The 69,272-nt window shown below is 44.9% G+C and overlaps 3 protein-coding genes across 7 annotated transcripts; all 3 read right to left on the bottom strand.

The window, feature by feature from the left end:
* Positions 1-44,190: 44,190 nt before the first annotated feature.
* Positions 44,191-45,367, bottom strand: LOC147646055 (uncharacterized). Its single transcript, XM_086873969.1, has 4 exons — positions 45,216-45,367; positions 44,951-45,052; positions 44,536-44,638; positions 44,191-44,255 (listed from the first exon to the last, which is right to left on the bottom strand). Exons 1-4 carry the CDS (start codon positions 45,321-45,323, stop codon positions 44,191-44,193), a joined length of 378 nt encoding a protein of 125 aa, XP_086730095.1. The 5' UTR covers positions 45,324-45,367.
* Positions 45,368-45,427: 60 nt separating this feature from the next.
* LOC147646054 (uncharacterized) lies at positions 45,428-48,397 on the bottom strand. The gene is made up of 3 exons (XM_086873983.1): positions 46,817-48,397; positions 46,590-46,727; positions 45,428-46,306 (listed from the first exon to the last, which is right to left on the bottom strand). The coding sequence occupies exons 1-3, from the start codon at positions 47,392-47,394 to the stop codon at positions 45,976-45,978; spliced, it is 1,047 nt and encodes a 348-aa protein (XP_086730109.1). The 5' UTR covers positions 47,395-48,397; the 3' UTR covers positions 45,428-45,975.
* A 4,396-nt stretch (positions 48,398-52,793) lies between these two features.
* Positions 52,794-59,044, bottom strand: LOC147646053 (maestro heat-like repeat-containing protein family member 7). Of its 5 annotated transcripts, XM_086873968.1 has the most exons (16): positions 58,161-59,044; positions 57,903-58,061; positions 57,568-57,632; positions 57,301-57,450; positions 56,964-57,112; positions 56,492-56,639; positions 56,055-56,242; positions 55,828-55,965; positions 55,430-55,544; positions 55,111-55,251; positions 54,743-54,919; positions 54,454-54,609; positions 54,189-54,290; positions 53,741-53,843; positions 53,404-53,460; positions 52,794-53,119 (listed from the first exon to the last, which is right to left on the bottom strand). In XM_086873968.1, the coding sequence occupies exons 1-16, from the start codon at positions 58,285-58,287 to the stop codon at positions 52,920-52,922; spliced, it is 2,175 nt and encodes a 724-aa protein (XP_086730094.1). In that variant the 5' UTR covers positions 58,288-59,044; the 3' UTR covers positions 52,794-52,919. The 5 variants fall into 5 exon arrangements, with proteins under 5 accessions (XP_086730094.1, XP_086730092.1, XP_086730090.1 ...); XM_086873966.1 differs by having other exon boundaries at positions 57,903-58,371; XM_086873964.1 differs by having other exon boundaries at positions 57,301-58,061; positions 58,161-59,005.
* Positions 59,045-69,272: the final 10,228 nt, after the last annotated feature.

Here is a 69,272-nt window from a genome sequence, read left to right as displayed (position 1 = left end):
CGATGTTTCTGGAATTTTGTGGGTCTTTGTTGGAATTTTAAGGCATCTTGATGGATTTTTCCTAGATTGTGTGGAAAGTTGTCAAGATTTTGTGGGATGTTTCTGGAAGCTGGTAGGGTTTTGAGAAGATTTTGGGAATTTTTTGGGAATTTTGTAAACTTTTGGGGGATATTGACTAGACATGAAGAATTTTGATGGATTTTCCCTTGTTTGTGTGGAAAGTTGTCAAGATTTTGTGGGATGTTTCTCGAATTTGGTAGGGTTTCGAGAGGATTTTGTGAATTGTGTGGGATGTTTCGGGAATTTTGTGGAATTTTTTTGGATATGGAGTAGACATAAGGAATTTTGTGAGATTTTTCCTAGATTGTGTGGAAAGTTGTAGAGATTTTGTGGGATGTTTATTTAATATGGTAGGGTTTTGAGACGATGCATAGAATTTTGTGGGATGTTTCTGGATTTTTGTGGGATCTTTTTGGAATTTTGAGGGATTTTGAGGAAACATGAAGAATTTTGAGGGATTTTTCCGAGATTGTGAGGACAGTTATAGAGATTTTGTGGGATGTTACTATAATTTCGAAGGGTTTTGAGAAGAGTTTTGGAATTTTGTTGGATGTTGCTGAAGTTTGGTACGGTTTTGAGAAGATTTTGGGAATTTTGTGTGATTTTTGTGGAATTTGGCGGTATTTGAGGAGACAAGAAGAATTTTGATGGATTTTTCCTAGATTGTGTGGAAAGTTCTCAAGATTTTGTGGGCTATTATGAGAATTTCGAAGAGTTTTGAGAAGATTTAGAGAATTTTGTGGGTTGTTTCTAAAATTTGGTAGGGTTTTGAGAAGATTTATGGAATTTTGTGGGATGATTCTGGAATTTGGTAGGGGTTTGAGAAGATTTCGGGGATTTTATGGGGTGTTTTTGGAATTTTTTTAGGTATTGTGGAGACATGAAGAATTTTGATAGATTTTTACAAGATTGTGTGGAAAGTTGTCAAGATTTTGTGGGATGTTTCTGGAAGCTGGTAGGGTTTTGAGAAGATTTTGGGAATTTTTTGGGAATTTTCTAAAATTTTGAAGGATATTGACTAGACATGAAGAATTTTGATGGATTTTCCCTAGATTGTGTGGAAAGTCGTTGAGATTTTGTGGGATGTTTCTCGAATTTGGTAGGGTTTTGAGAAGATTTTGAGAATTTAGGGAGATGTTTTAGGAATTTTGTGGGATATTGAGGAGACATGAAGAATTTTGACGGATTTTTCCGAGACTGTGTGGAAAGTTGTCGAGATTTTGTGGAATGTTTCTGGAGTTTGATAGGGTTTCGAGAGGATTTTGTGAATTGTGTGGGATGTTTCGGGAATTTTGTGGAATTTTTTTGGATATGGATTAGACATAAGGAATTTTGTGAGATTTTTCCTAGATTGTGTGGAAAATTGTCGAGATTTTGTGGGATGTTTCTAGAATTTGGTAGGGTTTTGAGAAGATTCATAGAATTTTGTGGGATGTTTCTGGAATTTTGTGGGAACTCTGTGGAATTTTGTGGGATTTTGAGGAGACATGAAGAATTTTGATGGATTTTTCCTAGACTGTGTGGAAAGTTTTCAAGATTTTGTGGGATGTTTCGGGAATTTTGTGTTATTTTTGTGGCATTTTAAGGCATTTTGATGGATTTTTCCGAGATTGTGTGGAAAGTTGTTGAGATTTTGTGGGATGTTTCTGGAATTTCGAAGAGTTTTGAGAAGATTTTGGGAATTTTGTGCGATGTTTCTGGAATTTTGTTGCGTTTTCACAAGGTTTATCACAATTTGTGGGATGTTTGAGAAATTTTGTGGGATTTTCGTGGGTATTTGAAAAAAATTTAATTATTTTGCAAGATTTACCTGGAATTTAGTGGCATTTCTTTGCAATGTTCTGGGATACTGAGGAGACTTGAACAATTTTGAGGGATTTTTCTTATTTTGTGTCAATTTGTGGAGATTTTGTGGGATGTTTCTGGAATTCTGTGGGATTTCTGTATAATTTTGTGAAATATTGACATGACTTGATGAATTTTGATGCATTTTTCCTAATTTGTGGGGGAAGTTGTCAAGATTTTGTGGGATGTATCTGGAATTTTGAGGGATTTTTGTGGAATTTTGAGGAATTTTGAGGCGACCTGAAGAATTTTGAGGGATTTTTCCGAGATTATGTGGAAAGTTCGCAAGATTTTGTGGGATGTTTCTAGAATATGATAGGGTTTTGAGAAGATTTTGGGAATTTTGTGGGATGTTTCTGGAATTTTGTGGGAATTTTGTGGAGTTTTGAGGGATAATGATGAGAAATGAAGAATTTTGATTGATTTTTCCGAGACTGTGTGGAAAGTTGTCAAGGTTTTGCAGGATGTTACTGGAATTTCGAAGGGTTTTGAGAAAATTTTGGGAATTTTGTGGGATGCTTCGGGAATTTTGTGGAATTTTTTTGGATATGGAGTAGACATAAGGAATTTTGTGAGATTTTTCCTAGATTGTGTGGAAAGTTGTCGAGATTTTGTGGGATGTTTATTTAATATGGTAGGGTTTTGAGAAGATTTTGGGAATTTTGTGGGATGTTTCTGGAATTTTGTGGGATCTTTGTGGAATTTTGAGGGATTTTGATGAGACATGAAGAATTTAGATGGCGTTTTCCTAGATTGTGTGGAAAATTGTCAAGATTTTGTGGGATGTTTCTTGAATTTGGTAGCGTTTTGAGAAAATTTCGAGAATTTTGTGGGATCTTTCTGGAATTTCATGTAATTTCGAGAATTTTGAGGGATTTTGAGGCAACCTGAAGAATTTTGAGGGATTTTTCAGAGATTATGTGGAAAGATCTCAAGATTTTGTGGGATGTTTCTGGAATTTTGTGGGAATTTTTTGTGGAATTTTTTTGGATTTTTAGGAGATATGAAGAATTTTGATGGATTTTTCCTAGACTGTGTCGAAAATTGTCAAGATTTTGTGCGATGTTTCTGGAATTTTGTGGGAATTTTTTGGAATTTTAAGGCATCTTGATGGATTTTTCCTAGATTGTGTGGAAAGTTGTAGAGATTTTGTGGGATGTTTCTGGAAGCTGGTAGGGTTTTGAGAAGATTTTGGGAATTTTTTGGGAATTTTGTAAACTTTTGGGGGATATTGACTAGACATGAAGAATTTTGATGGATTTTCCCTTGTTTGTGTGGAAAGTTGTCAAGATTTTGTGGGATGTTTCTCGAATTTGGTAGGGTTTCGAGAGGATTTTGTGAATTGTGTGGGATGTTTCGGGAATTTTGTGGGATTTTTTTGGATATGGAGTAGACATAAGGAATTTTGTGAGATTTTTCCTAGATTGTGTGGAAAGTTGTAGAGATTTTGTGGGATGTTTATTTAATATGGTAGGGTTTTGAGACGATGCATAGAATTTTGTGGGATGTTTCTGGATTTTTGTGGGATCTTTTTGGAATTTTGAGGGATTTTGAGGAAACATGAAGAATTTTGAGGGATTTTTCCGAGATTGTGAGGACAGTTATAGAGATTTTGTGGGATGTTACTATAATTTCGAAGGGTTTTGAGAAGAGTTTTGGAATTTTGTTGGATGTTGCTGAAGTTTGGTACGGTTTTGAGAAGATTTTGGGAATTTTGTGTGATTTTTGTGGAATTTGGCGGTATTTGAGGAGACAAGAAGAATTTTGATGGATTTTTCCTAGATTGTGTGGAAAGTTCTCAAGATTTTGTGGGCTATTATGAGAATTTCGAAGAGTTTTGAGAAGATTTAGAGAATTTTGTGGGTTGTTTCTAAAATTTGGTAGGGTTTTGAGAAGATTTATGGAATTTTGTGGGATGATTCTGGAATTTGGTAGGGGTTTGAGAAGATTTCGGGGATTTTATGGGGTGTTTTTGGAATTTTTTTAGGTATTGTGGAGACATGAAGAATTTTGATAGATTTTTACAAGATTGTGTGGAAAGTTGTCAAGATTTTGTGGGATGTTTCTGGAAGCTGGTAGGGTTTTGAGAAGATTTTGGGAATTTTTTGGGAATTTTCTAAAATTTTGAAGGATATTGACTAGACATGAAGAATTTTGATGGATTTTCCCTAGATTGTGTGGAAAGTCGTTGAGATTTTGTGGGATGTTTCTCGAATTTGGTAGGGTTTTGAGAAGATTTTGAGAATTTAGGGAGATGTTTTAGGAATTTTGTGGGATATTGAGGAGACATGAAGAATTTTGACGGATTTTTCCGAGACTGTGTGGAAAGTTGTCGAGATTTTGTGGAATGTTTCTGGAGTTTGATAGGGTTTCGAGAGGATTTTGTGAATTGTGTGGGATGTTTCGGGAATTTTGTGGAATTTTTTTGGATATGGATTAGACATAAGGAATTTTGTGAGATTTTTCCTAGATTGTGTGGAAAATTGTCGAGATTTTGTGGGATGTTTCTAGAATTTGGTAGGGTTTTGAGAAGATTCATAGAATTTTGTGGGATGTTTCTGGAATTTTGTGGGAACTCTGTGGAATTTTGTGGGATTTTGAGGAGACATGAAGAATTTTGATGGATTTTTCCTAGACTGTGTGGAAAGTTTTCAAGATTTTGTGGGATGTTTCGGGAATTTTGTGTTATTTTTGTGGCATTTTAAGGCATTTTGATGGATTTTTCCGAGATTGTGTGGAAAGTTGTTGAGATTTTGTGGGATGTTTCTGGAATTTCGAAGAGTTTTGAGAAGATTTTGGGAATTTTGTGCGATGTTTCTGGAATTTTGTTGCGTTTTCACAAGGTTTATCACAATTTGTGGGATGTTTGAGAAATTTTGTGGGATTTTCGTGGGTATTTGAAAAAAATTTAATTATTTTGCAAGATTTACCTGGAATTTAGTGGCATTTCTTTGCAATGTTCTGGGATACTGAGGAGACTTGAACAATTTTGAGGGATTTTTCTTATTTTGTGTCAATTTGTGGAGATTTTGTGGGATGTTTCTGGAATTCTGTGGGATTTCTGTATAATTTTGTGAAATATTGACATGACTTGATGAATTTTGATGCATTTTTCCTAATTTGTGGGGGAAGTTGTCAAGATTTTGTGGGATGTATCTGGAATTTTGAGGGATTTTTGTGGAATTTTGAGGAATTTTGAGGCGACCTGAAGAATTTTGAGGGATTTTTCCGAGATTATGTGGAAAGTTCGCAAGATTTTGTGGGATGTTTCTAGAATATGATAGGGTTTTGAGAAGATTTTGGGAATTTTGTGGGATGTTTCTGGAATTTTGTGGGAATTTTGTGGAGTTTTGAGGGATAATAATGAGAAATGAAGAATTTTGATTGATTTTTCCGAGACTGTGTGGAAAGTTGTCAAGGTTTTGCAGGATGTTACTGGAATTTCGAAGGGTTTTGAGAAAATTTTGGGAATTTTGTGGGATGCTTCGGGAATTTTGTGGAATTTTTTTGGATATGGAGTAGACATAAGGAATTTTGTGAGATTTTTCCTAGATTGTGTGGAAAGTTGTCGAGATTTTGTGGGATGTTTATTTAATATGGTAGGGTTTTGAGAAGATTTTGGGAATTTTGTGGGATGTTTCTGGAATTTTGTGGGATCTTTGTGGAATTTTGAGGGATTTTGATGAGACATGAAGAATTTAGATGGCGTTTTCCTAGATTGTGTGGAAAATTGTCAAGATTTTGTGGGATGTTTCTTGAATTTGGTAGCGTTTTGAGAAAATTTCGAGAATTTTGTGGGATCTTTCTGGAATTTCATGTAATTTCGAGAATTTTGAGGGATTTTGAGGCAACCTGAAGAATTTTGAGGGATTTTTCAGAGATTATGTGGAAAGATCTCAAGATTTTGTGGGATGTTTCTGGAATTTTGTGGGAATTTTTTGTGGAATTTTTTTGGATTTTTAGGAGATATGAAGAATTTTGATGGATTTTTCCTAGACTGTGTCGAAAATTGTCAAGATTTTGTGCGATGTTTCTGGAATTTTGTGGGACTTTTTTGGAATTTTAAGGCATCTTGATGGATTTTTCCTAGATTGTGTGGAAAGTTGTAGAGATTTTGTGGGATGTTTCTGGAAGCTGGTAGGGTTTTGAGAAGATTTTGGGAATTTTTTGGGAATTTTGTAAAATTTTTGGGGATATTGACTAGACATGAAGAATTTAGATGGATTTTTCCTAGACTGTGTGGAAAGTTGTCAAGGTTTTGCGGGATGTTACTGGAATTTCGAAGGGTTTTGAGAAAATTTTGGGAATTTTGTGGGATGTTTCGGGAATTTTGTGGGATCTTTGTGGAATTTTGAGGGATTTTGAGGAGACATGAAGAATTTTGATGGATTTTTCCTAGACTGTGTCGAAAATTGTCAAGATTTTCTGCGATGTTTCTGGAATTTTGTGGGTCTTTGTTGGAATTTTAAGGCATCTTGATGGATTTTTCCTAGATTGTGTGGAAAGTTGTCAAGATTTTGTGGGATGTTTCTCGAATTTGGTAGGGTTTCGAGAGGATTTTGTGAATTGCGTGGGATGTTTCGGGAATTTTGTGGAATTTTTTTGGATATGGAGTAGACATAATGAATTTTGTGAGATTTTTCCTAGATTGTGTGGAAAGTTGTAGAGATTTTGTGGGATGTTTCTAGAATTTGGTAGGGTTTTGAGAAGATTCATAGAATTTTGTGGGATGTTTCTGGAGTTTTGTGGGAATTTTGTGGACTTTTGAGGGATAATGATGAGACATGAAAAATTTTGATTGATTTTTCCTAGATTGTGTGGAAAGTTGTAGAGATTTTGCGGGATGTTACTGGAATCTCGAAGGGTTTTGAGAAAATTTTGGGAATTTTGTGGGATGTTTCGGGAATTTTGTGGAATTTTTTTGGATATGGAGTAGACATAAGGAATTTTGTGAGATTTTTCCTAGATTGTGTGGAAAGTTGTAGAGATTTTGTGGGATGTTTATTTAATATGGTAGGGTTTTGAGACGATTCATAGAATTTTGTGGGATGTTTCTGGAATTTTGTGGGATCTTTGTGGAATTTTGAGGGATTTTGATGAGACATGAAGAATTTAGATGGATTTTTCCGAGACTGTGTGGAAAGTTGTCAATGTTTTGCGGGATGTTACTGGAATTTCGAAGGGTTTTGAGAAAATTTTGGCAATTTTGTGGGATGCTTCGGGAATTTTGTGGAATTTTTTTGGATATGGAGTAGACATAAGGAATTTTGTGAGATTTTTCCTAGATTGTGTGGAAAGTTGTCGAGATTTTGTGGGATGTTTATTTAATATGGTAGGGTTTTGAGACGATGCATAGAATTTTGTGGGATGTTTCTGGATTTTTGTGGGATCTTTGTGGAATTTTGAGGGATTTTGAGGAAACATGAAGAATTTTGAGGGATTTTTCCGAGATTGTGAGGACAGTTATAGAGATTTTGTGGGATGTTACTATAATTTCGAAGGGTTTTGAGAAGAGTTTTGGAATTTTCTTGGATGTTGCTGGAGTTTGGTACGGTTTTGAGAAGATTTTGGGAATTTTGTGTGATTTTTGTGGAATTTGGCGGTATTTGAGGAGACAAGAAGAATTTTGATGGGTTTTTCCTAGATTGTGTGGAAAGTTCTCAAGATTTTGTGGGCTATTACGAGAATTTCGAAGAGTTTTGAGAAGATTTAGAGAATTTTGTGGGATGTTTGTAAAATTTGGTAGGGTTTTGAGAAGATTTATGGAATTTTGTGGGATGATTCTGGAATTTAGTAGGGGTTTGAGAAGATTTCGGGGATTTTATGGGGTGTTTTTGGAATTTTTTTAGGTATTCTGGAGACATGAAGAATTTTGATGGATTTTTACAAGATTGTGTGGAAAGTTGTCAAGATTTTGTGGGATGTTTCTGGAAGCTGGTAGGGTTTTGAGAAGATTTTGGGAATTTTTTGGGAATTTTCTAAAATTTTGAAGGATATTGACTAGACATGAAGAATTTAGATGGATTTTTCCTAGACTGTGTGGAAAGTTGTCAAGGTTTTGCGGGATGTTACTGGAATTTCGAAGGGTTTTGAGAAAATTTTGGGAATTTTGTGGGATGTTTCGGGAATTTTGTGGGATCTATGTGGAATTTTGAGGGATTTTGAGGAGACATGAAGAATTTAGATGGATTTTTCCGAGACTGTTTGGAAAATTGTCAAGATTTTGTGGGATGTTTCTGGAATATGGTAGGGTTTTGAGAAGATTTTGTGGGATGTTTCTGGAATTTTGTGAGAATTTTTTGGTGGAATTTTTTTGGATTTTTAGGAGATATGAAGAATTTTGATGGATTTTTCCTAGACTGTGTCAAAAATTGTCAAGATTTTGTGGGATGTTTCTGGAATTTTGTGGGACTTTTTTGGAATTTTAAGGCATCTTGATGGATTTTTCCTAGATTGTGTGGAAAGTTGTCAAGATTTTGTGGGATGTTTCTGGAAGCTGGTAGGGTTTTGAGAAGATTTTGGGAATTTTTTGGGAATTTTTTTGGAATTTTGTAAAATTTTGGGGGATATTGACTAGACATGAAGAATTTTTATGGATTTTCCCTAGTTTGTGTGGAAAGTTGTCAAGATTTTGTGGGATGTTTCTCGAATTTGGTAGGGTTTTGAGAAGATTTTGAGAATTTAGGGGGATGTTTTAGGAATTTTGTGGGATATTGAGGAGACATGAAGAATTTTGACGGATTTTTACTAGATTGTGTGGAAAGTTGTCGAGATTTTTGTGGGATGTTTCTGGAATTTGTTAGGGTTTCGAGAGGATTTTGTGAATTGTGTGGGATGTTTCGGGAGTTTTGTGGAATTTTTTTGGATATGGAGTAGACATAATGAATTTTGTGAGATATATCCTAGATTGTGTGGAAAGTTCGCAAGATTTTGTGGGATGTTTCTAGAATATGGTAGGGTTTTGAGAAGATTTTGGGAATTTTGTGGGATGTTTCTGGAATTTTGTGGGAATTTTGTGGAGTTTTGAGGGATAATGATGAGACATGAAGAATTTTGATTGATTTTTCCGAGACTGTGTGGAAAGTTTTCAAGGTTTAGCAGGATGTTACTGGAATTTCGAAGGGTTTTGAGAAAATTTTGGGAATTTTGTGGGATGCTTCGGGAATTTTGTGGAATTTTTTTGGATATGGAGTAGACATAAGGAATTTTGTGAGATTTTTCCTAGATTGTGTGGAAAATTGTCGAGATTTTGTGGGATGTTTATTTAATATGGTAGGGTTTTGAGAAGATTTTGGGAATTTTGTGGGATGTTTCTGGAATTTTGTGGGATCTTTGTGGAATTTTGAGGGATTTTGATGAGACATGAAGAATTTAGATGGATTTTTCCGAATCTGTTTGGAAAGTTGTCAAGGTTTTGCGGGATGTTACTGGAATTTCGAAGGGTTTTGAGAAAATTTTGGGAATTTTGTGGGATGTTTCGGGAATTTTGTGGAATTTTTTTGGATATGGAGTAGACATAAGGAATTTTGTGAGATTTTCCCTAGATTGTGTGGAAAGTTGTAGAGATTTTGTGGGATGTTTATTTAATATGGTAGGGTTTTGAGACGATGCATAGAATTTTGTGGGATGTTTCTGGATTTTTGTGGGATCTTTGTGGAATTTTGAGGGATTTTGAGGAAACATGAAGAATTTTGACGGATTTTTCCGAGACTGTGTGGAAAGTTGTCGAGATTTTGTGGAATGTTTCTGGAGTTTGATAGGGTTTCGAGAGGATTTTGTGAATTGTGTGGGATGTTTCGGGAATTTTGTGGAATTTTTTTGGATATGGATTAGACATAAGGAATTTTGTGAGATTTTCCCTAGATTGTGTGGAAAGTTGTAGAGATTTTGTGGGATGTTTCTAGAATTTGGTAGGGTTTTGAGAAGATTCATAGAATTTTGTGGGATGTTTCTGGAATTTTGTGGGAACTCTGTGGAATTTTGTGGGATTTTGAGGAGACATGAAGAATTTTGATGGATTTTTCCTAGACTGTGTGGAAAGTTTTCAAGATTTTGTGGGATGTTTCGGGAATTTTGTGTTATTTTTGTGGGATTTTAAGGCATTTTGATGGATTTTTCCGAGATTGTGTGGAAAGTTGTTGAGATTTTGTGGGATGTTTCTGGAATTTCGAAGAGTTTTGAGAAGATTTTGGGAATTTTGTGCGATGTTTCTGGAATTTTGTTGCGTTTTCACAAGGTTTATCACAATTTGTGGGATGTTTGAGAAATTTTGTGGGATTTTCGTGGGTATTTGAAAAAAATTTAATTATTTTGCAAGATTTACCTGGAATTTAGTGGCATTTCTTTGCAATGTTCTGGGATACTGAGGAGACTTGAACAATTTTGAGGGATTTTTCTTATTTTGTGTCAATTTGTGGAGATTTTGTGGGATGTTTCTGGAATTCTGTGGGATTTCTGTATAATTTTGTGAAATATTGACATGACTTGATGAATTTTGATGCATTTTTCCTAATTTGTGGGGGAAGTTGTCAAGATTTTGTGGGATGTATCTGGAATTTTGAGGGATTTTTGTGGAATTTTGAGGAATTTTGAGGCGACCTGAAGAATTTTGAGGGATTTTTCCGAGATTATGTGGAAAGTTCGCAAGATTTTGTGGGATGTTTCTAGAATATGATAGGGTTTTGAGAAGATTTTGGGAATTTTGTGGGATGTTTCTGGAATTTTGTGGGAATTTTGTGGAGTTTTGAGGGATAATGATGAGAAATGAAGAATTTTGATTGATTTTTCCGAGACTGTGTGGAAAGTTGTCAAGGTTTTGCAGGATGTTACTGGAATTTCGAAGGGTTTTGAGAAAATTTTGGGAATTTTGTGGGATGCTTCGGGAATTTTGTGGAATTTTTTTGGATATGGAGTAGACATAAGGAATTTTGTGAGATTTTTCCTAGATTGTGTGGAAAATTGTCGAGATTTTGTGGGATGTTTATTTAATATGGTAGGGTTTTGAGAAGATTTTGGGAATTTTGTGGGATGTTTCTGGAATTTTGTGGGATCTTTGTGGAATTTTGAGGGATTTTGATGAGACATGAAGAATTTAGATGGCGTTTTCCTAGATTGTGTGGAAAATTGTCAAGATTTTGTGGGATGTTTCTTGAATTTGGTAGCGTTTTGAGAAAATTTCGAGAATTTTGTGGGATCTTTCTGGAATTTCATGTAATTTCGAGAATTTTGAGGGATTTTGAGGCAACCTGAAGAATTTTGAGGGATTTTTCAGAGATTATGTGGAAAGATCTCAAGATTTTGTGGGATGTTTCTGGAATTTTGTGGGAATTTTTTGTGGAATTTTTTTGGATTTTTAGGAGATATGAAGAATTTTGATGGATTTTTCCTAGACTGTGTCGAAAATTGTCAAGATTTTGTGCGATGTTTCTGGAATTTTGTGGGAATTTTTTGGAATTTTAAGGCATCTTGATGGATTTTTCCTAGATTGTGTGGAAAGTTGTAGAGATTTTGTGGGATGTTTCTGGAAGCTGGTAGGGTTTTGAGAAGATTTTGGGAATTTTTTGGGAATTTTGTAAAATTTTTGGGGATATTGACTAGACATGAAGAATTTAGATGGATTTTTCCTAGACTGTGTGGAAAGTTGTCAAGGTTTTGCGGGATGTTACTGGAATTTCGAAGGGTTTTGAGAAAATTTTGGGAATTTTGTGGGATGTTTCGGGAATTTTGTGGGATCTTTGTGGAATTTTGAGGGATTTTGAGGAGACATGAAGAATTTTGATGGATTTTTCCTAGACTGTGTCGAAAATTGTCAAGATTTTCTGCGATGTTTCTGGAATTTTGTGGGTCTTTGTTGGAATTTTAAGGCATCTTGATGGATTTTTCCTAGATTGTGTGGAAAGTTGTCAAGATTTTGTGGGATGTTTCTCGAATTTGGTAGGGTTTCGAGAGGATTTTGTGAATTGCGTGGGATGTTTCGGGAATTTTGTGGAATTTTTTTGGATATGGAGTAGACATAATGAATTTTGTGAGATTTTTCCTAGATTGTGTGGAAAGTTGTAGAGATTTTGTGGGATGTTTCTAGAATTTGGTAGGGTTTTGAGAAGATTCATAGAATTTTGTGGGATGTTTCTGGAGTTTTGTGGGAATTTTGTGGACTTTTGAGGGATAATGATGAGACATGAAAAATTTTGATTGATTTTTCCTAGACTGTGTGGAAAGTTGTCAAGGTTTTGCGGGATGTTACTGGAATCTCGAAGGGTTTTGAGAAAATTTTGGGAATTTTGTGGGATGTTTCGGGAATTTTGTGGAATTTTTTTGGATATGGAGTAGACATAAGGAATTTTGTGAGATTTTTCCTAGATTGTGTGGAAAGTTGTAGAGATTTTGTGGGATGTTTATTTAATATGGTAGGGTTTTGAGACGATTCATAGAATTTTGTGGGATGTTTCTGGAATTTTGTGGGATCTTTGTGGAATTTTGAGGGATTTTGATGAGACATGAAGAATTTAGATGGATTTTTCCGAGACTGTGTGGAAAGTTGTCAATGTTTTGCGGGATGTTACTGGAATTTCGAAGGGTTTTGAGAAAATTTTGGCAATTTTGTGGGATGCTTCGGGAATTTTGTGGAATTTTTTTGGATATGGAGTAGACATAAGGAATTTTGTGAGATTTTTCCTAGATTGTGTGGAAAGTTGTCGAGATTTTGTGGGATGTTTATTTAATATGGTAGGGTTTTGAGACGATGCATAGAATTTTGTGGGATGTTTCTGGATTTTTGTGGGATCTTTGTGGAATTTTGAGGGATTTTGAGGAAACATGAAGAATTTTGAGGGATTTTTCCGAGATTGTGAGGACAGTTATAGAGATTTTGTGGGATGTTACTAGAATTTCGAAGGGTTTTGAGAAGAGTTTTGGAATTTTGTTGGATGTTGCTGGAGTTTGGTACGGTTTTGAGAAGATTTTGGGAATTTTGTGTGATTTTTGTGGAATTTGGCGGTATTTGAGGAGACAAGAAGAATTTTGATGGGTTTTTCCTAGATTGTGTGGAAAGTTCTCAAGATTTTGTGGGCTATTACGAGAATTTCGAAGAGTTTTGAGAAGATTTAGAGAATTTTGTGGGATGTTTCTAAAATTTGGTAGGGTTTTGAGAAGATTTATGGAATTTTGTGGGATGATTCTGGAATTTGGTAGGGCTTTGAGAAGATTTCGGGGATTTTATGGGGTGTTTTTGGAATTTTTTTAGGTATTGTGGAGACATGAAGAATTTTGATGGATTTTTACAAGATTGTGTGGAAAGTTGTCAAGATTTTGTGGGATGTTTCTGGAAGCTGGTAGGGTTTTGAGAAGATTTTGGGAATTTTTTGGGAATTTTCTAAAATTTTGAAGGATATTGACTAGACATGAAGAATTTTGATGGATTTTCCCTAGATTGTGTGGAAAGTTGTTGAGATTTTGTGGGATGTTTCTCGAATTTGGTAGGGTTTTGAGAAGATTTTGAGAATTTAGGGGGATGTTTTAGGAATTCTGTGGGATATTGAGGAGACATGAAGAATTTTGACGGATTTTTACTAGATTGTGTGGAAAGTTGTCGAGATTTTGTGGAATGTTTCTGGAGTTTGATAGGGTTTCGAGAGGATTTTGTGAATTGTGTGGGATGTTTCGGGAATTTTGTGGAATTTTTTTGGATATGGAGTAGACATAAGGAATTTTGTGAGATTTTTCCTAGATTGTGTGGAAAGTTGTAGAGATTTTGTGGGATGTTTCTGGAATTTCGAAGAGTTTTGAGAAGATTTTGGGAATTTTGTGTGATGTTTCTGGAATTTTGTTGCATTTTCACAAGTTTTATCACAATTTGTGGGATGTTTGAGAAATTTTGTGGGATTTTCGTGGGTATTTGAAAAAAATTTAATTATTTTGCAAGATTTACCTGGAATTTAGTGGCATTTCTTTGCAATGTTCTGGGATACTGAGGAGACTTGAACAATTTTGAGGGATTTTTCTTATTTTGTGTCAATTTGAGGAGATTTTGTGGGATGTTTCTGGAATTCCGTGGGATTTCTGTAGAATTTTGAGGGATTTTTCCGAGATTATGTGGAAAGTTCGCAAGATTTTGTGGGATGTTTCTAGAATATGATAGGGTTTTGAGAAGATTTTGGGAATTTTGTGGGATGTTTCTGGAATTTTGTGGGAATTTTGTGGAGTTTTGAGGGATAATAATGAGAAATGAAGAATTTTGATTGATTTTTCCGAGACTGTGTGGAAAGTTGTCAAGGTTTTGCAGGATGTTACTGGAATTTCGAAGGGTTTTGAGAAAATTTTGGGAATTTTGTGGGATGCTTCGGGAATTTTGTGGAATTTTTTTGGATATGGAGTAGACATAAGGAATTTTGTGAGATTTTTCCTAGATTGTGTGGAAAGTTGTCGAGATTTTGTGGGATGTTTATTTAATATGGTAGGGTTTTGAGAAGATTTTGGGAATTTTGTGGGATGTTTCTGGAATTTTGTGGGATCTTTGTGGAATTTTGAGGGATTTTGATGAGACATGAAGAATTTAGATGGCGTTTTCCTAGATTGTGTGGAAAATTGTCAAGATTTTGTGGGATGTTTCTTGAATTTGGTAGCGTTTTGAGAAAATTTCGAGAATTTTGTGGGATCTTTCTGGAATTTCATGTAATTTCGAGAATTTTGAGGGATTTTGAGGCAACCTGAAGAATTTTGAGGGATTTTTCAGAGATTATGTGGAAAGATCTCAAGATTTTGTGGGATGTTTCTGGAATTTTGTGGGAATTTTTTGTGGAATTTTTTTGGATTTTTAGGAGATATGAAGAATTTTGATGGATTTTTCCTAGACTGTGTCGAAAATTGTCAAGATTTTGTGCGATGTTTCTGGAATTTTGTGGGAATTTTTTGGAATTTTAAGGCATCTTGATGGATTTTTCCTAGATTGTGTGGAAAGTTGTAGAGATTTTGTGGGATGTTTCTGGAAGCTGGTAGGGTTTTGAGAAGATTTTGGGAATTTTTTGGGAATTTTGTAAAATTTTTGGGGATATTGACTAGACACGAAGAATTTAGATGGATTTTTCCTAGACTGTGTGGAAAGTTGTCAAGGTTTTGCAGGATGTTACTGGAATTTCGAAGGGTTTTGAGAAAATTTTGGGAATTTTGTGGGATGTTTCGGGAATTTTGTGGGATCTTTGTGGAATTTTGAGGGATTTTGAGGAGACATGAAGAATTTTGATGGATTTTTCCTAGACTGTGTCGAAAATTGTCAAGATTTTCTGCGATGTTTCTGGAATTTTGTGGGTCTTTGTTGGAATTTTAAGGCATCTTGATGGATTTTTCCTAGATTGTGTGGAAAGTTGTCAAGATTTTGTGGGATGTTTCTGGAAGCTGGTAGGGTTTTGAGAAGATTTTGGGAATTTTTTGGGAATTTTTTGGGAATTTTGTAAACTTTTGGGGGATATTGACTAGACATGAAGAATTTTGATGGATTTTCCCTTGTTTGTGTGGAAAGTTGTCAAGATTTTGTGGGATGTTTCTCGAATTTGGTAGGGTTTCGAGAGGATTTTGTGAATTGTGTGGGATGTTTCGGGAATTTTGTGGAATTTTTTTGGATATGGAGTAGACATAAGGAATTTTGTGAGATTTTTCCTAGATTGTGTGGAAAGTTGTAGAGATTTTGTGGGATGTTTATTTAATATGGTAGGGTTTTGAGACGATGCATAGAATTTTGTGGGATGTTTCTGGATTTTTGTGGGATCTTTTTGGAATTTTGAGGGATTTTGAGGAAACATGAAGAATTTTGAGGGATTTTTCCGAGATTGTGAGGACAGTTATAGAGATTTTGTGGGATGTTACTATAATTTCGAAGGGTTTTGAGAAGAGTTTTGGAATTTTGTTGGATGTTGCTGAAGTTTGGTACGGTTTTGAGAAGATTTTGGGAATTTTGTGTGATTTTTGTGGAATTTGGCGGTATTTGAGGAGACAAGAAGAATTTTGATGGATTTTTCCTAGATTGTGTGGAAAGTTCTCAAGATTTTGTGGGCTATTATGAGAATTTCGAAGAGTTTTGAGAAGATTTAGAGAATTTTGTGGGTTGTTTCTAAAATTTGGTAGGGTTTTGAGAAGATTTATGGAATTTTGTGGGATGATTCTGGAATTTGGTAGGGGTTTGAGAAGATTTCGGGGATTTTATGGGGTGTTTTTGGAATTTTTTTAGGTATTGTGGAGACATGAAGAATTTTGATAGATTTTTACAAGATTGTGTGGAAAGTTGTCAAGATTTTGTGGGATGTTTCTGGAAGCTGGTAGGGTTTTGAGAAGATTTTGGGAATTTTTTGGGAATTTTCTAAAATTTTGAAGGATATTGACTAGACATGAAGAATTTTGATGGATTTTCCCTAGATTGTGTGGAAAGTCGTTGAGATTTTGTGGGATGTTTCTCGAATTTGGTAGGGTTTTGAGAAGATTTTGAGAATTTAGGGAGATGTTTTAGGAATTTTGTGGGATATTGAGGAGACATGAAGAATTTTGACGGATTTTTCCGAGACTGTGTGGAAAGTTGTCGAGATTTTGTGGAATGTTTCTGGAGTTTGATAGGGTTTCGAGAGGATTTTGTGAATTGTGTGGGATGTTTCGGGAATTTTGTGGAATTTTTTTGGATATGGATTAGACATAAGGAATTTTGTGAGATTGTTCCTAGATTGTGTGGAAAATTGTCGAGATTTTGTGGGATGTTTCTAGAATTTGGTAGGGTTTTGAGAAGATTCATAGAATTTTGTGGGATGTTTCTGGAATTTTGTGGGAACTCTGTGGAATTTTGTGGGATTTTGAGGAGACATGAAGAATTTTGATGGATTTTTCCTAGACTGTGTGGAAAGTTTTCAAGATTTTGTGGGATGTTTCGGGAATTTTGTGTTATTTTTGTGGCATTTTAAGGCATTTTGATGGATTTTTCCGAGATTGTGTGGAAAGTTGTTGAGATTTTGTGGGATGTTTCTGGAATTTCGAAGAGTTTTGAGAAGATTTTGGGAATTTTGTGCGATGTTTCTGGAATTTTGTTGCGTTTTCACAAGGTTTATCACAATTTGTGGGATGTTTGAGAAATTTTGTGGGATTTTCGTGGGTATTTGAAAAAAATTTAATTATTTTGCAAGATTTACCTGGAATTTAGTGGCATTTCTTTGCAATGTTCTGGGATACTGAGGAGACTTGAACAATTTTGAGGGATTTTTCTTATTTTGTGTCAATTTGTGGAGATTTTGTGGGATGTTTCTGGAATTCTGTGGGATTTCTGTATAATTTTGTGAAATATTGACATGACTTGATGAATTTTGATGCATTTTTCCTAATTTGTGGGGGAAGTTGTCAAGATTTTGTGGGATGTATCTGGAATTTTGAGGGATTTTTGTGGAATTTTGAGGAATTTTGAGGCGACCTGAAGAATTTTGAGGGATTTTTCCGAGATTATGTGGAAAGTTCGCAAGATTTTGTGGGATGTTTCTAGAATATGATAGGGTTTTGAGAAGATTTTGGGAATTTTGTGGGATGTTTCTGGAATTTTGTGGGAATTTTGTGGAGTTTTGAGGGATAATAATGAGAAATGAAGAATTTTGATTGATTTTTCCGAGACTGTGTGGAAAGTTGTCAAGGTTTTGCAGGATGTTACTGGAATTTCGAAGGGTTTTGAGAAAATTTTGGGAATTTTGTGGGATGCTTCGGGAATTTTGTGGAATTTTTTTGGATATGGAGTAGACATAAGGAATTTTGTGAGATTTTTCCTAGATTGTGTGGAAAGTTGTCGAGATTTTGTGGGATGTTTATTTAATATGGTAGGGTTTTGAGAAGATTTTGGGAATTTTGTGGGATGTTTCTGGAATTTTGTGGGATCTTTGTGGAATTTTGAGGGATTTTGATGAGACATGAAGAATTTAGATGGCGTTTTCCTAGATTGTGTGGAAAATTGTCAAGATTTTGTGGGATGTTTCTTGAATTTGGTAGCGTTTTGAGAAAATTTCGAGAATTTTGTGGGATCTTTCTGGAATTTCATGTAATTTCGAGAATTTTGAGGGATTTTGAGGCAACCTGAAGAATTTTGAGGGATTTTTCAGAGATTATGTGGAAAGATCTCAAGATTTTGTGGGATGTTTCTGGAATTTTGTGGGAATTTTTTGTGGAATTTTTTTGGATTTTTAGGAGATATGAAGAATTTTGATGGATTTTTCCTAGACTGTGTCGAAAATTGTCAAGATTTTGTGCGATGTTTCTGGAATTTTGTGGGAATTTTTTGGAATTTTAAGGCATCTTGATGGATTTTTCCTAGATTGTGTGGAAAGTTGTAGAGATTTTGTGGGATGTTTCTGGAAGCTGGTAGGGTTTTGAGAAGATTTTGGGAATTTTTTGGGAATTTTGTAAAATTTTTGGGGATATTGACTAGACATGAAGAATTTAGATGGATTTTTCCTAGACTGTGTGGAAAGTTGTCAAGGTTTTGCGGGATGTTACTGGAATTTCGAAGGGTTTTGAGAAAATTTTGGGAATTTTGTGGGATGTTTCGGGAATTTTGTGGGATCTTTGTGGAATTTTGAGGGATTTTGAGGAGACATGAAGAATTTTGATGGATTTTTCCTAGACTGTGTCGAAAATTGTCAAGATTTTCTGCGATGTTTCTGGAATTTTGTGGGTCTTTGTTGGAATTTTAAGGCATCTTGATGGATTTTTCCTAGATTGTGTGGAAAGTTGTCAAGATTTTGTGGGATGTTTCTCGAATTTGGTAGGGTTTCGAGAGGATTTTGTGAATTGCGTGGGATGTTTCGGGAATTTTGTGGAATTTTTTTGGATATGGAGTAGACATAATGAATTTTGTGAGATTTTTCCTAGATTGTGTGGAAAGTTGTAGAGATTTTGTGGGATGTTTCTAGAATTTGGTAGGGTTTTGAGAAGATTCATAGAATTTTGTGGGATGTTTCTGGAGTTTTGTGGGAATTTTGTGGACTTTTGAGGGATAATGATGAGACATGAAAAATTTTGATTGATTTTTCCTAGACTGTGTGGAAAGTTGTCAAGGTTTTGCGGGATGTTACTGGAATCTCGAAGGGTTTTGAGAAAATTTTGGGAATTTTGTGGGATGTTTCGGGAATTTTGTGGAATTTTTTTGGATATGGAGTAGACATAAGGAATTTTGTGAGATTTTTCCTAGATTGTGTGGAAAGTTGTAGAGATTTTGTGGGATGTTTATTTAATATGGTAGGGTTTTGAGACGATTCATAGAATTTTGTGGGATGTTTCTGGAATTTTGTGGGATCTTTGTGGAATTTTGAGGGATTTTGATGAGACATGAAGAATTTAGATGGATTTTTCCGAGACTGTGTGGAAAGTTGTCAATGTTTTGCGGGATGTTACTGGAATTTCGAAGGGTTTTGAGAAAATTTTGGCAATTTTGTGGGATGCTTTGGGAATTTTGTGGAATTTTTTTGGATATGGAGTAGACATAAGGAATTTTGTGAGATTTTTCCTAGATTGTGTGGAAAGTTGTCGAGATTTTGTGGGATGTTTATTTAATATGGTAGGGTTTTGAGACGATGCATAGAATTTTGTGGGATGTTTCTGGATTTTTGTGGGATCTTTGTGGAATTTTGAGGGATTTTGAGGAAACATGAAGAATTTTGAGGGATTTTTCCGAGATTGTGAGGACAGTTATAGAGATTTTGTGGGATGTTACTAGAATTTCGAAGGGTTTTGAGAAGAGTTTTGGAATTTTGTTGGATGTTGCTGGAGTTTGGTACGGTTTTGAGAAGATTTTGGGAATTTTGTGTGATTTTTGTGGAATTTGGCGGTATTTGAGGAGACAAGAAGAATTTTGATGGGTTTTTCCTAGATTGTGTGGAAAGTTCTCAAGATTTTGTGGGCTATTACGAGAATTTCGAAGAGTTTTGAGAAGATTTAGAGAATTTTGTGGGATGTTTCTAAAATTTGGTAGGGTTTTGAGAAGATTTATGGAATTTTGTGGGATGATTCTGGAATTTGGTAGGGCTTTGAGAAGATTTCGGGGATTTTATGGGGTGTTTTTGGAATTTTTTTAGGTATTGTGGAGACATGAAGAATTTTGATGGATTTTTACAAGATTGTGTGGAAAGTTGTCAAGATTTTGTGGGATGTTTCTGGAAGCTGGTAGGGTTTTGAGAAGATTTTGGGAATTTTTTGGGAATTTTCTAAAATTTTGAAGGATATTGACTAGACATGAAGAATTTTGATGGATTTTCCCTAGATTGTGTGGAAAGTTGTTGAGATTTTGTGGGATGTTTCTCGAATTTGGTAGGGTTTTGAGAAGATTTTGAGAATTTAGGGGGATGTTTTAGGAATTCTGTGGGATATTGAGGAGACATGAAGAATTTTGACGGATTTTTACTAGATTGTGTGGAAAGTTGTCGAGATTTTGTGGAATGTTTCTGGAGTTTGATAGGGTTTCGAGAGGATTTTGTGAATTGTGTGGGATGTTTCGGGAATTTTGTGGAATTTTTTTGGATATGGAGTAGACATAAGGAATTTTGTGAGATTTTTCCTAGATTGTGTGGAAAGTTGTAGAGATTTTGTGGGATGTTTCTGGAATTTCGAAGAGTTTTGAGAAGATTTTGGGAATTTTGTGTGATGTTTCTGGAATTTTGTTGCATTTTCACAAGTTTTATCACAATTTGTGGGATGTTTGAGAAATTTTGTGGGATTTTCGTGGGTATTTGAAAAAAATTTAATTATTTTGCAAGATTTACCTGGAATTTAGTGGCATTTCTTTGCAATGTTCTGGGATACTGAGGAGACTTGAACAATTTTGAGGGATTTTTCTTATTTTGTGTCAATTTGAGGAGATTTTGTGGGATGTTTCTGGAATTCCGTGGGATTTCTGTAGAATTTTGAGGGATTTTTCCGAGATTATGTGGAAAGTTCGCAAGATTTTGTGGGATGTTTCTAGAATATGATAGGGTTTTGAGAAGATTTTGGGAATTTTGTGGGATGTTTCTGGAATTTTGTGGGAATTTTGTGGAGTTTTGAGGGATAATAATGAGAAATGAAGAATTTTGATTGATTTTTCCGAGACTGTGTGGAAAGTTGTCAAGGTTTTGCAGGATGTTACTGGAATTTCGAAGGGTTTTGAGAAAATTTTGGGAATTTTGTGGGATGCTTCGGGAATTTTGTGGAATTTTTTTGGATATGGAGTAGACATAAGGAATTTTGTGAGATTTTTCCTAGATTGTGTGGAAAGTTGTCGAGATTTTGTGGGATGTTTATTTAATATGGTAGGGTTTTGAGAAGATTTTGGGAATTTTGTGGGATGTTTCTGGAATTTTGTGGGATCTTTGTGGAATTTTGAGGGATTTTGATGAGACATGAAGAATTTAGATGGCGTTTTCCTAGATTGTGTGGAAAATTGTCAAGATTTTGTGGGATGTTTCTTGAATTTGGTAGCGTTTTGAGAAAATTTCGAGAATTTTGTGGGATCTTTCTGGAATTTCATGTAATTTCGAGAATTTTGAGGGATTTTGAGGCAACCTGAAGAATTTTGAGGGATTTTTCAGAGATTATGTGGAAAGATCTCAAGATTTTGTGGGATGTTTCTGGAATTTTGTGGGAATTTTTTGTGGAATTTTTTTGGATTTTTAGGAGATATGAAGAATTTTGATGGATTTTTCCTAGACTGTGTCGAAAATTGTCAAGATTTTGTGCGATGTTTCTGGAATTTTGTGGGAATTTTTTGGAATTTTAAGGCATCTTGATGGATTTTTCCTAGATTGTGTGGAAAGTTGTAGAGATTTTGTGGGATGTTTCTGGAAGCTGGTAGGGTTTTGAGAAGATTTTGGGAATTTTTTGGGAATTTTGTAAAATTTTTGGGGATATTGACTAGACATGAAGAATTTAGATGGATTTTTCCTAGACTGTGTGGAAAGTTGTCAAGGTTTTGCGGGATGTTACTGGAATTTCGAAGGGTTTTGAGAAAATTTTGGGAATTTTGTGGGATGTTTCGGGAATTTTGTGGGATCTTTGTGGAATTTTGAGGGATTTTGAGGAGACATGAAGAATTTTGATGGATTTTTCCTAGACTGTGTCGAAAATTGTCAAGATTTTCTGCGATGTTTCTGGAATTTTGTGGGTCTTTGTTGGAATTTTAAGGCATCTTGATGGATTTTTCCTAGATTGTGTGGAAAGTTGTCAAGATTTTGTGGGATGTTTCTCGAATTTGGTAGGGTTTCGAGAGGATTTTGTGAATTGCGTGGGATGTTTCGGGAATTTTGTGGAATTTTTTTGGATATGGAGTAGACATAATGAATTTTGTGAGATTTTTCCTAGATTGTGTGGAAAGTTGTAGAGATTTTGTGGGATGTTTCTAGAATTTGGTAGGGTTTTGAGAAGATTCATAGAATTTTGTGGGATGTTTCTGGAGTTTTGTGGGAATTTTGTGGACTTTTGAGGGATAATGATGAGACATGAAAAATTTTGATTGATTTTTCCTAGACTGTGTGGAAAGTTGTCAAGGTTTTGCGGGATGTTACTGGAATCTCGAAGGGTTTTGAGAAAATTTTGGGAATTTTGTGGGATGTTTCGGGAATTTTGTGGAATTTTTTTGGATATGGAGTAGACATAAGGAATTTTGTGAGATTTTTCCTAGATTGTGTGGAAAGTTGTAGAGATTTTGTGGGATGTTTATTTAATATGGTAGGGTTTTGAGACGATTCATAGAATTTTGTGGGATGTTTCTGGAATTTTGTGGGATCTTTGTGGAATTTTGAGGGATTTTGATGAGACATGAAGAATTTAGATGGATTTTTCCGAGACTGTGTGGAAAGTTGTCAATGTTTTGCGGGATGTTACTGGAATTTCGAAGGGTTTTGAGAAAATTTTGGCAATTTTGTGGGATGCTTCGGGAATTTTGTGGAATTTTTTTGGATATGGAGTAGACATAAGGAATTTTGTGAGATTTTTCCTAGATTGTGTGGAAAGTTGTCGAGATTTTGTGGGATGTTTATTTAATATGGTAGGGTTTTGAGACGATGCATAGAATTTTGTGGGATGTTTCTGGATTTTTGTGGGATCTTTGTGGAATTTTGAGGGATTTTGAGGAAACATGAAGAATTTTGAGGGATTTTTCCGAGATTGTGAGGACAGTTATAGAGATTTTGTGGGATGTTACTAGAATTTCGAAGGGTTTTGAGAAGAGTTTTGGAATTTTGTTGGATGTTGCTGGAGTTTGGTACGGTTTTGAGAAGATTTTGGGAATTTTGTGTGATTTTTGTGGAATTTGGCGGTATTTGAGGAGACAAGAAGAATTTTGATGGGTTTTTCCTAGATTGTGTGGAAAGTTCTCAAGATTTTGTGGGCTATTACGAGAATTTCGAAGAGTTTTGAGAAGATTTAGAGAATTTTGTGGGATGTTTCTAAAATTTGGTAGGGTTTTGAGAAGATTTATGGAATTTTGTGGGATGATTCTGGAATTTGGTAGGGCTTTGAGAAGATTTCGGGGATTTTATGGGGTGTTTTTGGAATTTTTTTAGGTATTGTGGAGACATGAAGAATTTTGATGGATTTTTACAAGATTGTGTGGAAAGTTGTCAAGATTTTGTGGGATGTTTCTGGAAGCTGGTAGGGTTTTGAGAAGATTTTGGGAATTTTTTGGGAATTTTCTAAAATTTTGAAGGATATTGACTAGACATGAAGAATTTTGATGGATTTTCCCTAGATTGTGTGGAAAGTTGTTGAGATTTTGTGGGATGTTTCTCGAATTTGGTAGGGTTTTGAGAAGATTTTGAGAATTTAGGGGGATGTTTTAGGAATTCTGTGGGATATTGAGGAGACATGAAGAATTTTGACGGATTTTTACTAGATTGTGTGGAAAGTTGTCGAGATTTTGTGGAATGTTTCTGGAGTTTGATAGGGTTTCGAGAGGATTTTGTGAATTGTGTGGGATGTTTCGGGAATTTTGTGGAATTTTTTTGGATATGGAGTAGACATAAGGAATTTTGTGAGATTTTTCCTAGATTGTGTGGAAAGTTGTAGAGATTTTGTGGGATGTTTCTGGAATTTCGAAGAGTTTTGAGAAGATTTTGGGAATTTTGTGTGATGTTTCTGGAATTTTGTTGCATTTTCACAAGTTTTATCACAATTTGTGGGATGTTTGAGAAATTTTGTGGGATTTTCGTGGGTATTTGAAAAAAATTTAATTATTTTGCAAGATTTACCTGGAATTTAGTGGCATTTCTTTGCAATGTTCTGGGATACTGAGGAGACTTGAACAATTTTGAGGGATTTTTCTTATTTTGTGTCAATTTGAGGAGATTTTGTGGGATGTTTCTGGAATTCCGTGGGATTTCTGTAGAATTTTGAGGGATTTTTCCGAGATTATGTGGAAAGTTCGCAAGATTTTGTGGGATGTTTCTAGAATATGATAGGGTTTTGAGAAGATTTTGGGAATTTTGTGGGATGTTTCTGGAATTTTGTGGGAATTTTGTGGAGTTTTGAGGGATAATAATGAGAAATGAAGAATTTTGATTGATTTTTCCGAGACTGTGTGGAAAGTTGTCAAGGTTTTGCAGGATGTTACTGGAATTTCGAAGGGTTTTGAGAAAATTTTGGGAATTTTGTGGGATGCTTCGGGAATTTTGTGGAATTTTTTTGGATATGGAGTAGACATAAGGAATTTTGTGAGATTTTTCCTAGATTGTGTGGAAAGTTGTCGAGATTTTGTGGGATGTTTATTTAATATGGTAGGGTTTTGAGAAGATTTTGGGAATTTTGTGGGATGTTTCTGGAATTTTGTGGGATCTTTGTGGAATTTTGAGGGATTTTGATGAGACATGAAGAATTTAGATGGCGTTTTCCTAGATTGTGTGGAAAATTGTCAAGATTTTGTGGGATGTTTCTTGAATTTGGTAGCGTTTTGAGAAAATTTCGAGAATTTTGTGGGATCTTTCTGGAATTTCATGTAATTTCGAGAATTTTGAGGGATTTTGAGGCAACCTGAAGAATTTTGAGGGATTTTTCAGAGATTATGTGGAAAGATCTCAAGATTTTGTGGGATGTTTCTGGAATTTTGTGGGAATATTTTGTGGAATTTTTTTTGATTTTTAGGAGATATGAAGAATTTTGATGGATTTTTCCTAGACTGTGTCGAAAATTGTCAAGATTTTGTGCGATGTTTCTGGAATTTTGTGGGACTTTTTTGGAATTTTAAGGCATCTTGATGGATTTTTCCTAGATTGTGTGGAAAGTTGTAGAGATTTTGTGGGATGTTTCTGGAAGCTGGTAGGGTTTTGAGAAGATTTTGGGAATTTTTTGGGAATTTTGTAAAATTTTTGGGGATATTGACTAGACATGAAGAATTTAGATGGATTTTTCCTAGACTGTGTGGAAAGTTGTCAAGGTTTTGCGGGATGTTACTGGAATTTCGAAGGGTTTTGAGAAAATTTTGGGAATTTTGTGGGATGTTTCGGGAATTTTGTGGGATCTTTGTGGAATTTTGAGGGATTTTGAGGAGACATGAAGAATTTTGATGGATTTTTCCTAGACTGTGTCGAAAATTGTCAAGATTTTCTGCGATGTTTCTGGAATTTTGTGGGTCTTTGTTGGAATTTTAAGGCATCTTGATGGATTTTTCCTAGATTGTGTGGAAAGTTGTCAAGATTTTGTGGGATGTTTCTGGAAGCTGGTAGGGTTTTGAGAAGATTTTGGGAATTTTTTGGGAATTTTTTGGGAATTTTGTAAAATTTTGGGGAATATTGACTAGACATGAAGAATTTTGATGGATTTTCCCTAGTTTGTGTGGAAAGTTGTCAAGATTTTGTGGGATGTTTCTCGAATTTGGGAGGGTTTTGAGAAGACTTTGAGAATTTAGGGGGATGTTTTAGGAATTTTGAGGGATATTGAGGAGACATGAAGAATTTTGACGGATTTTTACTAGATTGTGTGGAAAGTTGTCGAGATTTTGTGGGATGTTTCTGGAATTTCGAAGGGTTTCAAGAGGATTTTGTGAATTGTGTGGGATGTTTCTGGAATTTTGTGGAATTTTTTTGGATATGGAGTAGACATAAGGAATTTTGTGAGATTTTTCCTAGATTGTGTGGAAAGTTGTAGAGATTTTGTGGGATGTTTCTAGAATTTGGTAGGGTTTTGAGAAGATTCATAGAATTTTGTGGGATGTTTCTGGAATTTTGTGGGAATTTTGTGGACTTTTGAGGGATAATGATGAGACATGAAAAATTTTGATTGATTTTTCCTAGACTGTGTGGAAAGTTGTCAAGGTTTTGCAGGATGTTACTGGAATCTCGAAGGGTTTTGAGAAAATTTTGGCAATTTTGTGGGATGTTTCGGGAATTTTGTGGAATTTTTTTGGATATGGAGTAGACATAAGGAATTTTGTGAGATTTTTCCTAGATTGTGTGGAAAGTTGTCGAGATTTTGTGGGATGTTTATTTTATATGGTAGGGTTTTGAGACGATTCATAGAATTTTGTGGGATGTTTCTGGAAATTTGTGGGATCTTTGTGGAATTTTGAGGGATTTTGATGAGACATGAAGAATTTAGATGGATTTTTCCGAGACTGTGTGGAAAGTTGTCAAGGTTTTGCCGGTTGTTACTGGAATTTCGAAGGGTTTTGAGAAAATTTTGGCAATTTTGTGGGATGTTTCGGGAATTTTGTGGAATTTTTTTGGATATGGAGTAGACATAAGGAATTTTGTGAGATTTTTCCTAGATTGTGTGGAAAGTTGTCGAGATTTTGTGGGATGTTTATTTAATATGGTAGGGTTTTGAGACGATGCATAGAATTTTGTGGGATGTTTCTGGATTTTTGTGGGATCTTTGTGGAATTTTGAGGGATTTTGAGGAAACATGACGAATTTTGAGGGATTTTTCCGAGATTGTGAGGACAGTTATAGAGATTTTGTGGGATGTTACTAGAATTTCGAAGGGTTTTGAGAAGAATTTTGGAATTTTGTTGGATGTTGCTGGAGTTTGGTACGGTTTTGAGAAGATTTTGGGAATTTTGTGTGATTTTTGTGGAATTTGGCGGTATTTGAGGAGACAAGAAGAATTTTTATGGATTTTTCCTAGATTGTGTGGAAAGTTCTCAAGATTTTGTGGGCTATTACGAGAATTTCAAAGAGTTTTGAGAAAATTTAGAGAATTTTGTGGGTTGTTTCTGAAATTTGGTAGGGTTTTGAGAAGATTTATGGAATTTTGTGGGATGATTCTGGAATTTGGTAGGGCTTTGAGAAGATTTCGGGGATTTTATGGGGTGTTTTTGGAATTTTTTTAGGTATTGTGGAGACATGAAGAATTTTGATGGATTTTTACAAGATTGTGTGGAAAGTTGTCAAGATTTTGTGGGATGTTTCTGGAAGCTGGTAGGGTTTTGAGAAGATTTTGGGAATTTTTTGGGAATTTTCTAAAATTTTGAAGGATATTGACTAGACATGAAGAATTTTGATGGATTTTCCCTAGATTGTGTGGAAAGTTGTTGAGATTTTGTGGGATGTTTCTCGAATTTGGTAGGGTTTTGAGAAGATTTTGAGAATTTAGGGGGATGTTTTAGGAATTCTGTGGGATATTGAGGAGACATGAAGAATTTTGACGGATTTTTACTAGATTGTGTGGAAAGTTGTCGAGATTTTGTGGAATGTTTCTGGAGTTTGATAGGGTTTCGAGAGGATTTTGTGAATTGTGTGGGATGTTTCGGGAATTTTGTGGAATTTTTTTGGATATGGAGTAGACATAAGGAATTTTGTGAGATTTTTCCTAGATTGTGTGGAAAGTTGTAGAGATTTTGTGGGATGTTTCTGGAATTTCGAAGAGTTTTGAGAAGATTTTGGGAATTTTGTGTGATGTTTCTGGAATTTTGTTGCATTTTCACAAGTTTTATCACAATTTGTGGGATGTTTGAGAAATTTTGTGGGATTTTCGTGGGTATTTGAAAAAAATTTAATTATTTTGCAAGATTTACCTGGAATTTAGTGGCATTTCTTTGCAATGTTCTGGGATACTGAGGAGACTTGAACAATTTTGAGGGATTTTTCTTATTTTGTGTCAATTTGAGGAGATTTTGTGGGATGTTTCTGGAATTCCGTGGGATTTCTGTAGAATTTTGAGGGATTTTTCCGAGATTATGTGGAAAGTTCGCAAGATTTTGTGGGATGTTTCTAGAATATGATAGGGTTTTGAGAAGATTTTGGGAATTTTGTGGGATGTTTCTGGAATTTTGTGGGAATTTTGTGGAGTTTTGAGGGATAATAATGAGAAATGAAGAATTTTGATTGATTTTTCCGAGACTGTGTGGAAAGTTGTCAAGGTTTTGCAGGATGTTACTGGAATTTCGAAGGGTTTTGAGAAAATTTTGGGAATTTTGTGGGATGCTTCGGGAATTTTGTGGAATTTTTTTGGATATGGAGTAGACATAAGGAATTTTGTGAGATTTTTCCTAGATTGTGTGGAAAGTTGTCGAGATTTTGTGGGATGTTTATTTAATATGGTAGGGTTTTGAGAAGATTTTGGGAATTTTGTGGGATGTTTCTGGAATTTTGTGGGATCTTTGTGGAATTTTGAGGGATTTTGATGAGACATGAAGAATTTAGATGGCGTTTTCCTAGATTGTGTGGAAAATTGTCAAGATTTTGTGGGATGTTTCTTGAATTTGGTAGCGTTTTGAGAAAATTTCGAGAATTTTGTGGGATCTTTCTGGAATTTCATGTAATTTCGAGAATTTTGAGGGATTTTGAGGCAACCTGAAGAATTTTGAGGGATTTTTCAGAGATTATGTGGAAAGATCTCAAGATTTTGTGGGATGTTTCTGGAATTTTGTGGGAATTTTTTGTGGAATTTTTTTGGATTTTTAGGAGATATGAAGAATTTTGATGGATTTTTCCTAGACTGTGTCGAAAATTGTCAAGATTTTGTGCGATGTTTCTGGAATTTTGTGGGACTTTTTTGGAATTTTAAGGCATCTTGATGGATTTTTCCTAGATTGTGTGGAAAGTTGTAGAGATTTTGTGGGATGTTTCTGGAAGCTGGTAGGGTTTTGAGAAGATTTTGGGAATTTTTTGGGAATTTTGTAAAATTTTTGGGGATATTGACTAGACATGAAGAATTTAGATGGATTTTTCCTAGACTGTGTGGAAAGTTGTCAAGGTTTTGCGGGATGTTACTGGAATTTCGAAGGGTTTTGAGAAAATTTTGGGAATTTTGTGGGATGTTTCGGGAATTTTGTGGGATCTTTGTGGAATTTTGAGGGATTTTGAGGAGACATGAAGAATTTTGATGGATTTTTCCTAGACTGTGTCGAAAATTGTCAAGATTTTCTGCGATGTTTCTGGAATTTTGTGGGTCTTTGTTGGAATTTTAAGGCATCTTGATGGATTTTTCCTAGATTGTGTGGAAAGTTGTCAAGATTTTGTGGGATGTTTCTGGAAGCTGGTAGGGTTTTGAGAAGATTTTGGGAATTTTTTGGGAATTTTTTGGGAATTTTGTAAAATTTTGGGGAATATTGACTAGACATGAAGAATTTTGATGGATTTTCCCTAGTTTGTGTGGAAAGTTGTCAAGATTTTGTGGGATGTTTCTCGAATTTGGGAGGGTTTTGAGAAGACTTTGAGAATTTAGGGGGATGTTTTAGGAATTTTGAGGGATATTGAGGAGACATGAAGAATTTTGACGGATTTTTACTAGATTGTGTGGAAAGTTGTCGAGATTTTGTGGGATGTTTCTGGAATTTCGAAGGGTTTCAAGAGGATTTTGTGAATTGTGTGGGATGTTTCTGGAATTTTGTGGAATTTTTTTGGATATGGAGTAGACATAAGGAATTTTGTGAGATTTTTCCTAGATTGTGTGGAAAGTTGTAGAGATTTTGTGGGATGTTTCTAGAATTTGGTAGGGTTTTGAGAAGATTCATAGAATTTTGTGGGATGTTTCTGGAATTTTGTGGGAATTTTGTGGACTTTTGAGGGATAATGATGAGACATGAAAAATTTTGATTGATTTTTCCTAGACTGTGTGGAAAGTTGTCAAGGTTTTGCAGGATGTTACTGGAATCTCGAAGGGTTTTGAGAAAATTTTGGCAATTTTGTGGGATGTTTCGGGAATTTTGTGGAATTTTTTTGGATATGGAGTAGACATAAGGAATTTTGTGAGATTTTTCCTAGATTGTGTGGAAAGTTGTCGAGATTTTGTGGGATGTTTATTTTATATGGTAGGGTTTTGAGACGATTCATAGAATTTTGTGGGATGTTTCTGGAAATTTGTGGGATCTTTGTGGAATTTTGAGGGATTTTGATGAGACATGAAGAATTTAGATGGATTTTTCCGAGACTGTGTGGAAAGTTGTCAAGGTTTTGCCGGTTGTTACTGGAATTTCGAAGGGTTTTGAGAAAATTTTGGCAATTTTGTGGGATGTTTCGGGAATTTTGTGGAATTTTTTTGGATATGGAGTAGACATAAGGAATTTTGTGAGATTTTTCCTAGATTGTGTGGAAAGTTGTCGAGATTTTGTGGGATGTTTATTTAATATGGTAGGGTTTTGAGACGATGCATAGAATTTTGTGGGATGTTTCTGGATTTTTGTGGGATCTTTGTGGAATTTTGAGGGATTTTGAGGAAACATGACGAATTTTGAGGGATTTTTCCGAGATTGTGAGGACAGTTATAGAGATTTTGTGGGATGTTACTAGAATTTCGAAGGGTTTTGAGAAGAATTTTGGAATTTTGTTGGATGTTGCTGGAGTTTGGTACGGTTTTGAGAAGATTTTGGGAATTTTGTGTGATTTTTGTGGAATTTGGCGGTATTTGAGGAGACAAGAAGAATTTTTATGGATTTTTCCTAGATTGTGTGGAAAGTTCTCAAGATTTTGTGGGCTATTACGAGAATTTCAAAGAGTTTTGAGAAAATTTAGAGAATTTTGTGGGTTGTTTCTGAAATTTGGTAGGGTTTTGAGAAGATTTATGGAATTTTGTGGGATGTTTCTGGAATTTGGTAGGGGTTTGAGAAGATTTCGGGGATTTTATGGGGTGTTTTTGGAATTTTTTTAGGTATTCTGGAGACATGAAGAATTTTGATGGATTTTCCCTAGATTGTGTGGAAAGTTGTCAAGATTTTGTGGGATGTTTCTGGAAGCTGGTAGGGTTTTGAGAAGATTTTGGGAATTTTTTGGGAATTTTCTAAAATTTTGAAGGATATTGACTAGACATGAAGAATTTTGATGGATTTTCCCTAGATTGTGTGGAAAGTTGTTGAGATTTTGTGGGATATTTCTCGAATTTGGTAGGTTTTTGAGAAGATTTTGAGAATTTAGGGGGATGTTTTAGGAATTTTGTGGGATATTGAGGAGACATGAAGAATTTTGACGGATTTTTACTAGATTGTGTGGAAAGTTGTCGAGATTTTGTGGAATGTTTCTGGAGTTTGATAGGGTTTCGAGAGGATTTTGTGAATTGTGTGGGATGTTTCGGGAATTTTGTGGAATTTTTTTGGATATGGAGTAGACATAAGGAATTTTGTGAGATTTTTCCTAGATTGTGTGGAAAATTGTCGAGATTTTGTGGGATGTTTCTGGAATTTGGTAGGGTTTTGAGAAGGTTTTTGGAATTTTGTGAGATATTGAGGAGACATGAAGAATTTTGAGGGTTTTTTCCGATATTTTGTGGAAAGTTCTCAAGATTTTTTAGGATGTTTCTGGAATTTCGGAAAGTTTTGAGAGGATTTCTTGAATCTTGTGGGATGTTTCTGAAATTTGGAAGGGTTCTGAGAAGATTTTGGGAATTTTGTGAGATCTTTCTGGAATTTCATGTAATTTTGTGGATTTTGTGGGATTTTCAGGAGACAAGAAGAATTTTGATGGGTTTTTCCTAGATTGTGTGGAAAGTTCTCAAGATTTTGTGGGCTATTACGGGAATTTCGAAGGGTTTTGAGAAGATTTAGAGAATTTTGTGGGATATTTCTAAAATTTGGTAGGGTTTTGAGAAGATTTGTGGAATTTTGTGGGATGTTTCTGGAATTTGGTAGGGGTTTGAGAAGATTTCGGGGATTTTATGGGGTGTTTTTGGAATTTTTTTAGGTATTGTGGAGACATGAAGAATTTTGATGGATTTTTACAAGATTGTGTGGAAAGTTGTCAAGATTTTGTGGGATGTTTCTCGAATTTGGTAGGGTTTTGAGAAGATTTTGAGAATTTAGGGGGATGTTTTAGGAATTTTGTGGGATGCTGAGGAGACATGAAGAATTTTGACGGATTTTTACTAGATTGTGTGGAAAGTTGTCGAGATTTTGTGGGATGTTTCTGGAATTTGTTAGGGTTTCGAGAGAATTTTGTGAATTGTGTGGGATGTTTCGGGAATTTTGTGGAATTTTTTTGGATATAGAGCAGACATAAGGAATTTTGTGAGATTTTTCCTAGATTGTGTGGAAAGTTGTAGAGATTTTGTGGGATGTTTCTGGAATTTGGTAGGGTTTTGATAAGGTTTTTGGAATTTTGTGGGATATTGGGGAGACATGAAGAATTTTGAGGGTTTTTTCCGATATTTTGCGGAAAGTTCTCAAGATTTTGTAGGATGTTTCTGGAATTTCGAAAAGTTTTGAGAGGATTTCTCAAATTTTGTAGGATGTTTCTGAAATTTGGAAGGGTTCTGAGAAGATTTTGGGAATTTTGTGGGATCTTTCTGGAATTTAATGTAATTTTGTGGATTTTGTGGGATTTTGAGGAGACAAGAAGAATTTTGATGGATTTTTCCTAGATTGTGTGGAAAGTTCTCAATATTCTGTGTGCTATTACGGGAATTTCGAAGGGTTTTGAGAAGATTTCAGGAATTTCGTGGGATATTTCTGGAATTTCTTATGTATTTGAGAGAATTTTGTTGGGCTTTTTGTTGTAATGCAGTTAGGAAAAATGGTATGACCCAAAGAATGTACCCCTAAAAATGTAGATTTGTAAGTTCTTTCCTTTATCTTGTTCTCCCCAGGTTCCCTTATTGGTTGTGTAAATTCCCACAGCCCCTTCCCCTGTCCTGAAAAAGGAGTGCCTGTCCATACCTCTTCCTCTTTCCCTTCTGCCATCTCACCCTGAAGGATCCCAAGAAATAAAGCTGCAACTGCCATCTCAGCATAGGGAAAGAGCCTCGTTTTTAGGGCCTCGTCTGGCAAGCTAAAACTACCTCCCCAGCCTCCCTGCCCGCTGCGGGGTGGACAGAGGTAACAGAGGGGCTGGGGACTGAGTTATAATAGCAGGTGGTGTGATGAGTATGTAAGGAGTTTGCTCGTAAAAACAAGAAAATAAAGGGTTAAGCAAGATATTGGCAATTGAAAAGTTCCAAGCAGAACCGGCAGAAACTCCAAGGACATCCTGTTGTTGAGCATAACTTGTATACTCATTACCTTAGCCAGATATGGAGCTTGAAGCATAACTTGTGTATCCAATATTTTAGCCAAAAATGGAGCTTGGCTTGCAGATCAAGGGCGATGCTGTGACGAAGAGGAGCATCTTCCTCCCCACGACCACCGAAAAGCAAAACACGACCACCTAGCAACAAGCCGCGCAGAAGCAGAATCAACCCGGATGACGCAGAAACCGGAACTGAAGACACTGTAAGGGCTCTGAAGTTTGGGGAGGGGGGCACTAGCCGTTGGTGGAGCGGTGATTCCCCGGCCGCCCAGCGCTGTTTTGCTTGCTGCCGCTTGCTAAAATAAATCCAATTATTTTTATTCAACAAGGATCTTGATTTTTTTATTAATATAATCCATAACAACCACAATTCCCTTCATTAATTAATTGACCACTCTTTCTCCCTCTTTATGCTAATTAGTCCTATTTTTAGTCTTTTGATCCTAACTTTTGTCATTTTCTCAGACAGGGTAAAAGGGGCCACTTTGGGGCCCATGGAAACTTTTCTGAGGAACATTTAGGGCAGTTTTGGGTCTGGGCAGGGAATTTAGAAAGAACTTGCGGGTCTGGAGGACACTTGGGGGAGCCAGGTGTGAAGTAGCCCCACTTTGTCCCTCCTGATTAATCCTGGCTAGCTCTGTCGAGGGGAGGGCAGGGAGGCTCTTCATGACCAAGATAAAGACCAAACAGCTGCTTTTCCCTCCGGCATAACGTCAGATGTTTATTCAGGCTGGGATCCAGGAGGAAAAAAAGAGAGGGAGGAAATATTTCCCGGGTACTTTCAAACCTTGGGAGAGGGGCGGGGAGACATATAACACCAAGCAATGGGATAACATTTCAGGGACAGGGAGGGGAAGGGAAAAACACGTCACAGCTGCAGGGAGGGTTTACACAGAAACTAAAGCACACCCAGGATTGTGCACTAGCACATCTCCCCCTATTTTGTTCTATATAATTCATGAAATGAGCTTATATGACTTACTGACCTGAAGTGGCCCACCAAGTACCATTTGCAGGCTGGTGAGGGTTACTCTGGTCTGCCAGCTCTATATGGTTGACATCTGAGGTAGCTGAGATCAGCTTAATTATGCTTTTGTATAGTATCCTGCTTAAAACTCCAAACTCTGTTAGCAAAATAATGACTAGCAGTGACAGAATAGTTTTCACTACTGAAGCCCACCACCCCGAGAGTCCCCAGTTTTTAAACAGTCCATTAAACCAGTCATCTGCTTCTTGCTTGACTTGTCCGATCATGCTTTTCATCTCTTGGAGTGTGGCATGGATGTTAGGAGCTTTCGATGTCAGATTCATGCAGCAGAGACCCTCCAACTCCTGGCACTCGTGCCCGTGGAGCAATAGGAGAAAGTCTATCGCTGCACCATTTTGGAGTGTTGCCTGCCTGCTAACTTCCTCATCTTCTAGGAGGGCACTTATGGTGCTAGATGTTAAATTTGCTTGTTTTACCACCCAGCATTCTAGGTGTCCCAGTTCACCTAGGGCCTTGGCTGCAGCCACCCAAAGAAGGAAAATGGATGCAGCAATTCTTTTTGATTTGGACCAATGAAAAATCTCCGAATCACAATTCTCATCTAAATTTGTAACACTTCTCTTCTGAATTTTCCTCGTCAAATTATTTTTATTGGTCCATTCGCCAATTAATGTTTGATTGGGCGCTAACAGTGATAGACGCCCTCTGGTACACAGCCCTCCGAGGAGACAGGGTGGAATTCCTGCCCATGCGCTATCCCCACAAATGAGGAACAGTCCTTTGGGGAGGCTTTTGGGATGTGTATGAGCTGAGGAGTGCACTTTTGATGTAGCTTAGGACGTGGCACCACCTTTTTGCTGTGAATTCTTCTCAATATTGTACTATATTGTGGAAGGTTTCTTTATTAATTGGAAGACTGACCCTAAAGTGTACACAGTGTAATGCTGGAGAGGAACCCAGTAGCTCTAACTCCTGGGGTTCCTGGCTTGCCTTAGGAAAATGTGGCAGCCACTCTTTGACGGGGTTTTTAAACTCTGCTTCTATTTGAGTGCTGTGGAAATTCATTACCTGCTTCAGGAGTCAGTGTATTAAAGCGATGTGTAAATTCATCATCCTGCAATGGAATTCCTACCAGGCAGGTAGACATAGGATTTTTCGCTGCTCAAGTAGATAGACATATGTTTTCTTGATGAAGTGTTTGTGCCAGGGTCACCCAGATGTCCTGGCGTGGCTGTGCGACGATCCAGGCCGCTGTCAGGCTGCTCAGTGCGAGCACGATGACAGCAGGGTTAAGGCTCATCATGGATTTGAGTGAGAGGTAGGTTATTTCTAAAAACAAGGAAACAGACATTTTTGGAAACATATTTACTGCCAAAGCATGCAGGTCAGAGGCTAGAAAGGTTTCTTCTTGCTCTCTTCGGTGGCGTCTTCTCTTGGAAGCAACAGCCACTTGCTTCTCATCTCTTATTGCTGGGGCTGGATTCTTTGGAACAAAAGGTTTTACCCGTTTCTGAGGAATCCATCAGGGGCCGGCAGGGGTGGAGACACACGTGTAACCACGCCCCCAGGTGACAAGTTCATAGGGGCCCTTGGTTTGCCAAGTTTCAGGGTCCCTGATTAAAACTGGTGGACGCTGTGACAATTAAAACTGATCATCACTGTTAAAATGCCGAGTCACAGGAGGCTTCATGTTTTCAAATGAGCAGTTTAGGAAATTAATGGCAAGCAGAGTTTTACAGGGTTTTTGTTGTGGAGACATCCACACTGCCTCGCTACCTTACCTGGCTAGGACTTGTTTGAGCGTCTGGTGTGCACACTCAATCACAGCTTGACCTGTGGAGGAGTGGGGGATGCCAGTTTTATGTTCCACTCCCCACTGCTGGACAAATTCCAGGAACTCCTTGGATTGATACGCTGGGCCATTATCTGTTTAAATTTCTTTAGGGATTCCCAATACAGAAAAGGCCTGTACTAAGTGTTGTTTGGCATGTACAGATTTTTCTCCTGCATGAGCAGAGGCATACACTGCTCCTGAGTATGTATCAATGCTCACGTGTACATACTTAAGGTGACCAAAACTGGGGATGTCAGTGATATCTGTTGGCCACACTTCACAGCTTTCAATTCCTCGGGGATTAACCCCCAGGCCTAATGATGGCACTGCCTGGAGCTGACAACTGGGACAGGTAGCCACGATGGCTTTAGCCTGACCCCATGTCAGCTGGAGCTGATGAATCAGTCCTGGCACATTTTGATGGTATCGCTGGTGACTTATCTTTGCCTGTTGGAACACATCTGGGAGACGTGCCTTTTCAGCTGGGGCAGCAAGGGAATCAGCCTCCCGGTTTCCCTCAGCGATTTCACCTGGCAATGGGGTATGCAACTTTATAAGCATCAGATAGAAAGGTTGTTCTCGATTTGAAACCAAATAAATCAGTTTTGAAAGCAATCTAAAGAGATGTTCGTTCTCAATGTCCTTGAGAACTGCCTGCTCCGCTCTGGACACCACTCCTGCTACATAGGCTGAGTCAGTAACCAAATTAATCGGTTCTGAAAACTTCTCAAAGGCTCTTATGGCCGCAGCCAGTTCAGCTATCTGGGGTGACCCCTCTACAAACTCAACATCAGCTTCCCAAAGCTGAGTCTGTGGATTTCTCCAAGTCATCACCGACTTGTGAGATGTCCCAGATGCATCAGTGAACACTGTGAGAGCTTTGAGTGGCCTTTGGCTCCTTTTCTCACAAGGAATGAGGTGGAATTCCTCATGAAACAATTTGTGTGCTGGCGCATGAACTGAAATTTGCCCACTAGAGCTGTCCAGAGCAAACTGGAGGGTAGCATTGCTCTGCAGCAGATGCTCAAACATCTCTTTGGTCAGTCTCTCAGGGGAGTTTTTGCCTTCTCCAGAGAGCCTGACTGGGAGGTGAATACACATAAAGTCACAACCTGCCAGTTCATGCAGCCTTACCCTGGCCAACTGAATCAGCTGAGCCATCAGCTCTTGTGGCTTGGTGATAGTTTTGGGTCATTGATGGGAGAGGAAAACCCATTCTGTTATTAAGAGTGGATCTGTCTGCCCCTCGGCCCACTGGAATATTAACCCAGGTAGGTGTGGCAATTTGCCCAGGACAATAAATTTGAAAGGCAGCTCAGGTTTGAAGCGATGTGCCTGTCTTTCTGTCAAGGCCTTTTGTGCCTTTTCAATCACAATTTTTGCTTCTTGAGTCAGCTCCCTGGGAGACAGCAGCTCTCTCTCCCCTTTCAATAAATTGAGCAGGGGGCCCAGGTCCTCATTGGTGAGACCTAGCCAGGGTCTGACCCGGTTTAGTGACCCGCATAGGGAATGGAGATCTGCTAGAGTTTTAGGATTACCAATAATTTCCAATTTTTGTGCAACAACCATCCTTGCGGTAATTTCCAGGCCCAGGTATTTCAAAGGTGGCATCCTTTGAACTTTGTCTTCCTGCAATTAGAATCCAGCAGAGGTTAAAACTTTAACCACTACATCAAGGGTGTCTTGCAGCATGTTGTGTTTGGGACAGCATACCAAAACATCGTCCATGTAATGCAAAATGATGGCATCTCTCTTTTCAGCACGCACTGAGGACGGCAAAGACCCCACATACCACTGGCAGATGAAGGGGCTTGCTTTCATCCCCTGAGGTAATAACTGTCCAGTGGTACCCTTTCATTGGGGCTTCTCGGTTAATTGTGGGAATGGAAAAGGCAAACCTTGGCGCATCAGCTGGGCCCAGGGGAATTTGAAAAAACCAGTCTTTAATATCCAGTACTGCTAGGAGCCAATTTTGTGGTAACATAGTTGGGGATGGCATACCTGGTTAAAGAGACCCCATGTCCTCTATTTTTTTGTTTCTTTCTCTCAAATCCTGAAGGAGGTGCCATTTATCCTTCCCTGGCTTTTTTATTACAAACACCGGGGAATTCCAAGGGCTGATTGTTTCTACTATGTGTCATTTGGCCAATTATTGTTCTACTAACTTTTCTAGCGCCCCAAGTTTTTGTCTGCTGAGAGGCCACTGGTTCACTCAAACTGGATTATTATCTACCGAAGTGTCTTGGGTTGATTAGGAGGTTAAATTAAATCCCCATTCATCCACCTAACCCAGACACAGGTTCTGTATTCTTAAAATTTCATCTAAGAGTAAAAGTGAGTGGAAAAGAAGCACCGAGTCTGTTATCAGAGACTGTACTTGCTCCCCCCGCATCGGGAGTTTTGACTTCCACACAGACAGACAACAAGACACAGATCGCTTTGGCTTTCCAGCTAGCCAGAGCAGAGAGGTCTTCCTGGACTGTTTTCTTTCCCCTTTTCTGAAACAAATCGAACCTGCTCTGAACTGGGGACTCGAGGGAGCACCGGGAGTTTGCACCCGTGGACTACCGGGAGCCCAGCCTGGGCAGCAGCATTTTCCAACACCAGAGAGACTGATAACAGAGCAAACACCCACAGCAAAGAGACCCTCTGAAGTTTGTCATCTCTTCTGAACGGCAAGAGGTTTTGTAATTTGATATCGTTCATTCTTGTGCCGGGTAGTGCTGTGGATGTGAAATAAACAGGTTTTTTCCACTTCACTCAGAGAAATCTCTTCCCGAACCGGTTGGAGGGTGGGAGAAAAGGGCCACGTGGGTTTGCTTCCCTGGGGGAGCCCCACTGGAGGTTTTCTCCCAAATCTGCCCTAAACCAGGACACCAAGATAACTTTTGGACCGGACACTCTACAGTGGCCTCCATCAAAAATCCAGAGGTGTCTCAGGAATTGATAATTTCACTCCCCACTGGGACATGGTGTCTCTTCCCCACAGCGGGCACTTGTAGTCAATAACAAAAGGTCGGACACTAGCTAACCTACCCTCTGGACCTTCAATCTGGACGATACCTTTAGCAATTTTAGCCAGTTTCATTCCTCCAACACCCTGTATTTTTCCTGCCATGGGTTACAGTTCCCAATGTGAGGGCCACACCTTTTCAGGTATGCTAGTCACATCTGCCCCAGTATCAACTAACCCTTCTACATGGAGATGTTCTGATTTATGTGTTAAGTTCCATCCCATAATGGGTTTGTCTTCACCCACTACTTCTGCCCAGTAGACTCCTGGTGCTTTGTCATCTACTGGGATTTCTGTTGGAACAGGGATCACCTGGGCTATTACCTGCCCTTTGTCTACATAGAAAGGTGGTTGAGGGCACCTAGCTAAGAGACTGAGGTGTGTTAGGTCTCCCTTAATTGTCATGGGAGCCACCTCAATCTCTATTGGTGAATGTGCTGTGTCTCCAATAACAAAATACCTACTATCCAGTCCAGACGGGTCTTGTGAATTATCCTGCACGTCTACTCCAATGACAGTCCAACGATCAGATCTGAAACAAAAAGCTTTAGAAGTTATGTCGTGGTTTTAAACCAGTAACTAAGAAAATTACTTATTTCTTGCTGTGAGATATGGATTAGAACAAGAGCAAAACAGGCATAAAACTTAAAAGGAATAAAGAACGTTTATTCACAAACTGCAATAATAAGAACAACAGAATAAACTTCCAGAAAAACCTTTTTTATCCCCCACTACCCACTATTCCCTTGTTCACATGACCACAGAGACAAAAACTTTGGTACTTGGATGGTTAGAACAGTCCCAATTCCTGCTACAGTCTTTTCACCAGTCTTTGTAGAGAAACAGAAGTCTCTTTCTGTTAATTTATGGAGTTTCTCACTAGAAAACTACTTCTGTTATAGTTTTCTATTGCTCTGATGTCAGCTGCCCAGAACTGCTGTTATCAGAGCTCACTCCTCCCATTTCACATCACTCTGAAGTGTGTATGGGCCATGAGTCTAGGGATGGCATTTTAAGGATGAGTTATTCAAAAGCAAAAGTCTTCTTCATCTGTCTCTGTAAGCTTCACTAGAAAACAGTTTTCTCATTGCCTCTCAAGGCTTCAAATCCTCCAGCACTTCACTGTACCACAATTACTCTACTTTTTACTCAAAATTTACACTTTGAACACTTTATTCCTCCCTACATACTCTATCATGAATTAAAGGAGTTCTTTCAGGACTTTATTGTCCATCTCCATAACTTGAACAGAAAAATATTTCATCTTAATTAAAGCACCTCCTTATTCTCTACCTTTTCTGAAGCTTCTTTTCTTTTCTGTCACTGGTAGTTTATAAAGTCTCTTTTCATGTTGATCAATCTCTTTTTCCCTCTCTGGATAAAAAGATTAATCTGCAAGTCTCATCTGGGTAATGAAAGGGTTAAAATCTTGCCCAGGCTTTGTAGATGGTTCTGTGACTTCTGTCAGTGCAGGAGCTGGAGCTGTCATTGATAGAAGATTCCTCATGGCTGTTCTGGAAAGTGTAGTCGCCGCCTTAGCCTGCCGCAGGTTCAGAGCCTCTTTCTTTCTTCACTCGGCAGTCTCTAGTAAATTTAGTCACAGCAAAACCTGCAGCCGAGCCAGAGATCAGCTTGGCTTGGCCAGAGCCCGGGGAAAGCCCCCCGCAAGCCCCCATCTCCCGGCCGAGAGCCGCTGGGTCCAGCCCAGCCCCTGCCCGGCCACATGGCCGGGCAGAGAACGGGAGGCCTGGAGCTCTGTTACCTTTCACAGCCAGGAAACAAAGAGCCCAAGAGTGCTCTGACTTTACATCTTAAGGTAGGGTTCACAAGTTGATCTCACTTTTCAATGGTCAAAACTGCTGTCAATTCCCAGTAATGACCGATAATTGGTCAGGAGAAAAGACTCTCATCAGCCACCAGCAACTTCAACTTCCTTAGCTCTTAAAACCACCTTAAAGGTAAAGTCACCTCATGACAAGTTACAAATCACTTACTGAATCACTTTTGCGGTTGCCAGACCTTATTAGGCAAACGTTCCTCACAATTATATTTCTGCAGCCTCTCAGCCCGCTCCCTTTCCTCCCCTTTTCCCATTAAAATAAAGTCTTTTTTCTGCTTCAGGTCTGTCATTTTTATGTCTCTGCGCTTGACAGAAAAGCGCTGAGACTTTAGTTTCTTGGTTGACTGGCTACAGCTTCTTTCTAGTGTTTCCCTTGTTGCTGGGTTTGAGGACAGTTCCTTGCAAAATGTCCTGGCCTCTTGCACTGGAAGCAGACGATGTGCTGCAGCTGTTCTGGTGACATCTGTGGCTTATTCATTCCTGCTGTCACTGCTGCCACTGTCCTTGGGTTGCCTGGTTTCTTGCCGTGTACACTGTACAAGTCTGCTTTCTGGGCACATGGCTTCAATCATATCTGCTATGGTGGGTGGAGGGTTAATAGGTAGACTCAGAATTGCTCTACGACAAGCGTCGTTGGCATTTCTTTGGGCCATTTCTTGAAGCAGTTCTGTCTGGGCCACTGGTTCTTTAACTTGTCTCTGTATCTGTAGTCTCAGTCGATCTACAAACTGTAAGAAACTATCAGATGGCAGCTGGTTAATATTAACATAACTGACTTGAATATCAGCTGCTATTGTATACTACAGGAGCCGCTGTTAGCATACCTTCATCTTCTCCAAGGCTGGTATTCCCTGGGTTTCTCTGCCTGCACCCCCCCACGCCGGGCTCTGGGGGCTCCATTCCCTCACCAAGCCTGTGGAGAGACCCAGCTCCTCCCCTGCAGGAGCCAGGCGGGGGCCCGCACCCTGCCACGCCAGGCTCGGTAGGCTGGCACCCCCCCATCGGGAGGCAGGGCCGGGACACCCCTCTCCCTGCCCCTCTGCAGGAGCAAGGGGTGTAACTCTCTCTCTCCCTGCCCCTTCTCCCTGGGGAACAGGGGCCGGAGGGATAAGTGGATACAACACGGACTCAAAGTATCTAGACACAGGAGGCCCAAACTTGCTGGAATAATCCAAATTGCAGGTTTATTGTCTGTCGTCCATCCGGGGCAAGAAAGAGACAGAAATGCCCTGGGTCTTATCTCTTATACAAAGGGGTGCGGGTGATCGGGGGATACAGAGAGGTCACAGCCAATGGGAAAAGGGAAGGGAGAAGGTTCTCAGGTAGGAACTAACATTACACAAAACAGAGGTGAGTTTTACTCTTGGGAGATACCAAGATTTTTAGACGCACTACAACAACACATGACATGTGGAAGGCGAGCCCGCCCTCAAGCACGGCCATCCAAGTCAGTCAGGGGCACAGGCTGCAGCTGAAGCTGCCAAGCGTTGCTGTGAGGCTGGCAAGTGAAGAGAAAGCCATTGTGGCCAATTCTGCTGAAGCCTTCTGCCAAACCAAAGGCAACTGTGCCCACAGCCTCCCCCGGTTTGGCACCCGGCTGCTGCGGACGCCTCACTGTGCAGGTGCCGACGTTGGGGCTGCTGCTGTTCCTGTGCACACTCTGCTGCTGTTCCTGTGCACACTCTGCTGCTGTTTCTGTGGGCTCCTGAGTCGCTTCAGCAGCAGCGACTGGGCAGCCCTGCTGGAGGAGACATCACCACCCTCCCCTTGGTGGCAGCAGCTCTGCGGACCCCGAGCTCTGTGTCAGGGGAGCCTCAGTCACAGCACCGTGTCCTGGGCAGCCGCGAGGGCCCGGGCTGGCGGCCAGCCCTGCCTCTGCCCACTGCCCCTTATCGCAGGCACCCAGTGGCCGTGGCCTGGCAGCACCCCCCTGCCCTGCATGTCCCCAGCCAGCCCAGCCTGGGCACACCTTGGGCTGTCCGCACCCTCCTGGAGGGGTGTTGTCCCAGCCTCGAGGGCTTCTGCTGCAGGCCTGGGAGACATTCTGGGGAAGTGCCAGGTCGGCCGGCTGTCAGGAAAAAGGTGGCTGCCCGGGGGCTGCTTATGCCCTCTGACACCCAATTCCTCAGGTCTTCCCACCGGTCCAGCCTTTCAGGGGCCTCCTGTCCCCTTTGGAGCCTCCAGCCTCCACACATGCCCCTCACGCCTTCCCACGCTTTTGTCCCGCCTGGGCCTCCACAGACCCTCATCCATTTACAGCCTCCCAGTGCCCTGTTCCCTCAGAGTCTCCCCCAGCGTGGACCAGCAGCAGCGCCACAGCCCCACAGGAGCTCCAGAGGAGCAGGATCAAGAGGCACGTGGGAGCCCTCAGCAACCCAGCCAGCACCACATGGGCACGAGGACACAGATGGCGGCGCTTCCTGGCTGAGACAGGGTTTGTGCCTTCAGCAGAACCACCAAAGGCCAAGGGTTTCTGGCCATTTTCCCTGCACCACTGCATGCCTGGGCAGCTTGCTGAGCTGTGATTCCCCAAGTGGAATCACATTTTCCCCGCTTCCTCTATGCCCTGTACACCATGGGCAGCAAGATAAAGGTCTTGGGAAGTGACTGCCTATTATAATATATACTATATTTATATCCTAAAAGAAAATGAAAAGAAGAAAAGAACAATATTTAAGAAACAAAAAAAAATCTCTGCTGGTTCAGGTGGCCCCAGCAGACAGAGCCTGCCGGGTCAGTTGCCAGCAGAGCTCCAGCAGCGCAGCCAGCTGAGGCCCAACAGACGAGGCCGTGTCCTCCATGCCCTGCGCAGCTGAACTTGCAGGTTCTCCAAGATGGAATATCGAGCCGTCTCTACTGCCTGGGTGATGTAAAATGTTTGAATTGCCAGGTTTCCGATGGCAGGGCTGGTGTCACAAACCACGTTCTTAAGGGCTGGAAGAGAGATGAACAGAGCCACGGTCAGATTCCCAGACCTGCGGAGGCCCACGGAGAGCCCCCGGCCAGGGCCATCCCAGCCGGCTCTTGCCATGGCCAGCAGGGAGCAGGGACCAAGGGGATCAGCCCGAAGCTGCTGGCCACGAATGCCCCACGTGAAACCTCGGAGTGATCCACCCACGCCGCCCCTCATCCGCACATTGAGCAGAGACCTTCGCAGACAGTCCAGGACTTGCAGCTCCACCCAGCAGCCCCGCTGACAGCCCGCTGCCCTCACTCACATTTGTAAATTAGCTGCAGGTCTTCTTTCTGCCGCCTCAGGAGCCGCCCGGCCATCCCTGGGAACACAGAGCCTGTCAGGGCCCCAGCGGCACAGCTCCCTGCCAGCGGCGCTGCCAGCCCTGTGGCCACACGCCCTCCCGCCCCGGCAGGGCTCAGCCCGGGCCCGTGCCGCATCCTGACTCAGCCCAAGGGCACGGCTGCCAGAGGCCGGCAGCAGCAGCCCCGAGGGCAGGCGGGGCTCCAGGGCACCGGGCCCGGGTGCCGCTGCCGGGGCAGCAGTCGGGGCCGGGGCCGAGCTGTGGCGGGGCGGGGAGGGAGCCCGGGCTCGTGGCTCACCGATGAACCTGATGGCCGCCGCTCGCAGGGGCTCCTGTGGGCTCTGCAGGTACGGCAGGGCCCGACGCAGGTCCTCCGCCGCTCGGTTCCTGTCCTGTGCCAGCTGGAGAGAGCGGCAGGAGGGAGGGGTTGGCGCGGGCTCTGCCCCTCGGCCAGGCGCTGCCTGCCCGGCCAACCCTGAGGCCCGGCCAGCAGCCGGCTGCTGCCCAGGGAGCCGCGGTGCCGCCCTGCCCTGCAGCCCCAGTGGATCGGGGCTCCATCGGAACCAGGCTCGGGACCACAGGAGCCTGAAGAAGAAGCCGTGCGGCCCCCGGGGGCGGCACTGGGCAGCGGCGCAGCTGCCAGCCCCACACACCGAGCGCTGGGGACAGGGGGCTTCTCCAGGCTGAGGCTGGGCCTTCCAAGCCGTCCTTACCAGGCACTCGGTGATCATCCACAGCTTCTTCTTTTTCACAGGTCTTTCAAGATCTCTCCTCTTCAGGAACTCGGCCGCACAAAGCAGCGTTGCCCAAGAAGCCTGGAGAGCAGCAGAGACCCGCAGATGGCCCCACAAGTCAGGACACAGGACCCGCCCGCATTCGTGTGCCAAGGCCAGGAGGAGGCTGCAGCCGGCAAGGTGCCAGGGCAGGAGGCGGCCGAGCCCCCTCCCCGGGTGACAGCAGCAGCCCAGGAATCCTCACCTCTGCCACCTGCTGGTTCTCATCATGGCAGTGGAAGAAGAGAGGCAGCAGGCTGTGGTGCACGTGTGACTTCAGGGCCTTTTTTTCCTTTTCTGTTAGAAGAGTCATCAATGATCGGAAGAATAATATGGACACCAGCTGCACCTGGCTATTATCCTATATGAAAGGAAGGAAAAAAGACCTCAGCCCTGTCTGCATGGGGCTCAGCAGGGCGCAGGCCTGAGAATCCCCCGGGCGCCAAGTGTCTGGGCAGCAGCCAGTGGCCTCGGCTGGGGGCACAGAGCCTTACGTGGTCAAAGAGTGGCAGGAGCGCCTCAGCCAGCTGCAGGGCAATGGGGCTGGGTATCAGCATGTCCTTGTCCAAGACGATAAAGCTGAGCACCATGACTGTCATCCTGACTATCTCTCCATCTGCATCCCACAGGAAATCTACAAGACTTTCAGTCAGGCTCCGCATTTTTTCAGCCTGTGTGGAAGACAAGTCTGTGAAACGCCACCCTGCTGCCACAGGGCCAAGAGGCCAAAGGCCTGTCCCAAAGCACTCAGGAAGAAGCAGGAGGCAGGAGAGCTGGCAGCAGCTGCCTCGGGGCCCGAAGCCCAGCCGAGCCCAAGGGACTGCGTTTCCCGGCGCAGCTTCAGCCACTGCCCACTTCTCACCATCGAGGGATCGTCAATCAACTTGAAAAGGGCCCTGAGCGCCAGGTGACGCTTGTCCCTGCTCTCGCTCCGCAGGTGCCTTGAGAAGATTTCCAGGACTCTGTTAGCGCTGCGTTCGCTCAAGTCCAGGTAGTCCAGGATCTGAAAGGCACAGGGCAGTGACAGGGGAGGCAGCCGGCAGGAGCCCAGAAACAAGACAGGAAACAGGGCCCAGGCAGCAGCACAAGGCATGGGCACCGTCCCAGGCAGCTTCAGCTATGAGAGGGCAGAGAGGTGGCAGGCAGCTCTGCAGGGAGGCACTTTTGGCCATCAGGCTCACCTCCACAAGGAATGCCAGGGCAGGCAGATCCCAGCGTGCCTCCTGTGTGCTGAGCAGCTGGAGCAGGTAGGGAACGATGCGGGAACACAAGGGGATAGAGGCAGACGACATCTCCCTGCCAGGGTGAAAAAGTAGCCCAGACTGTGAGCTGGGAGGACAAACATCTCCCAGGACTGATTGACAGAGTTCAGATCTTTGAGCACCATCCTGCAAGGATAGGGGGACCTGGGCCCTTGGGGAGGTGACTCCTTGTGGGCACCCTCCTTTCCCAGCCTTTTCCAGTCTCCCTAGCCGTCCCTCGGTGACGAGGCCCTCTGGCCCACGACAGTGGGGACTGTGTTGGGCAACCTCAGCACGGGGCACAAATGCCAGAGGCAGTGGGGAGAAGGGGGTCTCACCTGGCCAGCAGACCCACGGCATAGTGGTGGGTGTCAGCAGAGAGCAGCTTGTCCCAGCCACGCTTGTGTTCCATTTCCACCACCACTTCCTCACGATGCATTTGGCACAGCAGGGACTTCAGGGCCTGCACTGCAAAGCTGTGTGCACAGCAAAGCCCAGGTCACGCTGGGAGCACTGGCTCGTGCCGTGGAGACATGGCAGGGACAGGAGGAGTGGGATAGAGCACCTGTTGGGGCTGATGGCAAGGCCGTGTTGCTCCTGGCATCCCTTCCAGAAGGCATTGAGATCCTCTGGCATCTCCAAAGTGCTGAAGAACACTTGGAAGAGCAGATGCACAAAGAGGCGGGGGAAATGCACCGTCACTACATGTGGGACGCAGGGCATCTGAAGGATCTTCCACATCAGCACAGTTGCCTGCAGAGGACAGAGAACCCTGAGACAGCGCTCAGTGCCGAGGTGTGCGGGTGGCAGGGCCTGAGTGTGGCAGGGAGCGGTCAGGGGAAACCCCTGGGGAGCTCCACGCCTGGTGCCCCTGAAGCTGCCCCTAGGCCAGGTTTCAGCCCAGTGCCTGAGGCAGGGAGATGCAGTTGGGGAAGGAGGAAACTGAGCTGCTGAAGAGGTGGCTTGCCAGGGGCTGAGCAAAGGCCAGTTGCAGAAACTCACAGCCAGGGCAAAGACACCCGTGTTGTCTCCATCAGAGGTGCGCGTGCTGTGCTCTGGCCAGTTCCCCAGCACATCGAGGACTATCCGGTATGCCCGCTCCGCTGTCCTGGGCGAGCACAAGATGGTCTTCCACATGGTCATAGCAGCTCTGCGGGGCGACAGCTCTGTCTCACGGGGGTCTCAGACACATCCCCGTGGCCTGGGCAGCAGTGGGGGGGAGCTGAGCTTGCTGCCAGCTCTGCCTCTGCCTGCTGCCCCTCGCCAGCAGCAGCAGCCAGGCAGCCCAGCCCTGTGGGGACAGGGCCCTGAGGGCCATGGCATGGCAGCAGGCTCGGGGACCGATGTAGCAGGGCTGGGAAAGGTCCCAGGTAGACAGGACCCTGGAAGTCTCTGTTGGTCAGACACCTGGGCCAGGCTGTGCAGGCTGATGGGCTGAGGAGCCCTGAGCCCTCTGGGCACGTGGGCCCCGTACCTGTCACACGTTGGGGCCACACGCAGGAGAGCAATGACCACGTCAGCGGGCTGTGCCTCGCTCAGATCCAGCAGGGTCCTGTTCAGCCTGTGCTCAGAGAACTGATTGGCCATGAGCCACTGGTGGATGTACCTCACCATGGCAGGCACCTGGAGAAAGCACAAGGGGAGACTTGGAAAGCTGCCACAGGGAGTCAGGAATGTCCCCAGCTTCCCCAGAGAAGTGCTTCCCTTCTCAGCACGCTGCAATGGCCTCAAAGGCTTTGAGTGATCAGCAAGCGTGGCTTGGGAGGCCAAGCGATCCCTGGAGGATCAAACCCTGGCCACAGGCTGCTTACTTGCTTTTGACTGTAAAAACCCTCCTCTACAAGCATATCCAGCAGGGCAGCAGTGGCCTTGGTGTTGAAGATGTATGAATAAGGTCTGAGCCCAGTGGCCACGGCGCTGGTCCCTTCTTCCCGAATTCTCTTGATGAAGCTGCAAACCAGCTGTAGGAGAAGGGCAGGAGACAGAAACATCGGGGATGTTCCATGGAGTGCTCCAGGCGTGCTGCTGGGCTGAGCAGTGCCAGCAGGCCCAGCCCAGTTGGGGATGGCTGCAGGTACCTGCGCTGTTCTGCGGAAGAGGCCACCGCCAAGGTCCTGCTCTTGTGTCTGGGCCATGGCTGCATCTGGCAAAGAGCAGCCAGAGCTGAGGGGCTGCGGGAGAGGCCGGAGAACGCAGCCCAGCCCTGCGATCCCCAGGCAGGGACAGCCCCGCGGATGCCCCAGGGGATGGAGCACGGCCACTGCTGGGGGGCAGCCCCAGCCCCTCTTTTATGCTGTCCATGGGTGTGTCTCCACAGGACAGGGTGGGATGGGATGAGATGGGATGCAATGGGATGGGATGGGGCCAAGATGGCCGCAGGCACCAGCCCTGTGGCCCAGCTCTGCCACTCACCCTCCTCCAGCGGCCGGAACTGCTGCACCTCTTCGGTCTCTGGTGCTGGGGCAGCTCCAGGGCCTTCTTCCTCTTCCTCCTCCTCCTCCTCCTGCACCCAGGCCTGCTTGGGCACTCTTGGGGGTTGCTGCTCCATATCATCTTCAACACTCTCCCATCCTTTCCATAGGAACAGCACCAGGGGATGGCATGGCATGCAATGGGATGGGGCCAAGCTGGCAACAGGCGCTAGCCCTAAGGCCGAGCTCTGCAACTCACCTTCCCGTGGTGCCTGGAACTCCTGCACCTCTTCAGTCTCCTGTGCCAGGACAGCTCCAGGGCCTTCTCCTTCCTCCTCCTCCTCAACCCAGGCCAACTTGGGCACTCTTGGGGGTCGCTGCTCCATGGCAGGGACTGGATTTATAGCTACTTGCAGGAGAGATGGCTCGGAAAAGCTCCGAGTCAGCAAGTCCTGCAGTCGTGCCTGGAAGGCACCTGCAAGACTCAAGTCCGGGCAAGACGGCAGGACAGCGAGTCCTGCACTTGTGTCTTGAGGGCTCCTGCCACAAGGACAGGAGGCTCCTCGTCAAGGTTTGAGGTCTGGTCTCAAGGGCAGTGACTGCAGGGATGGGCGACACCTCGGAAAAGCTCCGGGTCACCAAATCCCACGGTCTGCCTTGAGAGAACCTTGAGAAGCCTCGGCAAGGCCACAGGTCAGCAAGTGCTGCAGTCGTGCCTGGAAGGCACCTGCAAGACTCAAGTCCTGGCAAGACGGCAGGACAGCAAGTCCTGCACTTGTGTCTTGAGGGCTCCTGCCACAAGGACAGGAGGCTCCTCGTCAAGATTTGAGGTCTGGTCTCAAGGGCAGTGACTGCAGGGATGGGCGACACCTCGGAAAAGCCCCGGGTCACCAAGTCCCACGGTCTGCCCTTGACAGAACCTTAAGAAAGAAGCCTCGGCAAGGCCACAGGTCAGCAAGCCCTGTGGTCTGGCCTCGAGGTCACCTGTTGGAATAACGCTTCGGAAAAGCTCCGGGTCCGACACAAACGAGTGTGCTGTGCGGGGGCTCCTCACAGCACCGCTCTGACGCGTCCTGTCCCGTCGCGTGCACCGAGCACTGTGGCGTGGTCCTGTCACCGCCAGCTCCTATGCCACCACATGTCACAAAGGGCCCTCTGACACCCTGTCCCTTTCCATCCCATGGTGACCATATGTCACAAAGGGCCCTCACGCACCCTGCCAGCTGCCCTGGTTCCCCCTGCCCCCATCCCCCCAAAAATGGCCCAGGTTGGGAGGAATCTCTTGCCCAAAGGGTCTAAGACAGCCCAACAGGATCTTTAGGAATGCCTCAAACCATCAGCCAACGCTGCCCTGCTCTGCAGGCTCAGGGCAGCAGAAGGAGCCCCCAGGGCTGCCGACGCAGCCACAGCAGGAAGGGCACGGGGCCTTGCACAGAAGCTGGCACGGCCTCCTTGGGACACGTCCCAGCTGGTGGCCATTCTAAACCTGCAGGTGTGACACAGACAAGGAACGTGTGGGCCAGGGCATGAATGCTGCTCTGAGCCCTGGGGCCCGGCCAGCACTGAAATCAGCAGGTGTGGCAGAGTCCCCGCCAAGGCAGACCTGCCACCCCACCCGAGCCCTGGCAGTGCTGGCACTCGTCTCCTGCCCCAGAGACCTGTACCCCTGGGGGGCTTCTGTGCCAGAGGGCAGCCAAAGCCCACATCTTTTTAGAATTTTTCCAAAGCCTGCCGACTGTTTTCAAGGTTTTCTTCCTATTTTCTCCCTAGTGCACAATCTCCAGAAATTGTGCTTTTCCATCCTTTTGCATTTATTAAATTGACCTGCAATGACCAATCAATCAAAATCCTGGGAAAACTTGAACTTCAGGTTGAACCCGGGCAAAATATTTATCTCCCACACTTGAAGCCATGAATTGCCAAGTACTGTCCCCGCTGTCATACCCTGTCCCCTGTAGGTGTGCTGATGCCATTTCAAAGGGGTTGCCAATGAAAACCAGTTTGAAGATTTTTGTAGTTTCCACATTGGCATTCAAATCCTTGACTAGAAAAATCACATGTCAAAATTTCTAGGATTCTTCCATACCAAAGCTGTCATCTTCACCCTGGATTTTAGAGTGTCTGAACAGTCACACAAGGTTTGAGTTTTAGACACTACAGAAGAAGTCTTTGCTGTTGGGCTATACCATGACATCAGCATATAGTCCTGATGATTCCTTTAGGCAGGAGCAGCAAACACAAGAATGAGCCAAACAAGCTATTCCTGTGTTCTCATGTCCTGCACAGCAGTAACTGGGAATTCAAGAATGGATTCAGGAAGCAATGGGTGCACAGGGAGCCACAAAGACTTTGGGATGCTGAAATGGACCAGCCTGGTGCCTGTGCCTGGGCTGCACCGGGCTGAGCTCCAACTGGACGATCTAACAATGGCTGAATGGACACACCGTGGGCCACAGGAGACTCCTGCTGCCAGTTCTGTGAGCTACAATATTCATTTGTGATTCACCAGATGATTTTTTCATCTTTGCTTGAAATCCAGGAGAGGAAAAGGTCAACATGGAGAAGTGTTCTTCCAATTCTAGTGACAGTTGTGTCTGCACACCACCTGTGCCCATGGCAGGGTGGTTGGAAGTGGATGATGTTTATGATACTTTGCAACACAAAATGTTCTGAGATTCTGTGATTCTCCAAGTGGAGTGGAAAACTAAGCCATGTAAGTCCCTGCTTTTTTTCAGTGCATGCTGCTTACTCCTTTGTTCCAATCAAGTCCAGGATTTTGTTTCATGTGTCTTTAAGGTGCCTGGACAGAAGAGAGGGAGGGCAGCTGCAGCACAGGGCTCATGTCCCATCAGAGTCTCTTACTCTCTCTCTCATGATGGCGCTGATGCCGCTGCCTTGGGACACCTGAGTGTGGAAGGCGAGCCCGCCCTCAAGCACGGCCATCCAAGTCAGTCAGGGGCACAGGCTGCAGCTGAAGCTGTCAAGCGTTGCTGTGAGGCTGGCAAGTGAAGAGAAAGCCATTGTGGCCAATTCTGCTGAAGCCTTCTGCCAAACCAAAGGCAACTGTGCCCACAGCCTCCCCCGGTTTGGCACCCGGCTGCTGCGGACGCCTCACTTTGCAGGTGCCGATGTTGGGGCTGCTGCTGTTCCTGTGCACACTCTGCTGCTGTTCCTGTGCACACTCTGCTGCTGTTCCTGTGCACACTCTGCTGCTGTTTCTGTGGGCTCCTGAGTCGCTTCAGCAGCAGCGACTGGGCAGCCCTGCTGGAGGAGACATCACCACCCTCCCCTTGGTGGCAGCAGCTCTGCGGACCCCGAGCTCTGTGTCAGGGGAGCCTCAGTCACAGCACCGTGTCCTGGGCAGCCGCGAGGGCCCGGGCTGGCGGCCAGCCCTGCCTCTGCCCACTGCCCCTTATCGCAGGCACCCAGTGGCCGTGGCCTGGCAGCACCCCCCTGCCCTGCATGTCCCCAGCCAGCCCAGCCTGGGCACACCTTGGGCTGTCCGCACCCTCCTGGAGGGGTGTTGTCCCAGCCTCGAGGGCTTCTGCTGCAGGCCTGGGAGACATTCTGGGGAAGTGCCAGGTCGGCCGGCTGTCAGGAAAAAGGTGGCTGCCCGGGGGCTGCTTATGCCCTCTGACACCCAATTCCTCAGGTCTTCCCACCGGTCCGGCCTTTCAGGGGCCTCCTGTCCCCTTTGGAGCCTCCAGCCTCCACACATGCCCCTCACGCCTTCCCACGCTTTTGTCCCGCCTGGGCCTCCACAGACCCTCATCCATTTACAGCCTCCCAGTGCCCTGTTCCCTCAGAGTCTCCCCCAGCGTGGACCAGCAGCAGCGCCACAGCCCCACAGGAGCTCCAGAGGAGCAGGATCAAGAGGCACGTGGGAGCCCTCAGCAACCCAGCCAGCACCACATGGGCACGAGGACACAGATGGCGGCGCTTCCTGGCTGAGACAGGGTTTGTGCCTTCAGCAGAACCACCAAAGGCCAAGGGTTTCTGGCCATTTTCCCTGCACCACTGCATGCCTGGGCAGCTTGCTGAGCTGTGATTCCCCAAGTGGAATCACATTTTCCCCGCTTCCTCTATGCCCTGTACACCATGGGCAGCAAGATAAAGGTCTTGGGAAGTGACTGCCTATTATAATATATACTATATTTATATCCTAAAAGAAAATGAAAAGAAGAAAAGAACAATATTTAAGAAACAAAAAAAAATCCCTGCTGGTTCAGGTGGCCCCAGCAGACAGAGCCTGCCGGGTCAGTTGCCAGCAGAGCTCCAGCAGCGCAGCCAGCTGAGGCCCAACAGACGAGGCCGTGTCCTCCATGCCCTGCGCAGCTGAACTTGCAGGTTCTCCAAGATGGAATATCGAGCCGTCTCTACTGCCTGGGTGATGTAAAATGTTTGAATTGCCAGGTTTCCGATGGCAGGGCTGGTGTCACAAACCACGTTCTTAAGGGCTGGAAGAGAGATGAACAGAGCCACGGTCAGATTCCCAGACCTGCGGAGGCCCACGGAGAGCCCCCGGCCAGGGCCATCCCAGCCGGCTCTTGCCATGGCCAGCAGGGAGCAGGGACCAAGGGGATCAGCCCGAAGCTGCTGGCCACGAATGCCCCACGTGAAACCTCGGAGTGATCCACCCACGCCGCCCCTCATCCGCACATTGAGCAGAGACCTTCGCAGACAGTCCAGGACTTGCAGCTCCACCCAGCAGCCCCGCTGACAGCCCGCTGCCCTCACTCACATTTGTAAATTAGCTGCAGGTCTTCTTTCTGCCGCCTCAGGAGCCGCCCGGCCATCCCTGGGAACACAGAGCCTGTCAGGGCCCCAGCGGCACAGCTCCCTGCCAGCGGCGCTGCCAGCCCTGTGGCCACACGCCCTCCCGCCCCGGCAGGGCTCAGCCCGGGCCCGTGCCGCATCCTGACTCAGCCCAAGGGCACGGCTGCCAGAGGCCGGCAGCAGCAGCCCCGAGGGCAGGCGGGGCTCCAGGGCACCGGGCCCGGGTGCCGCTGCCGGGGCAGCAGTCGGGGCCGGGGCCGAGCTGTGGCGGGGCGGGGAGGGAGCCCGGGCTCGTGGCTCACCGATGAACCTGATGGCCGCCGCTCGCAGGGGCTCCTGTGGGCTCTGCAGGTACGGCAGGGCCCGACGCAGGTCCTCCGCCGCTCGGTTCCTGTCCTGTGCCAGCTGGAGAGAGCGGCAGGAGGGAGGGGTTGGCGCGGGCTCTGCCCCTCGGCCAGGCGCTGCCTGCCCGGCCAACCCTGAGGCCCGGCCAGCAGCCGCTGGCGCCGAGCTCTGCAAGGGGCAGAGGGCCGGCTGCTGCCCAGGGAGCCGCGGTGCCGCCCTGCCCTGCAGCCCCAGTGGATCGGGGCTCCATCGGAACCAGGCTCGGGACCACAGGAGCCTGAAGAAGAAGCCGTGCGGCCCCCGGGGGCGGCACTGGGCAGGGGCGCAGCTGCCAGCCCCACACACCGAGCGCTGGGGACAGCGGGCTTCTCCAGGCTGAGGCTGGGCCTTCCAAGCCGTCCTTACCAGGCACTCGGTGATCATCCACAGCTTCTTCTTTTTCACAGGTCTTTCAAGATCTCTCCTCTTCAGGAACTCGGCCGCACAAAGCAGCGTTGCCCAAGAAGCCTGGAGAGCAGCAGAGACCCGCAGATGGCCCCACAAGTCAGGACACAGGACCCGCCCGCATTCGTGTGCCAAGGCCAGGAGGAGGCTGCAGCCGGCAAGGTGCCAGGGCAGGAGGCGGCCGAGCCCCCTCCCCGGGTGACAGCAGCAGCCCAGGAATCCTCACCTCTGCCACCTGCTGGTTCTCGTCATGGCAGTGGAAGAAGAGAGGCAGCAGGCTGTGGTGCACGTGTGACTTCAGGGCCTTTTTTTCCTTTTCTGTTAGAAGAGTCATCAATGATCGGAAGAATAATATGGACACCAGCTGCACCTGGCTATTATCCTATATGAAAGGAAGGAAAAAAGACCTCAGCCCTGTCTGCATGGGGCTCAGCAGGGCGCAGGCCTGAGAATCCCCAGGGCACCAAGTGTCTGGGCAGCAGCCAGTGGCCTCGGCTGGGGGCACAGAGCCTTACGTGGTCAAAGAGTGGCAGGAGCGCCTCAGCCAGCTGCAGGGCAATGGGGCTGGGTATCAGCATGTCCTTGTCCAAGACGATAAAGCTGAGCACCATGACTGTCATCCTGACTATCTCTCCATCTGCATCCCACAGGAAATCTACAAGACTTTCAGTCAGGCTCCGCATTTTTTCAGCCTGTGTGGAAGACAAGTCTGTGAAACGCCACCCTGCTGCCACAGGGCCAAGAGGCCAAAGGCCTGTCCCAAAGCACTCAGGAAGAAGCAGGAGGCAGGAGAGCTGGCAGCAGCTGCCTCGGGGCCCGAAGCCCAGCCGAGCCCAAGGGACTACGTTTCCCGGCGCAGCTTCAGCCACTGCCCACTTCTCACCATCGAGGGATCGTCAATCAACTTGAAAAGGGCCCTGAGCGCCAGGTGACGCTTGTCCCTGCTCTCGCTCCGCAGGTGCCTTGAGAAGATTTCCAGGACTCTGTTAGCGCTGCGTTCGCTCAAGTCCAGGTAGTCCAGGATCTGAAAGGCACAGGGCAGTGACAGGGGAGGCAGCCGGCAGGAGCCCAGAAACAAGACAGGAAACAGGGCCCAGGCAGCAGCACAAGGCATGGGCACCGTCCCAGGCAGCTTCAGCTATGAGAGGGCAGAGAGGTGGCAGGCAGCTCTGCAGGGAGGCACTTTTGGCCATCAGGCTCACCTCCACAAGGAATGCCAGGGCAGGCAGATCCCAGCGTGCCTCCTGTGTGCTGAGCAGCTGGAGCAGGTAGGGAACGATGCGGGAACACAAGGGGATAGAGGCAGACGACATCTCCCTGCCAGGGTGAAAAAGTAGCCCAGACTGTGAGCTGGGAGGACAAACATCTCCCAGGACTGATTGACAGAGTTCAGATCTTTGAGCACCATCCTGCAAGGATAGGGGGACCTGGGCCCTTGGGGAGGTGACTCCTTGTGGGCACCCTCCTTTCCCAGCCTTTTCCAGTCTCCCTAGCCGTCCCTCGGTGACGAGGCCCTCTGGCCCACGACAGTGGGGACTGTGTTGGGCAACCTCAGCACGGGGCACAAATGCCAGAGGCAGTGGGGAGAAGGGGGTCTCACCTGGCCAGCAGACCCACGGCATAGTGGTGGGTGTCAGCAGAGAGCAGCTTGTCCCAGCCACGCTTGTGTTCCATTTCCACCACCACTTCCTCACGATGCATTTGGCACAGCAGGGACTTCAGGGCCTGCACTGCAAAGCTGTGTGCACAGCAAAGCCCAGGTCACGCTGGGAGCACTGGCTCGTGCCGTGGAGACATGGCAGGGACAGGAGGAGTGGGATAGAGCACCTGTTGGGGCTGATGGCAAGGCCGTGTTGCTCCTGGCATCCCTTCCAGAAGGCATTGAGATCCTCTGGCATCTCCAAAGTGCTGAAGAACACTTGGAAGAGCAGATGCACAAAGAGGCGGGGGAAATGCACCGTCACTACATGTGGGACGCAGGGCATCTGAAGGATCTTCCACATCAGCACAGTTGCCTGCAGAGGACAGAGAACCCTGAGACAGCGCTCTGTGCCGAGGTGTGCGGGTGGCAGGGCCTGAGCGTGGCAGGGAGCGGTCAGGGGAAACCCCTGGGGAGCTCCACGCCTGGTGCCCCTGAAGCTGCCCCTAGGCCAGGTTTCAGCCCAGTGCCTGAGGCAGGGAGATGCAGTTGGGGAAGGAGGAAACTGAGCTGCTGAAGAGGTGGCTTGCCATGGGCTGAGCAAAGGCCAGTTGCAGAAACTCACAGCCAGGGCAAAGACACCCGTGTTGTCTCCATCAGAGGTGCGCGTGCTGTGCTCTGGCCAGTTCCCCAGCACATCGAGGACTATCCGGTATGCCCGCTCCGCTGTCCTGGGCGAGCACAAGATGGTCTTCCACATGGTCATAGCAGCTCTGCGGGGCGACAGCTCTGTCTCACGGGGGTCTCAGACACATCCCCGTGGCCTGGGCAGCAGTGGGGGGGAGCTGAGCTTGCTGCCAGCTCTGCCTCTGCCTGCTGCCCCTCGCCAGCAGCAGCAGCCAGGCAGCCCAGCCCTGTGGGGACAGGGCCCTGAGGGCCATGGCATGGCAGCAGGCTCGGGGACCGATGTAGCAGGGCTGGGAAAGGTCCCAGGTAGACAGGACCCTGGAAGTCTCTGTTGGTCAGACACCTGGGCCAGGCTGTGCAGGCTGATGGGCTGAGGAGCCCTGAGCCCTCTGGGCACGTGGGCCCCGTACCTGTCACACGTTGGGGCCACACGCAGGAGAGCAATGACCACGTCAGCGGGCTGTGCCTCGCTCAGATCCAGCAGGGTCCTGTTCAGCCTGTGCTCAGAGAACTGATTGGCCATGAGCCACTGGTGGATGTACCTCACCATGGCAGGCACCTGGAGAAAGCACAAGGGGAGACTTGGAAAGCTGCCACAGGGAGTCAGGAATGTCCCCAGCTTCCCCAGAGAAGTGCTTCCCTTCTCAGCACGCTGCAATGGCCTCAAAGGCTTTGAGTGATCAGCAAGCGTGGCTTGGGAGGCCAAGCGATCCCTGGAGGATCAAACCCTGGCCACAGGCTGCTTACTTGCTTTTGACTGTAAAAACCCTCCTCTACAAGCATATCCAGCAGGGCAGCAGTGGCCTTGGTGTTGAAGATGTATGAATAAGGTCTGAGCCCAGTGGCCATGGCGCTGGTCCCTTCTTCCCGAATTCTCTTGATGAAGCTGCAAACCAGCTGTAGGAGAAGGGCAGGAGACAGAAACATCGGGGATGTTCCATGGAGTGCTCCAGGCGTGCTGCTGGGCTGAGCAGTGCCAGCAGGCCCAGCCCAGTTGGGGATGGCTGCAGGTACCTGCGCTGTTCTGCGGAAGAGGCCACCGCCAAGGTCCTGCTCTTGTGTCTGGGCCATGGCTGCATCTGGCAAAGAGCAGCCAGAGCTGAGGGGCTGCGGGAGAGGCCGGAGAACGCAGCCCAGCCCTGCGATCCCCAGGCAGGGACAGCCCCGCGGATGCCCCAGGGGATGGAGCACGGCCACTGCTGGGGGGGCAGCCCCAGCCCCTCTTTTATGCTGTCCATGGGTGTGTCTCCACAGGACAGGGTGGGATGGGATGAGATGGGATGCAATGGGATGGGATGGGGCCAAGATGGCCGCAGGCACCAGCCCTGTGGCCCAGCTCTGCCACTCACCCTCCTCCAGCGGCCGGAACTGCTGCACCTCTTCGGTCTCTGGTGCTGGGGCAGCTCCAGGGCCTTCTTCCTCTTCCTCCTCCTCCTCCTCCTGCACCCAGGCCAGCTTGGGCACTCTTGGGGGTTGCTGCTCCATATCATCTTCAACACTCTCCCATCCTTTCCATAGGAACAGCACCAGGGGATGGCATGGCATGCAATGGGATGGGGCCAAGCTGGCAACAGGCGCTAGCCCTAAGGCCGAGCTCTGCAACTCACCCTCCCGTGGTGCCTGGAACTCCTGCACCTCTTCAGTCTCCTGTGCCAGGACAGCTCCAGGGCCTTCTCCTTCCTCCTCCTCCTCAACCCAGGCCAACTTGGGCACTCTTGGGGGTCGCTGCTCCATGGCAGGGACTGGATTTATAGCTACTTGCAGGAGAGATGGCTCGGAAAAGCTCCGAGTCAGCAAGTCCTGCAGTCGTGCCTGGAAGGCACCTGCAAGACTCAAGTCCGGGCAAGACGGCAGGACAGCGAGTCCTGCACTTGTGTCTTGAGGGCTCCTGCCACAAGGACAGGAGGCTCCTCGTCAAGGTTTGAGGTCTGGTCTCAAGGGCAGTGACTGCAGGGATGGGCGACACCTCGGAAAAGCTCCGGGTCACCAAATCCCACGGTCTGCCTTGAGAGAACCTTGAGAAGCCTCGGCAAGGCCACAGGTCAGCAAGTGCTGCAGTCGTGCCTGGAAGGCACCTGCAAGACTCAAGTCCTGGCAAGACGGCAGGACAGCAAGTCCTGCACTTGTGTCTTGAGGGCTCCTGCCACAAGGACAGGAGGCTCCTCGTCAAGATTTGAGGTCTGGTCTCAAGGGCAGTGACTGCAGGGATGGGCGACACCTCGGAAAAGCCCCGGGTCACCAAGTCCCACGGTCTGCCCTTGACAGAACCTTAAGAAAGAAGCCTCGGCAAGGCCACAGGTCAGCAAGCCCTGTGGTCTGGCCTCGAGGTCACCTGTTGGAATAACGCTTCGGAAAAGCTCCGGGTCCGACACAAACGAGTGTGCTGTGCGGGGGCTCCTCACAGCACCGCTCTGACGCGTCCTGTCCCGTCGCGTGCACCGAGCACTGTGGCGTGGTCCTGTCACCGCCAGCTCCTATGCCACCACATGTCACAAAGGGCCCTCTGACACCCTGTCCCTTTCCATCCCATGGTGACCATATGTCACAAAGGGCCCTCACGCACCCTGCCAGCTGCCCTGGTTCCCCCTGCCCCCATCCCCCCAAAAATGGCCCAGGTTGGGAGGAATCTCTTGCCCAAAGGGTCTAAGACAGCCCAACAGGATCTTTAGGAATGCCTCAAACCATCAGCCAACGCTGCCCTGCTCTGCAGGCTCAGGGCAGCAGAAGGAGCCCCCAGGGCTGCCGACGCAGCCGCAGCAGGAAGGGCACGGGGCCTTGCACAGAAGCTGGCACGGCCTCCTTGGGACACGTCCCAGCTGGTGGCCATTCTAAACCTGCAGGTGTGACACAGACAAGGAACGTGTGGGCCAGGGCACGAATGCTGCTCTGAGCCCTGGGGCCCGGCCAGCACTGAAATCAGCAGGTGTGGCAGAGTCCCCGCCAAGGCAGACCTGCCACCCCACCCGAGCCCTGGCAGTGCTGGCACTCGTCTCCTGCCCCAGAAACCTGTACCCCTGGGGGGCTTCTGTGCCAGAGGGCAGCCAAAGCCCACATCTTTTTAGAATTTTTCCAAAGCCTGCCGACTGTTTTCAAGGTTTTCTTCCTATTTTCTCCCTAGTGCACAATCTCCAGAAATTGTGCTTTTCCATCCTTTTGCATTTATTAAATTGACCTGCAATGACCAATCAATCAAAATCCTGGGAAAACTTGAACTTCAGGTTGAACCCGGGCAAAATATTTATCTCCCACACTTGAAGCCATGAATTGCCAAGTACTGTCCCCGCTGTCACACCCTGTCCCCTGTAGGTGTGCTGATGCCATTTCAAAGGGGTTGCCAATGAAAACCAGTTTGAAGATTTTTGTAGTTTCCACATTGGCATTCAAATCCTTGACTAGAAAAATCACATGTCAAAATTTCTAGGATTCTTCCATACCAAAGCTGTCATCTTCACCCTGGATTTTAGAGTGTCTGAACAGTCACACAAGGTTTGAGTTTTAGACACTACAGAAGAAGTCTTTGCTGTTGGGCTATACCATGACATCAGCATATAGTCCTGATGATTCCTTTAGGCAGGAGCAGCAAACACAAGAATGAGCCAAACAAGCTATTCCTGTGTTCTCATGTCCTGCACAGCAGTAACTGGGAATTCAAGAATGGATTCAGGAAGCAATGGGTGCACAGGGAGCCACAAAGACTTTGGGATGCTGAAATGGACCAGCCTGGTGCCTGTGCCTGGGCTGCACCGGGCTGAGCTCCAACTGGACGATCTAACAATGGCTGAATGGACACACCGTGGGCCACAGGAGACTCCTGCTCCCAGTTCTGTGAGCTACAATATTCATTTCAAAGGTGAGATAACCTTTATAAAGTACATAGTGGAAAAAGTTAAAATTTTTGATATTGTGTTTTACCTTAAGATTATTGTTTCTACCTTGTATGATTCCATAATCCATTCAGTAATTCAAGGAATACTGAACAGAAAGTAACTATAATAGCTCAAAAAAATGTTAACCAAATTTGAGAGAGAGTGGAAAAAACTTGATGCAGCACAAGAAATGTTAAAGAAATTAGAAATGGAAATAAAGTGAATGCAAAAAATGAGATTATTGAGAATATAGAAAAAATACTAAGATTCAAGTTGGTTTTTTTTAAAAGCATGAATCAATGTGGTCAAAAAGAGAAATTCGGGATTGCAGTAAAAGGAATTGATTTGTCCTAACTAAATAGTAACTGTTATTGAAGTTATTATTCGAAGCAATCAAAAGAATCAGTGTTACAAGGCAGATGCAGCGCTTTACAGATGTTACATGTTAAAATTGAGGTGCAGGATGTAGTCTGGAAGATAAGTGATGTCCCAAGATGAAAATGGCCTTGAGATAGACTGTCGCCCTGAAAACTCAGCTTCTGAGCTTGCTGACATGGTTTTCTAAGGACTTTCCGAGGAGAGTAGCTGTAAACATAGATATGTGTACATTCTTTCTGTTACACGTCTTGTGATGGGCATCTCTCATGGCCAGTGCAGTGAGAAAAATGTTATCCTGACCATCCAATCCCTGGCTGTGGTCAGAAGCCTATAAATCCTGGGAGGAAATAAACTATAAACTCTGCTCTTCTTTTCAGCACACCTCCACCTGTGTCCGCATGATCTATTCATCTTCAGCGGTAACAGTATCCTAGTTCTTGTCATCCAGAACCATGGAAAAATCAGGGGTGCTGTTGCATCTCTGTTGCAATGTGATGTGTCCGACCCACTATAATATTTTTTCCCCTGATCTATCATGCTGAGAACCATGCAAGGCTGTAGAGAGGTCAAGACAACCTCTGTTTTTAAAACTCTGCCCTGCAGCTATTCCTTACGGTGCTGTCAGCAGGGAAGACATTTTGTCTTCTAAAACCTTACTTCTGATAGTGTTTCCCATCTGAAAACTATCTGGGCCAGGGGCAGCACCCAGGGACCTGCCCTGCCTGGGGGAACTTAAAACTGGATCTTATAACTAAGTATCAGAAACAAGGGCACACACTCTGTATTCCAGACTCCAACATTTTATTCTTATTCTTAATTTTCCATGTTTTAAGTACTACTATGTCTTGATCTACTTCAGCTTCCACCTCTTCTTCCTAATATTCCTATTCTTATTCTTTATCATTTTTTGGTTTCTGGAGGGTCTTATGCAGGTTTTAGTGGGGGGGGGGGGGGGCGGGGGTTGGGTTTTTTTCTTTCCTACTACTACTTCCTAAATACAACTTTCTTTTCTTTTGTTAGAATTGTGTGTGTTGCAGTCCAGCAGGCCGCCGTCATGTCCTGGGAGCAACACCTCCTGCCTGTGTCCATTCCTCATGGCCAAAGTGCCACAGGATCAGCAAAGTCCTTTCCGAAGGAGAGGAAATGGCCTTGGAGTCCAGCAGGGAGGAGCTGGAGCCAGTGTCCCTGCAAAGGGCCAAGAGCCGTGTGGCTGTGGCCCTTGGGGACCCGGTGCAGGGGTGCCACTGGCAGTGCCAGGCTGCCGCTGGGAGCCGATGACTTTCCAGGTGCCTTCCTGGCCGGATGATGGGCCGGGATGCAGCGCTGAGCCCCGGCAGTGAGGGTCCCCCTTTGGGTGCCGCTTTGGGCTGCCGTGTGCCCTCGGGGAGCCGCCCCGGGGGTGCCGCAGAGCGGCCGCAGGGCCAGCGCAGGCCGGGGCAGCCCGTGCGGCTACCTCGGGGCACCGGGCAGGCCGCGGGGCAGCCGCCATCTGCAGCCTGGTGCTGCTGCCAGCGGGCGCTAATCCTGTGGCTGTGCCGCCAGGCAGGGGCAGCGGAACAGCCCCCGCAGCCCCCGCAGCCCCCGCCTCAAGAGCGAGCGGCCTTTCCTGTGGGGAAGTGGCTGCCCAGGAGAAGAGACATCTTCCACTGTGGCTTGGGCTGCCAGAGGGCCAGGCCCGGCACAGAGTTGCTCTTGTGGGCACAGCTCAGGTTCCTGGCTCTCCACCCAAGCTTCTCGAGGGACAGGCAGCAGGCTTTCCTCTTGGGCTAAATCTGCCAGTCTCTGCTGCCTGGCCTCTTCTCCTTCCTCGTGCAGCTCCAGGACGCTCACCTCATCCCAGTCATCGTCCTCCCGCTGCCAGGGCTTGAGCTGGCTGCACAGGATGTCACAGTATTCCCTGCTGTCCTGAGCCAGTTCTCCATCAGTGTCATCATCCCAGCTGGACCTGGAGGATTTTCTCTTTGCTTTGCCTCCAGTCACCTCCTGGCCATCCAGGGACAGCTCTTGCTTGTGGCAAGCTTCCCAGTCCAAGAGTGCCCGGCAGCTCGTGCCTTCTCCTGGGGACAGCCGCTGCTCAGGAGATTCTTCCCAATCTGAAAATTCCTGACAGTGATCGCTGTCTGCCTGCCACAGCTCCTGCTCCCTGCACTCGTCCCACTCGGAGACAACTGGGGAGGGCTCTTGCTCCTTGCCCTCATCCCAGTCCCAGAAATGCCAGGAGCTCCCCCATACTTGGACCAGCTCTTGCTCAAGGCCTTCTTCCCACTCAGAGAGCTCCTGGCAGCTATGGGCTTCTCCTGGGCACAGCTGTGGCTGAGTGCAGGCTTCCCCTGGAGTCCCTTGCTGGAACTTGTTCATTTCTCCTTGGCAGACCTCTGCCTCTTCCTCAGCGCAGGACTCCACGGCTCCTCTCCTCCCTCTGCTTGCCCTCTCAGCCTCCTCCTGCTGCTCCCTCAAGGCTTGGGCTCTCTGTGAGCCGGGCCAGGGCCTGTGGGGCTGGGACTTGGGCTTTGCCTTCTCCTCCTGCATGCCTGCAGTCCTCTGGCGCACACAGGTACCTGGACACAGCCACTGTCCTGGGACAGACCCGGGCCCCGCAAGCCCTTTATATACTCCCCAGCTGGGGAGGGGCTCTGCCATGTCACAATGGACTTTGGGCACCGCAAGGTCCCGCGTCACCACAGCCCCTGACGCATCGTGCCTGTGTCACAAAGGCCACCCCGGCACCCCGTGCCTGTGTCACAAAGGCCACCGCGGCACCCCGTGCCTGTGTCACAAAGGCCACCGCGGCACCCCTTCAAAAGCCCAAGGCACCAGGAGCAGCCGGGAGCAGCTCTGGCCTTGGGGGATTGCCGCCCCTTTTCTGAGTCGCTCCTTCAAATGATCAGGAGTGGCTGGGGCCAAGTGAAGGTGCAAAAGGAGACCGTGTGTGTCTTTGTTTGAAAGACAGGGGCCTGCTAAGGGAGGCAGGAGGCTCCTTTGCAATGGAAAATGTAAACCCCCTCGCTCCCAATTATTATCCCTTTGAAAGGCACTCTCTAGCAAAGACAGGAGGACAGGAAGAACAGTTTGTGCTGCTTTTGCATGAATTGCTGTTTGGTGAGCAGGGAAGAAGCCCCCCATGGAAATGATGTTACTGAGAGGAGCTGCTAAGCGAGAGCTGCCTCTGTGCCAAACAAAATCCAAGAGCTGGCTGGCTGTGGGAACTGACTACCTATTAAAGCATTTAAAAAGCTGGATCCACCTCTGTGAGACTGACATTTTGCAGACAAGCAAGCCCGGGAAATCTCTCTCTTGCTTCCACCTTTGAGGAGGTATTCGGCTGCCGGTCGGGCCAGGCCCCGCTGCACTGCGGCCCTTACAGTCGTGCTGACAGTGGCCGCAACAATCCTTAAAACTTCAGGGTCCCCTGACACCCAGACAACCGAGGAGAAAATTAAAGGAGCGAGTGCCGTGGAGTCCCCAAAACCAACTGGAATAGGAAAATCAAGTAGGGATGAGGCCCATAAAGCCTGTGCAGCACAGGAACAAAGTGCAAAGACCAGGACTAGGGGCAGACAGAACAATATCTAGGGGAGGTGTGAGGGCGCAGTCTGAGGGCATGGGTCCAGACACAGGCTGGGGTTAGAAAGCTGCAAAATACTGTGATGAATTGCAATCAATCTGGGGAGAGATACGGGAAGATTCTAGAAACATAACTTTCAGTGGGGTGACTTGATGAACGTATGAATTGCCATCAAGCCTTTGGCAAGCGCTTCCCAAGGCTTGAACTCAAAGCCTGCTGCTTCAGGGCTGAAGTCTTTCTGGCCCTGTGTCCCAGAAGGGCTGAGTCACACAGGCTCGGCCTGGTGGGGCCGGGCCAGCCTTGGCAGTGACCGGGTGGGGACGGGAGGCTGCGGGACCCCGGTTGAGGCTGGGCCGGACCACGGCTGCTCACACCTTGCCAAGCCTAAGCTGTGCCCCCCTGCGGCCCCCGCTGAGCTGGAGTCCGCTGGGCTCCGGGAGGAGCTCCGGCTGGGTCCAGGCCCCCTCGGCCGCGGCCCGTGCGGCACACGGTAATTGAAACAAATTGGCCAGGAGGCAAGACTCCTGTTTGATGCCTTTCTTAGGATTTGGCTCTTGGGGTGGGGGGGGGGCCAAGGGGTTGCTTGCACCACAGCCATTCCCACACTGCCAGCTCCAAGGAGGAGACACAATTCAGCTTTGCAGCACACACTGCAGAGCTGGGGCTTCCGTCCTCAGGAAAGTAGCCAGGAGGCCTCTTGTTCAGGTTCACTGTCTAGGGGTGTCAGGCCATTCCTGTCCTCTTTAGGTCATGGTGATGCAGGAAGATGGTTTCTAAGCGGGTATAGGTGATGCAGGGAGATGATCTTTCATCATAGCTTGCTAGAATATGTTTCCTTGTCCTTTTATTCCTCTCTTAGCTCGTTGTTTTGGTGCCTTGCATGCCTTAGTTTGCACACTACTCAGTTGCACAGCTTCCTGGGAGTTTCTTTGTTCTAGTGTGGCACAGCTTCTATGGGAGCTGCTTTGTTATATAATAGCAAGGAAGTGAGGGAAAGGGTACAGGAATGTCTCATAAGAACCTTTAAAACACTTCAGAAACTGGTAAGTAATTAACCTTACTAATAACCATCGGAGTAAACAAGGGGTACAAGGTTTACAAAGGGGATAAGAACGTTAACTGTACATAAGCTTCTCCACTGGGAGAATATCCTGACAGAGTCTTGTACTGGGGACTCTACTTTTCTTAGAACAGGCTAGAAAGCATGGGGTGGAAGTCAAGTGACTAAAATTCTCAGCTGTGAGCTCAAACTCACAGTTTCTCTCCTACCCTTCTCTCTGAGCAGCTGTTTTTAGGCTATCGCTGGCCAGCCTGGACAGAAACGTGTGGGAGAGCGCTTGTCCTCGGAAGCACTTGGTTGCTCACCGAGATGTCCTAGACACCTCACAGCTGAGGGCTGTGGCGCAGAGCGTCACCAGCTACAGCGCCATGCGCTTCTGGCAGGAATATGAACAGCTTTCATCATCCTTGGTTCTACTTTTCAGGCTCTTTGCTCTTGAGCTGTCAATGCAGTGTGAACTGGGAGTGATGTCTTAGCCGTTCTTTGAGCAATACATCTTAGGACACCGCTGACTGCGCTTCTGGCCAGCATTTCTGCCTGGCACACAGTACTTGACCAAAAAAATTGGAAAATGAGTAGTAAATCCAGACAAGAAATTAGGGAGGAGGAAAACCTACTGAAGTGCAGGCAAACCAGAGGCACATCTAGACAACTGCTAGACTCCACCGTGAACTAAGGACTCAGCTTTCTGCCTTTCTCACTGCCGGCCTCTACACACAAATGCTCCCTTTCCCATTCATGTTTTGCTTCCAGCTCAAGTCTTCACCTGTTCCACATCCTTCTGCACCATCAGCAATCTCTCTTCCTCAAATGAACTGAATCCCACTCTGTCTCAGGGTCTTAGCACTTTCAGGCAATTGCTGCAAGAAATGGTTCTAAGCCCTGCATGGCTCTACATCTGCAAATGAACGCCTGGTCCTGCTGAAACCTGTGCAAAATTTTGGTTATTTTTGGTATGGTGATCATTACTCCAACTCCCAGCACAGGTTGCTCATACCATGTACAGACTGATTACACTACACGTCAGAAGGGTCGTCATCGTTTGGAGGGTTACTTGTAATAGCAACACTTTTCCATTAATAAAGAAATACTTCTTCCAGTCCTGCCACTTCAAAGTTTAGAGACATCTTTTAACCAAACACTCATTTTTATTTGTATTATTTTTGTTGACAATTTCTTGCAGGAAGACATTAAATTGAGATAGGTATTTGAAAACAAGGAGCATCAAGGCAATTGCTTGTTATTAGTCATTTAATGATTACTTTTTTAAAGCTATTACAAATGCTGCTAGTCAAAAGGCAAACTTATTGTAGATTTATAATGCTCTTTGGATTAATCAGAAACTTGTGAAACTGGAAAAGGTTTTCTTTACAAGTTTCATCTATATAATGAGGAGAAAAATGTGGCCTAACATTTAAGAAATGCTTGTGGTCAAAAATGTAATCAGCTAAGAGGCTATCTCAGAAACAAAAAAACCCCAACACTGTTCAAGTTAACAACTGAGCTACATTTTTCCGTTACTGTGATTACAATACCCTTCACTTGTGAAGTGTGTCATGACTATTCTGTAACAAACAATACAGGAAACCAGCCACACTTACGGATTTTCCCTATAAAGCCACTGGCTTTCAGATGGAAAACCCATTTATTGTTCCTTTTCACAACTTTCTATTTAATTTTCAATAACTTAGCCTAAAAAATCCCACTATCTGCATACATGATAGTGATGTCTTTCAAAGCAGTGGAAGGAAGTTGCTAATTGCATGCCGTGGGTGCTGACTGCTTGGCAGCAGAAAGGCAGTTTTATCTCCAGGCTTAGAATAAACTATTGTTATAAATATATTTTGTTCCACGTTAATCAGGGTATGGAGACTACTGTCATCTTTGCACGATGATCAAATGGGCAGCTCTGCAATTCAAGCAGCTCAGGAATTCATTAGGTGTGTATGGTGTAAGCTGCAAACCCACCCTTTACTGCTCAAGTCATGCCATGTGAAGTGTAAGACAGATCCATTAATGAGGAGGACTGAGCATTTTCTGCTGCAATTTACCAAGAAATTTGCTTATGAAAAGAGAGAAAAGACTCTTCCTTCCCATTATATCAGGGTCAGAGGTTCCAAGTTAATAAATATACAAAAAAAAAAAAATAGCAGCATTGATTCAGAATGTATTAATTTTAGTGAGTTTTTACGAATGTTTGTCAATTTGAGTGAAAGCTCCTTAGCAATACTGAAATTGGTTACAGGAAAGGGATAATGGGGATAGAAAATGAAAATGAAAAAGAAACCAAGTCTCTGCAAGCACAATCAACAATCTGAAGTACCTCTGCCCTTTTAAAGAAAGTAATGTATAATTAAAACTTCTGTTAAAAATTGATTTTAGAATATGTAATAAAATAGAGTTAAGAATCTGTATTATTACCCTAAAATCCATTTGTTTTCCACACCAATAACAAAAGAGAAGTTCTAAAATAGTCTTGTACATTGCAAAGAGGGAAAACATGCTGCCATATCCAGCACTTCAGGTAAGCAGTAATCCAAGCACTTCCCAAAGCAGAATGTCATTCACAGTCAGCTGGAAAAATCATCACAGTTTCATCTTTCCTTTCCCTTGGCAGAAGTAACTCTGGAGAAAATGGGTAATTTAGATGATTTTTTTTTTAAAATAAAAAACCGAATGCTTTAGCACTGCCTTCAACTTCCTCACACCCTTCACTTTCTCCTGTATAAAAAATCCCCCCTGCCTTGTGTGCTCCTGAACACACAGCACCTAAAGCACAGCCCCGCTTCCCTGTGGCAACAAACAAAGAGCAAGAACCAGAGGAGTTTGCAGAGGGAGGCTACTCAGCATGCAAGGTAACGCTGCAGGATCAATGATAGCACTGTCTGCTCCAAACTGAGAGCTCATCAGCTGGCAATCACTGAGGTGAGAAAGGATGTGGGGACCAGTCAAAGTTAGGGATTGTCTGTCAGCAGCCAAAGTGAGTTGTCTGGAAAATACTGCAAGCAGTTTTCAGACAGGAAAAGAAGAGGTGGATGTATGGAAGTGTTGATGCTTGTTCATATGGCTGAGGTCCACCCTCACTTGGAAGGCTGGTTAAAGTTTGGGGAAAGTGATTCCAAGCGGAAGAGGTGGAGAGAAGAGCTGTCCCCATGATCAGGTGAATACACAGCATGATAGTCAAGGTGAAGGTTGAGAGCTGATATAGCTGCAGCACTCAAGGGGGAGACATTAATATGCAGTGGTAGCTCACAACTATTTAAGAAAAAGAGATTTTTGGCATAATAACAATTGGGTAAAATTGGTGCAGAAAGTTAGGATGGAAATTAGAAGAAGCCCTTAAATCACCAGAGTGAAGCAGATGCGTCCTGTGAGCAGTGAGGGCAAAAAGTGTGGTTAACCTGGAGATGGAGCTTGAGTGACCATCACACATTGCTCATCACGGTGCTGGACCGGCCTTGATGGAGGATTCAGAGCATCTATCCATCAGTGACCCCAGAGTTTTTATAGTGCTGGCAGATCAAACCCAACAAGAACACGAATAAATCCTCATCACTGATGCTGGAGTTGCTGTCGGCTGTTTCAGCTGTGCTTTGTTTGTCACACTGGTTGTTTCAGGCTCTCTGTAGGCACTAGAGAAGATGAGCACCTGCACTGTGTTCACATGAATATGAACATCTCCTCACAAGTCATCATTTTTTAATGAAAGCCTGTATTCTGGAACATGAGATGTTAGCCTCCAGGGAAACATATCAGCTTGTCATCCGTCCCACAAGTCAACAGGTAAAGAAAAAAAGGGCGAAATTGTTTTCTTTCCTGCTAGAATTAATTTGAATAACAGATCTTTCTG

The sequence above is a fragment of the Cyanistes caeruleus genome, unplaced genomic scaffold, assembly GCF_971803275.1.
Source record: "Cyanistes caeruleus unplaced genomic scaffold, bCyaCae1.hap1.1 HAP1_SCAFFOLD_128, whole genome shotgun sequence".
In the NCBI taxonomy this organism is placed as follows: Eukaryota; Metazoa; Chordata; class Aves; order Passeriformes; family Paridae; genus Cyanistes; species Cyanistes caeruleus.
Note: the sequence above shows the minus strand (reverse complement) of the source record. Positions and strands in the feature narration are given on the sequence as shown.

Coding starts and splice junctions, on each gene's coding strand:
- LOC147646055 (XM_086873969.1), bottom strand. CDS start 45,323: ATGACTCTTCTAACAGAAAAGGAAAAAAAGGCCCTGAAGTCACACGTG. Junction 44,639..44,950: donor GGATGATCACCGAGTGCCTG/GTAAGGACGGCT, acceptor CGCTCTCTCCAG/CTGGCACAGGACAGGAACCG. Junction 44,256..44,535: donor GGCGGCCATCAGGTTCATCG/GTGAGCCACGAG, acceptor CTGTGTTCCCAG/GGATGGCCGGGCGGCTCCTG.
- LOC147646054 (XM_086873983.1), bottom strand. CDS start 47,394: ATGACCATGTGGAAGACCATCTTGTGCTCGCCCAGGACAGCGGAGCGG. Junction 46,728..46,816: donor CTTGCCATCAGCCCCAACAG/GTGCTCTATCCC, acceptor CTGTGCACACAG/CTTTGCAGTGCAGGCCCTGA. Junction 46,307..46,589: donor GCCGTGGGTCTGCTGGCCAG/GTGAGACCCCCT, acceptor TCACCCTGGCAG/GGAGATGTCGTCTGCCTCTA.
- LOC147646053 (XM_086873967.1), bottom strand. CDS start 58,287: ATGGAGCAGCGACCCCCAAGAGTGCCCAAGTTGGCCTGGGTTGAGGAG. Junction 56,243..56,491: donor CGGGTGTCTTTGCCCTGGCT/GTGAGTTTCTGC, acceptor TGTCCTCTGCAG/GCAACTGTGCTGATGTGGAA. Junction 55,966..56,054: donor CTTGCCATCAGCCCCAACAG/GTGCTCTATCCC, acceptor CTGTGCACACAG/CTTTGCAGTGCAGGCCCTGA.